The 61886-nt window shown below is 33.6% G+C and overlaps 2 protein-coding genes across 2 annotated transcripts; one reads left to right on the top strand and one right to left on the bottom strand.

The window, feature by feature from the left end:
- The first annotated feature begins 3930 nt into the window (after nt 1-3930).
- LOC124371423 lies at nt 3931-7234 on the top strand. Its single transcript, XM_046829755.1, has 2 exons — nt 3931-4503; nt 7146-7234. The coding sequence occupies exons 1-2, from the start codon at nt 4257-4259 to the stop codon at nt 7205-7207; spliced, it is 309 nt and encodes a 102-aa protein (XP_046685711.1). The 5' UTR covers nt 3931-4256; the 3' UTR covers nt 7208-7234.
- A 21703-nt stretch (nt 7235-28937) lies between these two features.
- On the bottom strand, nt 28938-29960 carry LOC124371424 (zinc finger BED domain-containing protein 4-like). The gene is made up of 2 exons (XM_046829756.1): nt 29619-29960; nt 28938-29398 (listed from the first exon to the last, which is right to left on the bottom strand). Exons 1-2 carry the CDS (start codon nt 29946-29948, stop codon nt 29153-29155), a joined length of 576 nt encoding a protein of 191 aa, XP_046685712.1. The 5' UTR covers nt 29949-29960; the 3' UTR covers nt 28938-29152.
- Between the last annotated feature and the right edge of the window lie 31926 nt (nt 29961-61886).

Here is a 61886-nt window from a genome sequence, read left to right as displayed (position 1 = left end):
AGATTTTCGTAATTTTTTTCTAAAAATTTGTAACAAAACAATTTGTACTAGGCTTAATTATTTTTTTAAATGCTTCAAATTGCTAGTATAGAAAGCAGTATAGGTACATAATATAGGCTTAAAATTTCAAGTAAATTGATTTTAAGGTTTCCTGAGATGTACTTGAAAATTGGGTTTTCGGAAATTCGCGAATAAACACAAAACCTATTAATATATGTATATAATTTAATAAATTTCACAATATTACTCCCTTAGAACATTCCTGCTCCATACTCTGGGTTGTCAGGATCCTCTAGCCTATCCTCTTCTCTTAACTTGGCACCTCTTCGAGCCTGTCGAGCTTTTTTGGTAACTTCGGTCACCGCTTTTTCTGCCCTCTTAATTCTCAAAGCATCAAGTTTTTTCATTGTTGATATCATATTGGAGCCTGGACTTATACCTAATTTAGCCAACACTTTACATTTTCCAATGTTTCCCTCATTGAACGAGATCACAGGCATCCTGAACACCTAAAGTGAGAGTATCTAATCCTACAAAAAACTGTCTTAGGAATCCTATTCCAAACGACACTATTAAAAGACTCGTTAGGATTCTGAGTAAGTCCATGTAAACATTTCTTCAATAAATCTGGAGATGACAGATCCCTAAAGATTGGTTTTACAGCATCAAGAACTGGCTTTGGAAGTGAGTGTTTATGCAAATACTTTTCCTTGGTGACCTGAGAACGGTTGTATTTGCACCAGGACTTGATACCTTTGGGGCAAAGACCGTGATGTGGATCCTCATCTGTTGAGAGCTTGTGAAAGAAAATGGCCCATATGTCCTGCCTCATGTTTTCAAGATTTCCTTTGTTTCTTCTTATAGCCTCCCCATAGTAATTTTGAAGGGTATCTATTTCTATTTTGGAAAGTCTACCCTTACCATATAACAATTTATTGTCCTCAAGTCGATACGCCTTTCATAGTTTTTGTCAGACCTCGCAATCGTGTACCTAAGCGCTTCTGAACATGAGCAACACATTCCCACTTAGATATGATCACATCTTCACCATATGGTTTAGATTCAAGAAACACTCATGAAGCCTTTTACTATCGCCATCACCCAAGTAAGTGAGGTAACGCACTCCTCGATCTTCCACCGATCGTTCAAATATTTTTTTTACTCCTGCAACTTCCATTGCTGCCACTGGAACCTACAAAGTTTTTTTTACAGTCATGGGCCTTGTTCTTATTTTTCTTGCAGGCAAAGCAGAACTTTGTTAGTATTTCCTACATCAATAATTTTTTCCAGTATCTATGCTACTAGCACTTATGACTCCATTCAATGAGTATGTCCTCTTCTTTGCCAACTCCCATCACAAGCTATGGCCAAAATCTGTGCATCCATTGTTTTCTTGAACGGCTTCTGAAGCTGCTAACTTCATACTGTCTTGACTAACCTGAATTATTGCTGGTAATATATATTTATATATTGGAATAAATTCTGTAACAGGTTCAGGTAAATTCAAAACACACCGCATAACATTCGACCTGCGGTTACCCCTTTTCCTACTACACACACGCAATCCATAAGCCATTTCTGGTGTTGATCTCATATGGTTTTAATGGGCTAGGCCCTATTAGAAGTCATAAAAGAAGTAGTGAACAAACATGTTTTTACATTTCACAAGTAGTTTGCAAGCTAGACCATTTCTCTTTGTAACATCTTCTTCGATAACAATGCTTTCGGTGGAATCACAGTTTTTACATTTTACAAAAGAACTAATTGCTACAGATAAAATATTTACACTTACAATTATATTTCCATCATTGCCAGTATTTATATAGTTGTCATAGTTTCCTAACCCAGGTGACAGTTTCTTTGTTGAAGCACTAGTACTTGTAGTAGGGATAGACTTGCTGGAATTAGGAGTATTAGACCTAAGCGTTGATGTAGTTGGTTGTAGGCGTACACTAGTCAAATCAATATTTTGAACAGTTTTCTTAGTATATTGATTACCCCTAAACTTAACCTTTTTAAATACACCTTTGGATTTAGTCATTATTTTATCACAAAACCAGCACAGTATATTCTAATGAACTAAAAGAAAAAGAAAAATAATATGTCACTAACTTTCAATATGTGCACAATATTGTAGCAGAACTGACTAATATAATAAAAGCACAACATAAACAAACTACAGCTGTCTGCTGAACATATGGCTGCACATGTTTGCCTTATAGCCTACATAGAGTAAGGTAAAAACACAACACTAAACAATGATGTACTGTAACTGATATTTTGGTGCACAAATCGGAACAAAATGTTGTGTAGCAACTTGTTTAAAAAATCATAGAAAAAAAAAGTATATTAGGTATATACATGAGTGTGTTTTTTTTATTTATTAAGGAAGAAACAAATAATTTTTTACACTAATAATCCAAAAAAATCAAAATTTTAAATTTTTCAACCCGTGAACCCCCTTAAGCTATTGCCACTTATGCAAATGTAATGAAAGTATATATATATATATATATAAACATTTTAGAAGGTATGATTTTGGGCTATGAAAGGCAAGCCTGATGAAGTTATTTTATAAATGTTCTTAGGTGCTATCATGGAAAACGAATTACAATATGCTGATTTTGTATACAAAATCTACCTAAAATCAAATAATTTTCTACCACACACTCTCTCCAAAATGGTTACTGTTCAAACAAATGTAAAATTTTAACTATTATTGGACACTATGTCAAATAGAGTTAATTTTACTATTACTACCCTTTTAGCAAATCCTTTAAAATGAGGTGTCACACAATTGGGTAACTGTTGAAAATTTCACCTCTCCCAAACAATAATGCTTTGCAAAGTAAGTAACAGACACTTAAAAAATAACTCCACATGTTAATATCTCGTTTTAAAGGTTTTTGAAAAAGAAGAATATTAGCACAAATATATAGGCCTTTTCTGTCTAAGTTGAATTCATCTAACGCAGTGTTCTATTGAAGTTAAAGTTTATTACCTTTGTTTAAATTGTGTGTACTGTGCATAGAGTTGTAAGAAATGGGTTCTCTTGGTGCCATTAGTTTTGTCTCCTGAAGTCCATTAATTAAAGGTATAATTGATGGATGATCCTTTTTTAAAAGTTTTTTTTTTCCACCTCCTCTTATTTTGAAATGGTCAAAAAAAAACGTCCTGAAGTGTTGTTATATTAGCTCATTATTATTCATCGCCAAAGGACATTTGAACATTCTGGACCTTTCAAAAATTATGGAGAGGGATTGAGACATTTGGAACACTTTTTAAGCTAAATAGGCTACTGAGCAGTTTTTGTTGTTAAGTAGAGATAAATCTGTTCCAGTTTTGTTCGGGAATTCTCTAGGAAAGTCTGAGGAGGTTGAGATGATGTCAGCTGTGGAAGATGCTGACAAAATGGCTTCTGACAGCTGCTCAATGGCAGCTAGAAGACACCGTGTTACACGTGGGTGCTCCGAAAACGTCAGAGTACTGGTTCTCTGGAAATCTTGACTGGCTGAATCATCACGAGGCCACACCCGTTGGCGTTTTTTCACCTGACCCTGAGACTACCTCAATGTCAAGTGAAGAACCATCCTCGACAACCGTAGAGACTTCAACTGTCACCGAGCCAACCACACATCGTCGACTGAAACCTTGACAGCTCACCAAACTACTCATACAGTTTGTTTCGACGAGTTCATCTTCGACTTCAAAGAGTACGAGAGCCAGTGAGAAAACAACTACTTCCACCCTACATCACAGAAGGGAATACCACCGACAAAGGCACGCCTCATGAAAATAGTCACAGCAGCGTAGTCGACACACCTGTTGTAAATAATGTTACAATACCCACAACTGTGGAATATCAGAGTACACCAGTGAAAACTCAATGTCACTGATGGAAGTCCAACAAATTCTACTTCGAAGAGAATGGAGAATATTTTGACAAACAAGACAAAAATTCAACCTTAAAACCTGAAGGAGGCGTTGAAATAAATAACGAAGAACATCTAAACATTAATTCTTCATCAGAAGCTGCGGTGAAACCACACGAAAATGATTTGGAAGGACACAATAAAACCACCAATACTTCAAGTTATGAATCCACCACAGTAAAGACCAATAATACTCAGGTAGATGTAGTCAAGCCTCAGGACACCAATTCTACTGAATTCTCTCCACATGGAAAGAATGGTCATACCAATTAATGGATCAAATTATCCCACCGACATTGCCCATGCCTCAACAAAGCAGTGACAATGATAAAAGTGACCATGAAAACACTATTCCAATATGATGATCAGTCAGTAACCACAGTAAAGTCCCACACCATCTTACACGATCCATCAAAGAAATTAACAGATGTGGAAGAGAATACAGTGGTTTATGAAAGCTCAAATAAAAATAAAAACACTATTATTGAAGGTATTGAAAAAGTGACTGAAGAAGAAACATCAGCAGATTCCAATCTTCGGCAAAAAAAGAAACAGTGCCATTTCCACCAAGGTTAGTAAGCATATTTCTATAACATTACTAAACATATATTTATGAATATTTCCAAATTTTTCAGAGTTTAGAAGTAGATGGTTAAAGAAACCTCTATTGTAGTGTATTAAAGTAAAATTGTTTTGTTATATATTTTTTTAAAGTTTTAATTTTTAATATCAGAAGCCATATAAATTTAATTAAGAAGAAACTTGATGAGTTGTTGAAAGTAAATGTTTTTTATGAAGGTAACCTTTGTTGCAGAAATATATTATAATATTACAACTGTTATCCGTAGGCCTTAAAAAAAAAAAACGCTGTTTCGGAGAAGAGGATGAATTTAAAAATTCACTATAAAAACTACTTAAAGGCTGTAAATAAAACTATTCCAAATTTGGCATATTTTATTCATTTATTAATGTATTGAAATTGGATACATTCCAGAAAAGCACAGAAAGTCACAAAATCATTATTTGGGATATTCAGAAATGCAAATGGTTCGGTAATTATAGCTCCAATTATTGAAAATATTTCAAAGGCTGCAAGGAAATCAACAAAAATAGAAGTTGACATGTATTTTGGATCTGTAATGTATATTTGAAAAAGAAAAGAAATAAATAAAGCCATAAACAGGTATAATATAACAATATCATACAGTTATTTATTTATAAATTGTTATCATTATTAGTCAATGAGAATGTGCTGTTCAGTTTTTGAGGTTAACAGCTGAAAAATGTAGTTAAACGAATCAGTTTTGGTACATCAGGAAAATGTTCTTAGTGTGAAGATACTTTGTCTTACTTAGTTACAGGGGCGCACCGACAGAGGGGGGGGGGGTGAATAGGACCAGTCCCCCCAAGAGCATTTTTATTTAAAAATAATCCGATTACCTAATAATATTTTTTTTGCTAAAAAGAACAATTAGCCTATGTCAGCACTTTGAAATCATTCATAATAAAATGTATAAATGCAAACTTTACACGTACTATTTAATATGCAAAATACATTGGCACTACATATATAATAATTCAATTTTGTTCAAAATTTTGTGGTTTCTTGTGGTTTTTAACTGTACCTGGGTACTTTCAGTAACTGAGCACAAAATTTACTCACAGGATAGATAAGTACCGGTACAAAGTATCTGTTACAGTAGTCCCGACGTGATCAGTTTGTCGCAGTAGTGACTGAGTTTCCTGAGCTCTGAGCAATTCTGTACTAGTTTGTTGTTCATTCGTTGTCACGACCAAGGCAATACCGCCCTGGGCGCAGTTGGTTATTTGCGCGCGTTAAAGCAAGCAGTTAACAAAACCTGCTCAATTTAATCTATGGTTGATAATTAAACGTTTTAAATAGTGGTTTTACAAAACCATTACTCAAGATAATGACTCTTAGCTCCATAACATGATCAGTACCGAATTTTGTGAACCGGGTCATGAATAAAAGATAAGATTGGTAATTTAATAACAACTTTATTTTCATACTATTATAAGGTCTAAAACTACATATTCAATTACAGTATACTTGTATAAACATTTGGTCTTAATCAGACCAGAAGCTTCCGAATTATGAATTTTCAAAGTTGTAGTTTGGCTTGAAAAGTGCCGAAAAACCGATATATTTTTTGTTGTTATTCAATATAAAAACTGGAAGATATTTTTAGATATTTTTTTTATATTTTTATATGTAGAAACGCAGAAGTAAACTAACTAAATCTTAATATAACCTCCCGCTATTGTAGCCTATCAGGTTGTTTGTGGTCAAACTTTCAAACTCGTATATCTGTACTTTTTGATTCGAGAGTAGACATCATGAATTTAGCTTTGGTCTTGATTTGTGATTTAAACTTAACTATTTTGTAACAATATTTTGTTAATGTTGATAATTAAACTTAGTTTGAGTTAAATATACTTCATATAAACTGTATTTGTTTTCAGAATATTTGAGTTTTTTTTGTTGTATAAACTCTCTGGTGATGGGTGGTTAGACTATGGTCGGTGGTTTTACTGGTAAACTATAACAATCTGACCTGATGTTTGCCTTCCTTTTATTAGTTCAGAAGTATTATAAAATAACAATTCTAGAAACCCAATATTTTAAAATTTTTATGGGGGAGAGCCCCTGAATCTCACTATATATATCACGGGTTTCTCACATGCTCCCGACTCCCCAGAGTAGATTTTTGGGTGCACCACTGCCTTAGTTATACATAAGATCATTGTAATTTAAATTGCTGTAAAGTATAGCTTGGTTTAATTTTCGATTTGTTTATTGTAAATGGTATAATAACAAGTACTTGAATTATTTATCCACCTCTGAAATACACATTATTGTTTAAAGACACTGTCAGTTATAACCACCATAGTCTGTATTCGTAAATCAGTGATGTATGATCACATGAAGGACTTCAAAAATTATTGTTTGATTACAAAGAGGAATAAAAATGCAAACGTCAAATAAATGTTCTTTCACACTTTCTTCACAACACGATGAGATGCCCACTGAAGTCTGAACATTTGTTAAGAGTTTAAATGAAAGCATTAATCATTTTCCGAACAGTTCTTGTGTCTCTAACCAAAACTGATTGAAAATCGTATACTTGTATTCCTCTATCTTATGTAAATAATCTCCAACCTGAAGCTATTAACTTTTAAAACTTGTTTAAGGTGACATGCAATGCTGTGAAGATGGTTGGGAAACAGGCGGGTCTTGTCATAACAGAAGGTGACCTAGAAGAAATGTCCGACCGACTCTGAAAATAGATGGACTGTGCAAGGTGGAATATTTGGGGCCATGGATTTAAGTTTTGAGCTTCGCAAGAGTATTTGGAAGAGAATCAACTTCAGCTATTTGGTATGTCAAGCGTTTTAAGATCTGTAGTCTAAAGCAAAGAGTTTACAAACAAATTTGTCCTCTGCTTGTCATTGGTTAAACCCCAAACCCAAATTCTACATCTGGTTATCCTGAAATTTGGAATGATCCCATTTGCTCACAACACCACTTGGGTAGTGAGAACAGTTAGTGGAAAGGTTTTCTTGTTATTGATATTTGGCGGAGGGTAAAGGGAGACAAAATCTTCTTTTAGTAAACACAAATTTTGGGATGCCAAAAGGTAAACACTCATTACTACTGTGAGGCATATCCCAAAAGTAAGTGTAAGGCTCTCACGGCTGGAAGGATTTTGTCAAAATGTTAGCTAGCCTGATTCCTCCCCTCTGCAACGTGACCAATTCGAGGTCAGTATGCTAGAACTGTAGATGTGACAATACGTTTAGTGAAAAATTTCAATCTAATCTCCTGCTAAGTGTGAATTACGTGGCACCACCTGTTATCTCGTTTGGAAGGGAAAATTCCAGCTGAGGTTTATAATGAGGTAAAAACTGCATATGGAGACAAAGCTATGAGTTGTAAATGTGTTTTCAAGTGGTGTTTAATAACGGTCATACGTCTGTGCATGATGATCAGAGAGGTGAAAGACCTTCAGTTGTGTCTAAAAAATAATAGAAAATGCAGTTTATAATGATCGCAGATTGACTGTGGATGAACTTTCTGTGTTTAATCTGCAAATTTCCAGATCTCTGCTATACAAAACCATCACAGAAACCCTCGGATATAGGGAAGTTTCCGCAAGGTGGGTCACAAAAACAGTTGACAGATCAACAAGTTAAATAGTGTGGAGGCCGGGCAAGAGTTTTTGAGATGCTACCAACTCCATGTAGATAAATTTCTCTGCCTTCATCGTTTCGTTTAGAATTATGCAGTTTTTACTTCACTATAAATCTCAACCAGAGTTTTTTTCCGTTCCAAATGAGATAACAGATGACACAGCGTAATTTTGCACTTACCGGGAAATTAGATTGACATTTTTTCACATATTGACATGTAGATTGACGGTTCTCAACGTATTTTCCCAGTTTTGTACATAGTTTTATTTTTAATGATTATTAGTTAAATTATCACATCAAAAATAATTCAAAACTCATTGGTAGCAGAAGCTTTCTAATATAACTTTTATTTATTCCACATATAAAATATGGATGCTTAAAACATAGTATATAAATGAGGTTATAAAAAATAATATAAAATTGTCTATGATTTAATTTTGGCTGGTATGGTCAAAAATGATGAACATTTTCTTTCACCAATTTTGGTGTCAGTAATTCTGTTACTTTGAGAAGATTGGGGGTTTTATTTTTAATACAGAGACAGAATTGATGAAAGTTTAATACAGAATATAGTTTAACTGCTCAATATTAAAATAGAAGTTTCATTATCCTTTCCTTCAGGTTATAACAATGCAGGCAGAAGTGTAACTTCTTTCTTAGTTTACTTCTTATTGAGAGCATATTAAATTAGATATGACGTAATAAAGGGACGCTTTGTTTACTTATATTTTAGATTTAAGTTTAAATGATGGTAATAAAGGGCCAATTATGTGCAAGTTTAAAAATAGTAATAAATGTAAAATATACATTATTTATTCATGTCGTTAATAGTAATAATATTGTTATTTTTTAATGTTATATATGCTTAATTTTGTACTTTACTATCTTTCTGCTGGACTAATTGATATTCTATTTTTTCAAATTTGAAGGAACCTCTAAGTGTGACTTTATCCCTGAATAAAAAAACACTGTTCATATTGAACAATTCAGGTTTCAGAATAAAAGTAAAATTTTAATAATGTTTATGATATTAGTTCCTTCTTATATGGGTTATTCTGTCAACAGCATGGAATTCACCTTCTGGGGAATCTGCTGCAGGCGTCGGCTGTAGCTGACTTCTGGGATGTGGATTATAACGTCAACAGTCCTTGGGCGCTAGAGATCATTCATGCCATCACCTCACACTTCAATTACACCATGAATCCTGTTGTTGTAAGTTTGTCGATCATCTCCGTATACAAGGGGTTGACTAGCAATAACAATATTTACTTATGAAGTATAAAAGCAAAATAAAATATAAACAAGATACAAAACCTTTTGTACAATCGACAATAAAATACCAGTATACTGAATTAATGTTAAATAATCCACTCATACCAAGTTTTGAGTTTTGATTAAAATTTGTACGACGACATGTACCCTATCGGGTACATGCGATCATTCACAACTGCTGTTGTGCACCCGATCAGGTACACACCGGGCTTTCTTAAGTGCGTCATACGCCCTATGGAGTACACATTGATATGAATTCCTTACTGCATTTTTATTCTTTGTCTGTCTTGGTGTTATGTTATCAAATCAATCAATCAAGCTTTATTTGTTGGTCACATTATTTTAACAATATATGGCAAAGGTCAAAAGATTTTACATGCGATTATATCTTTCTTGATCTTTGAGCTGCTATCATAGCAAAGAATTTGTAGTCTTCCTTGTTGAATGCAATCTGTAATAAACGCATTGAAAATATTTTTTAGGGGTTAGTTGCATTGTATTTTAAAACTAGCCTATACAAATTTTAGTATGGTCGTTTTCAAAAATTTATTTTAAAAAGTGTACCTTTTAACTTTGTTACAGTATTTTATAAAATAGGATTTAAATGTAATCATATTGTAAATAAATTTTATAAACCTTGAGATTTATTGATAGAGAGGCTCATAAGCTCAGGATAATTAACATACTAACATTTTATAGACTTCAAAAAAATTTTACGTAGTTTTATGGAAGTGATGCACGTCAAAGCATCACTTACCTCATTATCTGAAAAATCTGTAGGTGTTGTTACTCGTATTAGCAGTTTCCGTGTCCGGTTCTGGTGGTATGATTGTTTCTAATGGTGCTTTTAGAACATCTTTACCAAACCCTGAAAAATTTTTAAAGCTTAAAATTAAAAATAATTACAACAATTAAGTAAAAAACAGTGTTTGATGATATTACACTTGTTTTAATACGTACAGAATTAATAATATAAACACTTTTGGGATAGAACTTTGTTTTGCCATGCTAAAAGCTAAAACCATATTATGCCTTGTCTACATGATATACATATATTCTACTTACCCCGGACAGAATTACCATCATCACTTGAAGTAACTCTGCACACAGAAGCAGAACTTGTAGAACTATTTCTCTACCGATTAGACCAATTTCGCAGGAGGGTTCACTTCTGGTTTACACCTTCCAGTCAACCCGCTAACCCAAGGAGCGGCACACCACTAACCGCAAATGTTGAGATTCCAGGGTGCAAGGATAATTCAATAGCTCTAGTCTAATGTGGGAGATGACTGTTGGAGTTGGTGGGGTTTGTTCCCTAAGAGTCAAAGGTTCTTTCCAGCCTAGACATAAGGGTGTGCCACCCCATGCCTGCTTTGACTGGAGAGGCTGGTTCAGAGCTGGCTTCTCTTTCTTCCAAGGAGACATGATTTGAGATTTGTGCTCTAAACTTTTCCTCATGAATCTCGACAGGAGGCGGCCCCTACTCCCAACTTTACTCATCCAAAATATCCTGTCGTTCCGGAAGCAGCACAAGGTCCTTATAGGATTAGGTGCAATTTTCCAAGCTTCTTGTCAAAAGAGAACAAAAAGAAACCAATTAGACTACGAAACCTATTAAACCAGCCTACGCCCCTGGTAGTAGTTCTAACTTCACTTATAATAGTCATCTTTTAATTTCATTTACTAGCACAAGAGAAAGTATTCAACTGTAAAGATGATGAAATGAGGGCACAAGATTGTTATACCACAGATAACCTATACTTAAAGTATGTATGATATGATTTGGATGTATTCCAGCTCAGTTTTTAATCACAATACTTGGTTTCCATCTTGGATACTCTTAATATCAATCCTCTGTTTTCTGAACTTGAAAGCCAGTTTAAAACTAGACCAAATCCAACTAAGAAGGAATGCTGCGATGTAATTTTCCTCTTTAGACTTGCCAATGGACTACTGGATTGCCATGACCTCCCCAAACCACCTTGATATAGCTGTTCCAGGAGTACTCTATTTTTTGTAAGAGAATTTTGAACCCTGAGGGTGAAAATTTCATGTTTCTGTGGGCTTCTTCAGGGGTTCTTCAGTTGACCTTTTTAAAATCTAGTTTATCTGGATTCTTAAAATGAATTACTAATCTTATTTCTAATTTTTGTTGGTTGTTGGTTTATATTGTTATTGTTTACTTATCATATTGTATTTAATATCAAGTTGTTAATTGTAAGCGTCTCATCTTGTAAGATTATGTTATTGATTTTTTCTTTGTTAGTATTAGTAATTATAAAATGGTGTAACCGTTGGAATGGTAATACATAAATAAATACGCACAAGTATGTTATCTGGAGCCCCGTGCAGCTGAGCTCTGTTGGGTTAGGGACTCTGGATAGAGCCCCAACCAATTGCCCAAACCTGCTTGTCTCAACTCGCACATCTTGCCATTCATCATCTCGGCCCTGCAGCAGAGTGGACTCAACAACTACGTTCACTTAATAGATTTTCATTGTTTATACCACAGGTAAACAAAATGGTGAGAGACGTGTTTTTTGCAATCCAAAAAACGAGGAAATACCACGGAGCTGGTGGCAGCCCTGGGTGTACAAGTCTGTCGTCTCGACCCCCTGCAGCTGACCACGGTTGGAGGAGGACCCTGGCCCGAGTTCCAACAGTGCCCCCACCTGTCTGTCTCAACTTGTACGTGCCGCCATTCATCAACACGGGCCCTGTCGCAGGGTGGACCCAACACTACGTTCACTCACTGCACGGCATTGTTGCAGGTCGGTTACCTCCCACTTGATTTTCCAAATGCGACTAGTGCTATGCAATCTTAAAATAAGTTAGCAGTATTTTAAATCATTATTTTATGAATATAACTGATGTAAATGTAAGGGAAAAGCATCCATCTCAAAACAATTCCTAAGGTCTGATCATTGATCATTGATTGTGGTCGGTTAAACTGCAGTCAATCACGATAAAACTCTACACCTTCCAACTCACCTATGTTCAGCAGTTTCGGTTGACTGAATGTGTCTCTCTAAGCAAGATATTTAATTAAGTAAGCAATGTTTTTAATGCGGTGTGATTTTAGCGTTTGTATAATTTAGATTTTTTGTTATGAACACCAGCCATGTAATCCTAAAACGTTAATTGTGTAATGTAATTTTAGTTAAAAAAAGAACATTCTTAGGCCGCCATGAATGATGAAAGAGGAGAAACAAAAGTTAATGATATATTTTAAAATTAGTAAATGGAGTAAAATCTCATACAAAATTTAATGGAAATGATGTAAGTTTAAAGAATTAGGGTAATATAATTTTTTGTTTTAATATAATATAACTATTAAGAACAAAAATCAGACCTTAATTAATTCCACTTTTGTTTTTGATATTTTTATATAAAACTAAAAAGATTCAAAGTTGTTTCATTACTAAAAAATGGAGAATTTATTGTATAAACATTAATTTGTACAACATGGAGGAAATTTTACCAGTGTTGTCATTCACTGAAAATAATCTTTGAGAAAGCAATAGACTTTTAGACATTTTTAGGAGAAAAGAATTTTAGGAGAAAATAAATCAACATGAATTTAAAAAAAGAAAAATCCATACCCATACTCAGACCCGGTTTTTTCGGAACAATTTTACTAGAGCCCGGGCCTTCAGGAGGCCCAACACGTCTGTTTGAAGGGACCTGTGGTCAACGAAAGCGGGTGGGCGTGCATGGCACGCCCTGGCCGAATATCTTTTCCGGGGCCTGCCAAAGCTGAGTACAGTCCTTGGTAAATCTGAAGCAAGCATTAATTTTTGTAGAGCCAGTTATAGAGAATAAATAGAATCTGACATGTTTATGGTAATTTATATAAGGTATTTGATAGTATACTACACAAATTTTCATCGACTCCGACGACCAAAATTAAATTTATTGATTATTAAAATATTCACATATTTTAATTTAATCTTATTTTACTAAAGGTAACAATGTGTTGTAACTTTTACAGTACAATATGGCTTCGTAAAATATGCTTCTTCTTTTCCTTTAACGTTGAACGTGGAGTACCTCACAGATTACTTCTTAGACCACTGCTATTTATTTGCTATTTGCAATGTTAATAGGGTTCTCTTAAAATTTTAAAAGCCAACTCTGTCTTATGTGCTGATGTCTCCTAACTTATGGGGTTTTCTTAAAGAACTAACAATAAATAGCATCTTTTTTTGAACTTACATAAATAAAGAAATATACAATATAATATTTTCCTCAATCATCAAAAGACTGATCCGATCTGATCAAACAAATCTAAATGTATAGCAACAATTTGTAAATCTAGATAAAATAATCTGATCAAAAGGGCTAAAATGTGTCTAATGAAGACAACTCAACATGATTCTAAGTTTTCTTTTCTTGATAGCCCTCAAACATGTTGTTAATCCTGACAAGATAAGCATAAAACTCTAAAAACTTAACTTCTCTTTTAACTTATAGGCGTTTCTCACATATCAACCTAAAACTTTTTTCTTTAACTTGAGTTGACTATTTAACCCTCCATCGGGCGCTTAAAATTAGAAATCACCATCAGGCGCTCACGGAGGTTTCCTCCAGGTTGGCGAATAATGGATATCATAATCGTTTAAACTGTTTTTATTTGTTTAAATATTCATTACTGATTTAATTACAATGTAATATATTCATTTTTAGAAATTTAATAAAAATTACACTCTTATGTAATGAATTTTCCAAATAAGAAATTCCAAAATCTTAAAAAATGTTATTGTATAATAAACAACATGATTAATTTTAAGGAATAATGCAATTAATTGTAAAAATGTTGGTACCAGTAAGATTAAACGCCGGGGCGGCAAATCACGAATTTGACGTTACCAACGTATTTCTGCTCACCCCTCCTGAACAAAAAATATATATAGTACTAGGGGGTGCAAATGGACAAATAACATGATTTTAGGGGGTTTATTGATAAGTGGTAAAGTTTCTAATGTTTTAATGTTCAGTTTGTGTGCTGTGTCTCGATAATCTGTTTACTTGGAATATTATCTGCGGCCCGGGACTGATAGCAGCCTGATAGCATACCTGTTATCTGAGTTGTCCGGTGCATAGGTCAGTTCTACACAAGATATCGTGTTCAGTAGGTCGGGATTGAAGTGAGTGAGTTTACAATGATGAATCAACCATCCACTAGTTCAACCAACCCTAGTGAATTGTGTGTGTCGGAGTGTTTCGTAAAGAGCTTACGTTTTAACCGAAACGAAAATTATCTCTTTTTTAATAGAACAGGGCATTTTTAAAAATGAGTGTATTTGTTCGTCGTGCGGTCGAGTGGTGTTTTTAAACCGGGAGACTGTGTCGTTTCGTTGTGATAGACCACTTTTTTGTTGCTGCTGTTTAGCTATATCCGCCAACACACTAATGGTAAGTGTTCTCTGTTAATATCCATCTATATATTTGAGTTTTTCATGATTTATTTAGTTTTTAAACTTTACATAATTGCCATTTGCATTACATTTCAATTTATATTTTTGATCAGCCCCTCTAGAGAATTTTATATTTTACTGATAGGTACTATCTCGAGGGATGTTTTTCTTTTATTGACATCAGCGCGGGCTTCGGCAGCACCGAAGGCCGGAGGCACTCGTAATTAATTTTTTTCTCGAAAATTAAGAAAAACATTATTTAATTTTTGATCAAAATTCTGCTCATTTCTGTAATTTCTCTCATTTACGTTTGCAAAGATGGCGGCGCAAACCGATGACGTCATCATCACGAGGTTCAATCATTGGCCACAAAAGGTCACGTGACGCTAGACGTGGATGTAGAACATGGAGATATTACTGGAAAGTTATTTAATTTTTTATTTTCTACAACTTCGTTATTTCTCATTTTCCACCCCATCAAACCTTATACTTTTTTTTATATAGGACGATTCCAATAAGTTAAGAACGCAAAACAAACTCTCGTATTTTTCCGCCCCGGCGGTTAATATGATAATTACCAAAATGTTTAACCTTCTGTAAATATATGTATGGAAATTAACTTAGTTTTTAACTTCTTACAAAAACAACTTACTTCAATTCTTGAGATATTATACAATTGTAATGTCAATTATTGCGTCTGAAATAAAAAATTTATTTCTTTACTAAAAATTTTTTTACACACTGCACAAAATTTCAAAATATTTTTCCTTCTGGTTTGTTATAGCGACAATGTTCAACAAACTTTACTCCATAATCATTTACTGAAAAATGTTCCCTAGCACAGAATGGTACTGTACTAAACAAGTCTCCTCGTCTTCATTCTCCATTTCACAAAATTCAAAATAAAATATATAGTAAAATTTAAAAAGAAACCCATCACAGGTCACACATTTAGGCGCACACGGATTTATTACAACATAAAAACTAAACACAATAAGGAGCTCACGGTGATTTCGTCCAAGCACTACAAACACACCATCGGGCGCTCACGGAGGAATCGTCCAGTCACGCACGGAAAGTAGACCATATACTGACACATTTTGATAAATAAAAGCGGGAGGCTATTGTTTCGTTCCCCCGAAAGATGCCTCGTGAAGTACACTGCGGGAAACGACTGCCGACATCAGAAAAGTAGTACTATTTTTAATAATAAAACATACACGGAGGAAAACTCCGTTTTAGCGCACCGATGGAGGGTTAACCAATAATTTGTGTGTAATGAGTTTGTTATATAGATATACATGTTGTGTCACCCCACAACATCTAGCAAAAATAGAAAAACATCCCTCGAGATAGTACCTAAATTCAAGTTCAAATCAAATGAGCGCCTTAACTTTTTATAGTACGTCAAATATAATACGTACATACAAGAGTGTCACCAAAGGCAAGCAGGGAGGGGCAGCTGCCCCAACCCCCAGAGATTCTAAAAAAAGTTAACCAAATGTAAAGCTACCCAAAGTCTTGACTTGACTGGTCGAGAAGTTTACAAAAATTATGTTTTAATTAAACCACATCAAAAAAGAATCTGATGACCACTATCATATTTTTCTCAATTTCCATATCAGCTTGCCCTCCCCTCCCCCCCCCGAGTCATCGGCTGGCGACGCCCCTGGGTACATATGTATTTACCTTCTTGTATATTCTAATAACAAATAGTACTTAGGGACAGAGTGACATACTTCTCGCCGACATCGCTTCCTTTTGGAAGGCAGAAAAGAAAAAAGAATTATCATAATGCCATATCATTTTCACAGTAGTTCAAATAATGTATATTCTTTGTGATAATGCAGTTTTTTTTAGATCCTCGGTAATACAAAATTTTCCAAAAATAGTGGCCTTCGGATAGAACCAAAATACAACAAAATAAATCAAAATGAATTAATAAAATGATTTTAGGTATTAAAACAATGATAATGTTATTGGAGTACAAACGGATGGTGGGAGTTAACTATAAATATTAGCAAATAATTCCTTTGTGAGAATTGGTAAAATAAAATAGATTGTAACAGACTGTATGCCTCTGTGTGCAGGACTACAACTGGAACGAGTGGAGAGAGAAGCTGATAGATTTGCCAAGCAAGCCTCTAGTAGCGCTTCAACCAGCTGCAGTCAAATGTCTCAACAGTAGTCATTTAAGGTTGGTTCAGAAAACAAGTTATATCAACATGAATGTTTGTCTGTATGTCCTTTATAGAATCGTAAAACTATTTGATAGATCAAATATGAAGATTTTGTATGTATATATATTTTTTCACGTAGAAGGTTTATATGCTATACCCATTTGATGTAACTCACCACCAGGTGGCGCTGCAAAAAGATAAAAGTTATCAAAGCGCCTGCACATTATAAACTGCAATTACACGATATTTTGCATATGTTCAATAGTCAAACACTATTTGAAGGCGCTAAGTTACGATGTATATTTGTCTTTAAAACTAAAATTTCTGGTTAAATCTTAAACCTTGAGTGTTAGAGACCGCTTCTTAATAAGGTACATGTATGTGTACAATGGCTATAAACAACATTACTTTTGACAGTTTTTCTTTATATTGGCAACAAGACAAACTCTACATCGGCATTGGAAATATAATTCACTTGAATCAGAAGTGCTCATACACGGGCAAAGCTTATGAAAAGCTTTGTGAAGCATCGGGGAAACATCTAGTCATTCATAAAATAGTACACAGGAGTGCTGAAAGGTCTTGAACGGATTTAATATTTTTATATTTGTAAATGTACAATCATAAAACTTTGTAAAGCGACATAGGGCATAAAAACTGAACTTTTTGATGCAATCAGTTCACCAGTTTCACCACCTCAGAGGGATGGCCTATAAGAGTCAGTGGAAAATCTTAAATGTAAGCATTAGTCAATGTGCATACCATTTTAAAGGTCTTAATTAGTAGAACAGCATGCCGCAAATTAGATCTCAAAAGGTTAATCATAAGCAAAATGGCAGCACTCGAAAGTTTCAATACTGATCTTATGTGTAAGTTCAAGAATGGCTGAATTTTATTGTAACCATATCAGACGAAGCTACAAAACTTCACACACATGATTACTGTACCACATCTCTTGAGCCAGTTGCATTCAATTTACTTCCTTGTTTTCTAGTAATTTGGTTTTGTCTTCACTTTTTTTATAACTTAGGATTACATCAGTTTGCTATTTTTAATACTTAATTCAAATAGTTTGTGTAACATTAAAAGTACTTTATTTTGTCGGACAAGACTGCAACTGCTACACCGCCATGTTCAACAATTTATTATCAGAATTGAATAATGTGTTTTAAGCATAAATTGAGGTTAAATGAGATATTGGTTGCTAAGCCTAATACTTAACCTTCTTTACAAAGTGTGATTACTTTTTAGGGCCGAAAATGTTTAATTTAATTGCAAAAACTATTAGAGAATGTAAAAATCTTAAACTGTTTTTAAGGAAATGAAAATCTTGGCTCTTGAAACATGAATATATTGATTTTGTTACAAATATACAAATGCTTTAAAGAATCAAAATTCAAAACATTAACTTTACTTGTATTGGTGAGAATTTAAGGCATGTAAAATTATTAATTGTCTTGTGTTTTAAAATTACTTACATTTTTAAAGAAACCTCAACATGTGCTCTCCCTTTTGAAACTATATTTTTTTAAACATTGCTTTATATCAGTTTAAAAAATTGTTCTGTACAACAATATTTTGTTGCAGCTAGGAATTAAAAAAGGAAAAGTAATAAAATAAATGGATAAAAAAGAAAATATGTATTAAATATACTAAGTACTTTATAAAACTATTTTTTAAATTTTCTTTATGTACTGTATCCTTGTTCTTTTTATACTATATAATATGAGTAGTCCTATACAAATCTTATAAATAGGTTTAGATTTATACACTTGATGTATCTTTCAGAAAAATAAAACATTCTATTATTAGTTGTCTTAGGGTCTTGTGGAAACTAAAATCTGAGTCACGGTTAAAAAAAATAACTTCATAGGGAGCGTTTATTAAATGATTGTTTTATCGTACTAATTTCTACACTATTCTTTATTATACATGGTATACAGGAATATAGGTTAGATTATACTTTATATTTCCAGGAATATTATCTTTCACATATCATATCAGATTTATGGCATTCTTCAGTGCCAGACCAATAATATTTCAAGGGATATTCCAATAATATTCCTTTCTCTTACAATTTCTGCAATAGATGAAAATTCTTGGATGATTTCCACTTTTTTTTGTTACAGGTTCTTAAACCAAATCACATCTCGATGATTCCAACATTGACGTTGCTCTCGTTCTCCCAGGAGCAGGTCGAAGCTCTGGACACCGAACAGTTACTGGCTTTCAAAAATGTTACTGAATTGTCAGTGCCAAAAAATCTTTTACCTACTGTCTCCTAAGAATATTTACTACACTGCAGGAATTCCTTCTAGTGCTTCCAGCCACATCTTGGCTTCTGCTTGTAGCTTAATGCTTGTTTTCCTGGCTCTTACCATTTTCAGGATTGTTTAGAGATATTATGCTTTAAAAGTAAGTAACCCTTATCTAATATTATTTATATGAAGTTGGGATTGTAAATTTAATATATTTTTAAAAAGGTTAGTTTTTAGGTGTAGCACTAATAATTTAGCATTGTTACCAGGATTAGTGTAGTTTAACAAGCTGTAAGCTTTGATGTGTGTAAAATAAAACAAAATATGTTGTATCTTTTATTAATAATAATTTATTTTTACTTCATTTTTCATTCATATGGTACGTTTGAACGTTAGTACGTTCTGTAAACATTCCTAAGTTATTGTTTCAGTGTAAATAATCAATACTGGAATGAAATCAGGTGTATTATAGATAAGGAATTTTATCAGTTTGTAGAAAGTTTAATTTTAATCAAATAATATGATAGAATATTTGTATCTACCTTGAAACTAAGAGGAGAGAGATACTTTTAAATAGTTTTCTTCAAACAAAATTTGCTTTTTCTTAAATTAACGTTTCTAAATAACTTTACAATTGACATTGTATTGAACATATTTAAAATGGGTTTGATTACATTACAATGTAGCAATGTTTTAATTGAATTTCAGAGATAAACAATTGAAAGAACATTGGGGGTTTCTGCATTGATAAACATTGGATTCTGCTATAAAAATCTTTACCAATTTTCAATTTCCACAACAGAGAAAACTGAATTTACCCCAATACAAATATTTCTACTGGATTTGAAACAAGTTAGTGTAGAATTTTTATAATAATACTGATACTTAGCCCAGTGAAATATCACTATGGGGGTTGCATAGGTCCCGAAAATACAGTATATTTATTTTAATATTTTCTATTTTAAGATGATTGGCAATAGATTAATTAACTATTCAATGTCTTACTTTAGGGGTTTTTCCCAAAAACCATTACTAAGTTATTTATTGTATTTGGTTAAAGATGAGAAACATGATTTTATACAAGAGAACACATTATAAAAGAATAATATTGCTTAAAACTACAGTATATGCAAGTTTATAGTTTCAAAAAACAATCTGGCCTGCAAGTCCTTATATTTATAAAAACACTTAAGTGGTTGATGTTACCAAAACAAAACTCTGAATTAGAAAAACAACAAATCTATTTAATTCTTCAAATTATAACACTGGACTTTATTTACAAATAACTATTTTCAACATTCTACTACCATAATTTGTAACTTTAGTTTTGGGAGGAAAAATATTTATACTAATTCTATTAATAAATATATTTTTTATAAGAAAAATGCCTACCTAATTTCCAAACTCTCGAATGAAAACGGATAGTTTATTTAGTGATAATAAAAAGTCCACTTTTACCTGGAATCATTGTGAAATTTAATAAACAAACTTATATATTAAATAAATGTTATATTTTAATGTTGCACAATACTTATAAACAAATAATTCAAAGTATAGCACTTCTTGGGTATACTAAAAGTACACTGCATAAATCTGTCCATCAAATTAAATTTAACGGAACTTTTCTTGATTTTGTTTTAAAAACTCTAACAATTGGAACTTTGAAATTAATATTCATATGGTTGATATAATTTTTACCTGAGATGTATTTTATCTAGAAAGTTCTTTTTTTTAGTGTTAAATATCCTTATTTCTTGACAAGCCTTACAACAATGAAATGTTATTTTAAGTTAATAAAATAACTCATTTCTTTTATAACTTTCTAGTAATCAATAATATACATTGTATTCTTTTACAAACCATAATATACAAATGCAATAGAACAAATACACTGAAAATCAAATTATGTTTAAAGTTTATAGATATACTTGCAGTATTCAAGAACACAACATAAATATAAAAATAACATGTTTTTGAAAATAACTTTTTCTTACATTATTCTTGTTCATAAATAAATAGAGAAGCATAATATGGAAAAATTCCATGAACAATATTTTTGGCCATATTGTGCCAAATTCTTTTGAATAAAAAAATTTAAAATATTCATAGTCGTTTACAAATTTAACCAGTGCATTTTAAAATATGGAGGGATGTTGAATTTTTGTATTAAAATAGTAATTAATTCTTAGTAACATTAATAAATAGTAACATATGCTTAGTGTAATAAAAATGTGTAAATAGTGCGTTTTTTAGTTATATTTTCTAAGAATTAAGGTGGACTAAAATAAATGCTTTAACAACCCTATAGCTTAGCTAAATATTTATATACTAAAACATTATAAAAATATTTAAATATCAAAATTGTATACATTTTCAACACGTAAAATATTGCATAAATGACAGTATGAAGGCAATATAAGTTTATAAAAAATTATTTACATTTCAAACATTAGGTTTTCACATGTTATAAATTATTTAGTCTTATATTTTCATTTTGTTATTGTATTATTTTTAATATTTATTCAATGTTCAATTACCAATGCATATTTATTGTTAATGGTAAATAAATGATGTTATTATTACAAACTACATACTTATTTATTAAAATAATTGTGGGTAGTTTTTAATGCTCTGGTTTCCAAACCATTGCTTATCCCAAAAATATCGAAAAATTGTAATGAAATAAATAACCATTAAAAGAACAAAACTATTTAGTTTCATTTTTAATCACCCAGGGTAGTGTTCTAAAAGAATATTCATTCCAGCAGTAGATGTTCCTAAACCAACCTTATCAAATATTTAAAACATTTTTTTTCTTACATAAGTAAATATACCTTTATTGCTCTTTCAAAAATAATTAAATGATTGTTATTTGTCACTGTAGAAAGAAATATAGTGCCAATCCCTGTCTAAAGTTATTTAGAGTTTTTCGTGATTTGACCTAAAATGAGTTTTGTAAATTAGAAACGATTTGGAATTCTATACCTCAATTATTCATTTTTTTTAATGCTCTTAACACAACGATGTTGTTAAATGTGAATAAACATATGGCTATTGTTACAACTTATCAAGATAACGGAGAAAAGGGTTTCCTAAGTTGCTGATATACTCGTATGAAAGATGTACTGCATGTTCCAAAGATCAGTCATAATGTTGAAATTTTTTCATATATGAATGTTCTGGTGTACGATGGATAATTTTAACAGAATTGTATACTTAAGCTTTCTCCAAAACATAGATCATCCCCTTTTTTTTATTGCTTAATGTTGCTAATCTGATTGTAAAATCATTTTTGAAGTAAATTTTTGGTTTATGAGGCCCTTATCTCACACATATTGAAAATCTATATATAAATAAAAAAAAATGTTTTTATTCACGTTGCACAGTAGTATTTTGTTCTAAATATTAAACTTTAAAATAATTATGACCTAATTAATTAGAAAACTAATATTATCAAAATGTTTGGATATTGCAGCTACATTTATTTCTACACATATTTAAATGGAATATTTAAAACCAGTGGAATATATCAATTTGAAAACTTTATATAAGTATCACTCTAGAGCAGTGGTTCTCAACCTTTTCAACGCTGCGACCCCCTTTTTAGGTTCAGAATTTAGGCGACCCCCTTCTTGTAACATCGTAAAGTAAGCCTTTGTATGCAAAAAGACAGCCAGACCATGCCACAAGTGAAAGTCTTTTTAAAGTGTTCATTGAGGCAACTGAACCATTTGAAATTGATTGGAACAAATGTGTTTCAATTTGTAGTGATGGTGCAAGAGCCCTTTCGGGTAAAAACAGCGGATTGATTGCCAGGTTAAAAACGTTAATGCCAAATGCAAACTGGGTGCATTGTTTTTTACGTAGACAAGCTTTGGCAGCTAAAGGAATGCCGGATGACTTGCGTCAAGTTTTGGCTGAGACTATCAAAGTTGTTAACTAAGTCAAGAGTCGACCATTGCAGAGTAAATTACTTGAAAACTTGTGTGAAGAGGTAGGAGCCCTGCACAAAACATTTGCTACTCCACACCGAAGTGAGATGGCTGTCCCGGGGTAACGTGTTGAGTAGGCTGTTTAAATTGAGATCAGAAATGTTGCTTTTTTTAATGGACAGTAAACATGAACTTTCCCATTTTTTCAGCGATGAAAAATGGTTAATAAAGCTTGCTTACTTAGCTGATATTTTTTCTCATCTCAACATTTTGAACTCATCCCTACAAGGACCAGAAAACAACTATTTTGTATGCTCAAGACCGAGTAAATGAATTTGTAAGAAAACTTACTCTTTGGAATATAAGAATAAAAGATGAAGACTTTGAAAATTTCCAACTTACACAAGAATTCAAGGAGTATGTCTCAAGTATTGGTGACACATCCATTGACACATCATCTCTCTCATTACTCATATCATCACACCTTGAAGCCTTGATGAAGCAGTTGAATGATTATATTCCTGTTAAAGATGCAAGTGGATCTGTGTGGATAACAAAACCAATTTCCGAAAAAGCTGTTCAAAAAGCTGAATTGAATGCTGGCCTCCACGATGAACTGATAGATATATCAAGTGATCAGTCATTGAAACTACCTCTTGACGATGTTGTCCCGACAAGTTTTGGCTAAGTATAAAGAAGCAACACACAGAATTGACCAAAGTAGCATTGAAGATTTTGATTACCTTTTTCTACTTCTTACAATATTGTGAAAAAGGATTTTCCACAATGGTGAATTTAAAAACCAAACCAAGAAATCGTTTGGCACTAGAAAATGATATTATTTTGTGTTTGACAAAAATCAACCCAGGCATTCTACAGTTAGTTAATTCAAAGCAAGCTCAAGTTTCTCATTAAGTTATTCTGCTGGACTTAAAAAAAATATTTTTTGCAATGTATTTTGTGTAGTGTGCCTTTTTTAGAATAAACAAATTTTGTCTCACAACAATAAGGCCTACGTTACGATACAAGCGGCTCGTCAGGCACCATCATTTTTAGCAGCGATGTAGAGTCATTTAAAGCTCTCACCATTTTTTTTTCCTTTTTGTTAATTATAGTTGTATTTTAAAATAGTATTGATTAATTGTAAATTGATTAAATATACTTATTTTATTTAACAAGCGGACTCAACTCAGTTTCTAAATAAGTACATGGTCGCTTCATTTGATATTCGCCGCTCATATGGTATATATGGCCTGAGTTTTTTTTTTTCATTTATCACCTATCTCGCGACCCCCCCCCAGACCCGTCCCGCGACCCCCCTGGGGGTCGCGACCCACCGGTTGAGAGCCCTTGCTCTAGAGTAAGTAACAAATTCTAACTTGACTAGTTTAGTTGTTTCTGAGCGATTAAAGGATAGAAGTCAATAAATAAAAACTTTCACATTCACAATAGGCTATTAGCAAACTAGGATGACCATCGACAGATCCTGACTGCAAGCCTTCTCAGCTGTTTGTGTTGGTTTGGAAATCACATAAACCATTGGTTCTCAGTTTGCGTTTTGAGGGTTTTTTAACCAACACTTTGGTCTGTAAAATATTTCTCTTTTTAAAAAGTATTGAGTGATAAGTACATCTTGCCGATATTTGTATACTATAAGTAAAGCTGTTCATTAAAATCAGAAATATAAAATGTACGAGAACTTAAAAACGTGATTGTAATATTTGTTTTGATATCCAGATATTGCATGAGCTTTACATAAAAATGTATTGAATTATTGCATTATAATTAACATGTGGTATGCTTATCTTTCATGCATTAAATACATCAGTGTACGTGTTTCTTTATCAAAATAAGTTTTTTTTTTACTTATTGTAATCTACGTTTTCCTTCTACTGGGATAGAGTCTGCCGTTCCAGTTCCTTTTTGTTAGTTCTTGACAAATATATTCCAGAAGCTAACCTTAGCGTTCTGTGTAAAGGCGCATTTTCCACTGAGGCAACAATATATGCGTCATGTAGCATGCTATAAGTATCGTTCTGTTGCTATATGTGTACCGTGCGTCTTCATACTTTGTTGCAAGTAGTTTGTTGCCCAATAAATATGTCGCCAGTTGTCACTTGCTACTTGTAGCAAGACCCAGAACATTTCAAGTCGTGCAACATTTTTCTGTCAGTAGTGTGCGTCACGCCTTCAGAAGCAGTGATAGCTGCTGCTTATTTGATCCTCGCAAATGGCAGAAGAAGAAGTAGGAAGAAGCCTAGGTGGTGGATCAGAGATTTATTTGTTAAAAGCGGTGACAATCGCAAGGAATTTTTTGAAAAAACTCCTTTCAAATGATGGTAGTTTGTTTAAAAATTTCACACGTATGAATAGGCAGGATTTTGACTACTTAATCGAAAAGGTCACTCCTTTGGTGAAAAAAGCAGACACCAGTTTCAGAGCCCAGTGAAGAGTGGTAGCTTGTTTTTCAATTATATGGGGTCATTCAGCATTGTTTTGATGGGGATTGCAGATGCTAACTATTGTTTTTTGTACGCAAATATTGGTTGTCAAGGGAGGATTTCAGACGGAGGAGGAGTATTTCGTCAAACTTCATTTTTCCAAAAACTGCAAAAAATGAACTCTCATTCCAAGAAGTGATGTGTTATCTCCTTATGTTTTAGTGGCAGACGATACGTTTCCCTTACAGTTACACATTATGAAACCTTATTCAGGACATCAGGAAAAAGGTTCTATAAAAAAGAATATACAATTACAGACAAGCACGTGCAAGAAGAGTGATTGAAAACACTTTTGGATTGTTAGCATCAGTGTTTCGTGTTTTTCGAAAACCTTTAATGCTAAATGTTAAAAATGCAGTGACTTTAACATCTGCGTGTATATATCTACACAACTTTTTAAGGAAAAGCACTAGATCAAGACCTCTTTATGCACCTTATGGAACCTTAGACATTGATACACAGGATGGGAGTGTTATTTCAGGATCATGGAGGGCAGTAGTTCAAGATGACACGGGCATGGTGAATTTACAACGCAAACCACGGAAGTCAAATGAGGAAGCTAAAGCCGTTAGAGATGAATTCGCAAGATACTTCATGTCACAAGAAGGAAAGATGTCTTGGCAAGATAATTACTGAGACGTGTATATAAAGACACTCTGTTCCTAATCCTAAATTTAATTAACTTACCTCAGAGTTCTCTGCTGTTTAAAATGTTTCTCTTGGGATGTCAACATCTAAAAAAATGTCAGGAGATTGTACGCAAACCATTTCTCTTTTTTCGGAGATGAGCCACTCTTCGGTTTAGTGATTCTGTTATGTTCCCAATGAAAAGCAGATCTCAAATTTTTTTACTTTCTTTTTTCAATCAGTAACTGAACAGTCGTACTTGATAGCTAGTTGTTTTAATGTGTTACATTTTATATTTCTATCTTTATAAAACGCACTTCTGTTGTCCCATAGCTCTGTTGTATTATGGTAGTCTTCAATAAATAATGTAGTTTTTTTTTATTACTCCACTCCATGTCGGCCCGTCTACTGCCGCACTCATCCACCTCTGTCTGGATAATGGCAACAGCGTGCGACACACTGTATTTTTGTAGCACAGTGTGGCATTCGTCTAGCGACACTTCGCAACAAGTAGTATGCGTCAGTGCTGCATGCTACATGTCGCAGCGTGTTGCCTGACTTGAAATACACCGTGCTACATGCGACAGTGCCGCATGCCACATGTCGCCTCAGTGGAAACGCGCCTTTAAACATACACGATTGCAATCTGAGCTGGAGACCTGCAGTTCTTGCCAGAGTTGGGCAGATTCAAAAATGCGATATCTTCAAGAAATCAAGAATCTTTATTGTTGTCCCACTTAAAAGTATTAACAATGTCAGAGCTGGTATGAGTTAGGCCACATCAATTGTCACATTTCTTATAACTAATTAAAATTCCTTAAAACCAGTTTAAAATTCAACATTTACAACTAATTAAAATTCCTTAAAACTAGTTTAAAATTCAACATTCAATGTTATTAAAATCACTTAAATAAACTTCCTCAATTGAATAAAAGGCTTTCACTTTTAGCCACTTAATTAACATATTCTTAAAGTTCTTAGTGCTCATTGTTTTGGCGTTGAGAGGTAACTTATTAAATAGTTTTGTACCAATGTAGATATAGCTATGTTGGGATTTGCTCAGCCTAGTATATTTCACATCAATTAAGTTTACAGATCTGGTATTATAAGAATGTACAGAGTTTCTTAGGCCAAACGAAGTCAGATTTTCTTTGATAAAAAACCAGGCTTTGCAAAATGTAAATACTTGGCAGCGTTAGTATGCCTAGCTCTATAAAAAAAGGTTTACAAGAATCTGTTTCACTTATGTTCACAAGGCATCGAATAGCTTTTTTTTGACATTTAAATACTTCCTTTGCACCAGCAGAGTTGCCCCAAAGAATAGTGCCATACAAAAGGTGAGAGTGAAAAAGTGAAAAGTAGGCATTGATAAGTATACTAGGACTTGTACATAACTTGAGTTTCTTTAAACAAAAGATAACTCTAGAAAGGCGAGAGCAGAGTGAGTTGGTATGAACACCCCAAGTAAGGCTAGAATCTAGATTAATTCCTAGAAGTTTCACAGATTTATTTTCAGAGCCTTTAGGTCCACTACTTAAACTAAATACAACGTTTTCTGTTTTTTCTTGGTTAACCTTTAATTTGTTTGCATGAAACCATATGTGGGATCTTTCTTTCATGTAATTCAAAATTATATTATTCAGGTTACGATCTTTACCTGATGTTAACTAGAGGTGGGTCCAAGTAAACTGTAATCGCTCCTTTGTAACTGGTACTCGCCTCTCAAAAAGTAATCGATTACTCTAGGCGTCGAGTACCAGGTACAAAGTAATCACTTCCTCACCGAACGCGGCTACGCGGCTACTGTCTAGCAGTAACAGTTACGTGTAACAGTTTTCGTGATGAGCCCCTCCCTACTACTGCAAATCTAAGCGATTACTTGGCATAGTACTTGTATTAGTAATCGAGCTGAACTAAAATTCAATGGTACTACTGAGTAAATTGCATAGCAAGCATTGAGTACAACATATTTGATAGCCTCTACTTTTTTGTACTCAATTATACGAGAATCAGTATTTAAAATAATTCATTTGAGTTACCGTATCTTATTATCTAAATATTAAAACAAAAATATAATCAAGACAGAATTAAATGTTTAAAGTCAGGCATTAAAAATAGTACTGGTTTATCATATTACTGAACTTACTGAATGGCAAACAAAAAATGTGTGAGTTTTCCATTTGCTACTTACAGTAGTTAAAACGTTATGGTTAAAAAAATTGTGACTCAGAAATATTCAGATTAAAGTCAGGTTCATAAAAAAAACTCAGAAATTCCAATTAGGGTTTTCAGCTGTTGTTTATTTCGTATTTACGAGAGTAACAAGTATATTTTAAATAATATACCAACAATCTTAAACAAACCATCTATTTAATCTTTTTATGATTGCTAACATCACAAAAGTCTTTGGGATTCCTTTATGTGCAAATAACCTAAATGAAAAAAACATATTGCAGATAACTGTAACTAACTATATACAAACCATATATAAAGAAAAATCATTTCCGAGAATCAATATTTCTTGTATCGAATAACATTATAAAAAACACATCTAAATTAAGAAAAAATAACATGTATCAGTCTGTTTTGTTTGAGGTAAACTTATACTTAGGCATTAAATACGAAATAGGAACAAATTAACAGAAATGACATAATTATAATAAGATAGTACTTCATAACATCATAATAGAAAAAATATCAAAAGATCAACTAGAGTCATTAATATTAATTATGTAGGTGTAATTACATACAAAACAATGAGTTTCGAAGAACTGTAGGCCTACCCTCGATTCACCAGAGTTGCAGTTTTAAAAGTCTTGGTCTACTTTAGGTTTGTGTTTAAAAACATCAGTTCATTTACTTTTTTTGTTGTTAAACGGGTTCTTCTGTCACTTATAAAATAACCAGCTTTAGAGAACATCCTCTCACAAGGGACGGATGTTGCGACAATGCCACAGCTCCGAATAAATACTGTGGCTAGATGGGGATAAATGTTTTTGTGGCATTTCCACCACTCCAGTGGATCCTTTTTCCTAGATATTGGACTGTCATCCATGTATTTTTGTATCTGTAACAATTTAGAATAAAATTTGTAGGTTTAAAAAAAGTTAAAAACTGTAGGGTTTATTTTAAAAACATTTTTTTCAATGAATTTAATGGTTAGGTTAGCTTGGAATGCAAAAAGTAAACAAAATGTACGTTGTGTCGTTCAACCTAAAATGAACAAAGGGGGTTACAAATGTAACTTTTGTAATTTTTGAAAATATAAAAAAGTAATAATTAATTACCTCTTGGATTGCCATTGAAGTGGGATTGGATTTCGGTTTCACTTTAGCAATTATTTCCTCAACATCATCCCAAACTGAAATCTTTTTCTCGGTAGATTCTGTTTCTTGGTCTGGTTCAACTTCATTATCACTGAGGTCCTCAGGATTTTGTTCATTTCTTTTTTGATTTATGACTCCAACTAATAAATCACACAGGTCTTTCTTGATTTCAATGGTTGTAGATTCTTCTAGAAACATGTGATGTTTATAGCGGGGATCGAGGAATGTGCAAAGTCTTAAGGTTTTACTTTTTTCCAAGTTCGGAAATCTGTCATCACAGCTTTTGAGCATGGAATTAAGCACGTCTTTTCACACACTTTCTTTAGTAACATTAACAGAAATTTTCTTAAGAGCAGACTTCAAACCCCTTGTTATTGGGATTACTTTACTGGCGTTCAAATATTTTTCGCTACTCATCTCTTTGGTAACTTCTTCACATGGGCGTAGGACGTCACACAACTGCTTACAAATTTCCCACTCATCCGAACTTAATGGGGTCAAATCGGTATCCAGGATTGCTAGGGAATATTTTATAGCCTCTTCCAAATCTACGAACCTTTGTAACATGTAGAACGTAGAGTTCCATCTTGTAGCAATATCCTGCAAGATCCTTTTAGGCTGTTTGGCTCCCTGCAACTCCTGATACTTAATCAGTTTTTTGTGATGCTTTGTTACTACGTTTAAAGTGGGAGACTATAGTTTTGACTTTTTTTATCAGGTCTTCAACAGGATGTAATGATTGTTGGACAAGTAAATTTAACTTATGAGCGTAACAGCCATAGTGTTTCATCTTCAACACTTTTGTTACTGCACTAGTAATGTTTGAACAATTATCTGAAACTATCATGGATACTTTATTTTTTATATCCCACTCATTTATAGCTGAAAAAAATTTCGTCTGCTAAGTTTTTAGCAGTATGGGTTTCTTCGAAAACTGAGCATTGAAAAAAGTACTGTTTTCATTGAAAAATCTTCAGTTATGTAGTGGCCTGTGATGCCCATATAACTGTCGTTTTTTACTTTGATGTCCATATGTCTGTTGTAAGACAAACACTTGTTGCTTCCTTCTCTAAAGTATGTTTAAGTGTAGTGCGGGTTTCTTCAAAAATAGCTGGCATCATTGAGTTAGAAAAATATTTTCTACCAGGTATTTTATAGGAAGGACAGCAAGTTTCCATGAGATTTTTAAAGCCTCTGTCCTCTACCATTGAAAATGGCTGAAAATCCCAAGCAAATAATTTTTAATATGGCCAAGTCAATTTTATTTTTATCCGATGGTGTGATTTTTTTAGGCACAAATGACGTAATTGGTGTTTGTTTTTTCTTTGATGGTAACGTGTACAAAGGGGACTGTTACATCTGTGGTAGTCTTACTTGTTTATTGTACTCGTACTCGGAAACATCACTGAAGGCAACAGTCTAGCTGTGTCGGGAAGCTCTACTGGCTGAGATTGTGAAAAAACTCGATAAACTATAGGTGTCTCTTCAGTAATAACGTTAGTTCTGTCTTCATTACTGGTAGCTGGTAACTCTACTGTTGCGGCAGGCAATGAAACTGTTGGATGCTTCCTTCCCATATGTTTTTTTAAATTAGAAATAGAACCAGTAAAAGAAAATTTCCTTTTACAAAGCTTACAAATTGCTTGATTTGTACCTACTGGATCAAAAAAGTTCCAAATCTCACTCGTCTTCTTACGTTTTGCTGCTGGAGGCTCCATTTAATTTCAAACAACACTTTATTACACAATGAAATAACCATGCAACTAACTAACACTTTATAAACATTGCACAACACACAATATGTTTTACAATCTAAGCTTACTACACGTTTACCACAAGAGAGCCAAGAAGTATACTTATATTGACGACGAAATGAAAATATAATGGAACTTTATGGAACGGGAATTCGTTTAGTTCCCCCTCCTAAGGGGCGCGGGATAAACCGAGTAACCGACCAATCTGGTTGCTGCGCTGATGACTAAGACATATTCCTGGAAACCCCAACCAACCTCCTCCCCCCATCCTTTGTAACCTGCTGCTGAAACTGAAATAGGGGTCAATGCACCAAATGACGAATGCAGACTGAGTCATGGGTGGAAACGTGAGTACAGGATGTAATCGTATTCGTTGGAACAGGCGGACAAAAAACGGATTCCTGGTTCCCCAGTCTACGATAGCAGTTGTGTCCGCAAGAGTAATCGCGATTACAAAGTAATCACTAAAAGTAACTGGTACCAAGCTGTACCAGTAAATCGTTGTAATCGGTACGGCAAAGTAATCGTTTAGCGCATCTCTAATGTTAACAGAGTTGTGTCGTCTGCATAGAGTATGGTTTTGTTAGGCACAAAGGCAGGCAAGTCATTTACAAAAACAGTAAACAAGAAGGGGCCCAGGACGGAGCCCTGAGGCACTCCACAAGTAACATGCTTAAGACTAGACAGGTCTGCGCCCACCCTCACATACTGCAAACGATCAGTCAGGTAAGAAATGAACAGAGACAGTTCCTTGTGCTCAACACCATAGTAACTTAGCTTTTCTATGAGTTCATTATGAGGTACCATATCGAATGCTTTACTTAAGTCTAAAAGTAGTGCACAGGCTTCTTCCTTGTTTTCAAAACTTTCTAATACATGAGATACAACATTTTCCACTGCCTTAACAGTTGTCAAGTTATTCCTGAATCCGTACTGAGCAGGTGTAAACAAGTGGTTATGCTCAAAAAAATTCACAATTTGCTTTTTCATAATACTTTCAATTATTTTAGATATAACAGCCACAAGGGCGATTGGACGATAATTGCTTATATTTGACCTATCTCCTTTCTTGTGGATAGGAACAGTGACAGTAACTTTTAGACATTGAGGGTAAATGCCCATGCTAAGAATAAAATTAATTAAATACGCTAATGGACAGGATATGTTTTCAATAATTTTTTTTAGCACAAAATTCGAGAGGCCAAAGACGTCCTCAGATTTAGAATTGCTTAGCTTATTTACAGTATTACACACGTCAGCAATGCTCACTTCAGACCAAGTGAAAGAGGGTGAATTGGGTGATTTAATACCCGATGATTTCAATACATCTATAGGTCAAGCAGTGCTTACACTATCACTATTTCTATTTACAATATCATTAATATTTACAAAGAAGTCATTAAACTCACCAGCTGTAATAGGTGTATCATGGTTTAGACCTTTTTTGTTTAAGCGGCCAGTAACAGAGTTAATAACCGCCCATGCAGCTTTACAGTGATTATTGGATTCCATTATATACTTATCATTTGCCATTCTTTTTGCATTGTCTATTTGCTCTCTGTAATATTTCTTCAAATTTCTGTGGATACACACTAGGCTAGGATTAGACTTACTTCTTTCGTAGCATATATCTAGGAGTAGCCTAACTTTAGCAAGGTAAGGAGTATACCAATTTTTGTTTACCGTGTTACGGCTTTCATTGCTATTCTGTTTGATAGTTTTTGTTTTTAAAGGACAACATTCATTGAAATTGTCAGTTAAAATTTGCATAAAAGACTGGAAAGCTTCGTCAACTTTACTTGCCAGTAAAAATACATTTAACCAGTTAATCTGACTTAAACCTACATTTAAGCCTATTAATACAATTTTCATTCAATAGTCTGTAAGTTATAGTTCTCGGTGTGCAGTCTGCAACTGATGGGAACACTTTACTTTTCTTAGTTAGGCCAAGGAAGCTCATTTTCAGAAGAAGTCCACTGTGGTCGGAGAGATGAGGGGGTGTTGTTTCACAGATAAAAGTTGTAGGCTGCAGGTTGGAAATAAAGTTATCCAAACAGGAAGAGTTACGGGTTGGTAGAGTTCAGACAAAAACAGTCATAGGACTTTAGCATGTTTAAAAAATTTTTAACTTGACTGTCATTGTTTCTTGGATCTAGGTTCATGTCAGTAGCGATTAAAATTTTAAAGTTTCTATATTTTACCATGTTGTCAAGAGTGTCAAAGAGTTTGGACATCTTTGCGGTGAAAATTTCTACAGAGGAATCCGGAGTACGGTATACAGACACAACTAATAAGTTAATTGAAGTGAAAGCGATCACAGCTGCCTCAAACTGCTTCAGTTCGCACAAAGAGACAATGTTCACAACCTCACAACAACTTTGAAGATAGTCTCTCACAAATATAGCCACACCCCCATAGGACACATTTCTACAGTAGCTTGCAGCCAATATGTAGCATACTGGTGAGTATGTGTGCAACTCATCATGAGTACACCAATGTTCATTAATGCACAGTACATCGCACTTGACATCATTCAGAAAAACTTCCAGAGCATTTACTTTATTTTTTATTGATTGAATATTAAGATGTGCAACTATCAATTCAGAGTTTTCTTCGACAGAGTTGCACATGCCAGGCCCAAGCCTACACTGAGTCCCACTTTTATCTATACTCAAGTCTAACAATTTAGAGTGTTCTTTGACGGAGTTACACAAACTAGACATAGGCCTACTCTGAGTCCCACTTGTTTTTTTCAACCACCCCATCTTTATCAGGGGTGGTTGAAAATTGATGTAATCTTTTGGCCAATAAAGGAACCAAATATTTTTTTTGTATTTTTTACTATTTGCAGCACTTATTATAGTGAACATTGTTTAGAGTTGTTCCTTATCCGAGAGTCAGTTTCACTGTAACTGCTATGTTGTATATCTCAATATAATTTTCTTGAATCATTACTGAATTTTGTGGGGTCTAAAATCAAAACACAGAAAAAGTCTATATTCTGATAATACCACAGGAAACTACTTGAGGGTGAAATCTTGTGTTTGAGAACGGAATATAGTAGTAAAATCTGAACATGTTTACAATAAAAATATTTAACTTTATCAAAGTGATCACCGAAATTTAAGGGTTTAAGGTAATTTTCAGGCATTGGTAGTTTTTAAATAATTTGTATAGTTTTCATCTAGGCTAAGAAAATCAGTTTGGCTACTATTGGATGAATCCAAAATGCATACACTTCTACGATAAAGTGAACACTCATATGAATACTTTCTATGTTTTCCTTTCTTTTCTATTGCTTTCTATCTATTCAATATATAACTACTGTACGCCTGAAGAAGACCGAGTAACCAATCCCCTAGATTAAGATGAAACCACTAACTGTTTTGAGAGTGCAACCTCCTACTCTGAGAAAATTACTTAGTGGCATTTAACTTAACACAGACGGAGCATTGCCGTACATTGGACCGAAAATAGGACCCTGTCAATATCTAAGTGGATTAAGTTGTTATCTAGTTAAAACAAAAGTAACAAATGTTATGAGGTCGCACAATTTAGTCTCGTGCAGATTTTGTTATAGTTGAGTTATACTTTACTACAATCTAAACTTTACAGTTCACTCTTCATCGAAGCATTGCTATCACAGTTGAATATTTGAAATATTTTGATCTAGCTGTGTAGATCCATTTTCAGTGAACAGATGTTAATCTTGAACTGCCGATAATACGCATCAGTCTGTAGAGGTAAGTTGAAAGGAGCAGAGCTATATGGTGATTGGCTGAAGCTTAACCAAAGACTAATCGTGATTAATATGATGTTTTTATCACAGGCTATATTTTCAAGTACTTTTAAAGATTTTGGTTGATTTTATATAATTGCATGTTTTTTTAATTGGCTATTCATACTGAGGCTTATTTAATTAGGCTATTATAATAGCTTAGACATCGTAGTGTAGTACTCCTTAAAAAAGGAAGAGGAGAGAGCTCAAGATAACCATTGGCAGACTCTTACCAGATTTAATGTCGGAAATATGATTTGTGATCAATAGGTTTGGATTGTTGTCTCTGCATACACAAATATAATGCTGAAAACTATATTTTTTTGTTTATATAGCATCGATATTGCTCAGCCCAGAGCAATAATCATATTTAGATTAGTATGTGCGCGAGCGCGTGCGTGCGTGTATGTGTGTGATCTAATGTATAAAATAGTGTATAAAACTACACTGAGAAAACTTTTATAAGCGGCCCAATTATCTAATATCCATCAATAATGGTAGGTCCATCAATAATGATATGTTCTTATAGTTCACAAATTTATATTTTCCTATACCATTTACATGCCACTCTGGTTTAAAACCTGTTTCGTTTTTCCAAATAGCCGGGTTCTATACACGAAGCCATAAGGTACACTGTTTATTAGCACTTCGGTACTAATTTATTAGACGGTGTTCAACATAGTATAATGTTGAAAAAATTCTGCCAGTAATTTGTCATGTGTATTAAAATATTAAGGTAGGTTATTTTATGATATTCTGGGCATTCTTAGCCATATGCTCATTGTATGTTATTCTTTCCGCAACAGTATCGTGCCTCATATTTAGTGCTAAATGTGTGCTTAATGTTTTCTGTTTATAAAGCTAAGAAAGTGGTATTTTTAAGGGCGTTCAGAGATATTCATTCATAAGAAAATTAATTTTTGTATAAATAGAAACTCCCTTCAGTCTTCTTTCATATACATACTATAAAAACTTCATATCCTTATCTTCAGCTGGTGTTCTGTTGCATTACAGAATGGAAAGACTAAACGTTTTAAAAATTGTCTTGTCTCCAATAAGATACAGTAGATTTAATACCCGTGACTAAAAAGGCTCTTGAAAATTAAAAGAATTTTAACTCAACCCAACAACAATTGCACCACATAAATCAACATCACGTAATGGTGTATGTGCCGTAAAATATTACACATTACCATTGAAAAGCTAAATAACTATTCTTATAATTTGTACTGGTTAAGAACGGTATTAATTACAGTTAATTTAATTATTTCTGTCTTTCATAAGTAAAATGCGGAAATAATGAGCATATATTTAGATATATATTTCAATGGATATTAATTAAATTACTATATTAAACCCTGGACCGATAATTAATTTAACTTCTGATATATATACACACATGCCGAAAACGAATTAGGTAGTAAGGATTTATTTTTCCTGAGTTGGCTACTCTTGGCCAATGGTTTTGTATTGTTTGTTTACTACTGATATTCTATGTCAGCTGGTGACAGATACAAGAGTTTGAAAATTTAAGTTGAGTTGTTTAGGTTAGATTTTTGTTTTGTTTTTAATATTTGGTGGTGTCTAATTGATATGTATTTTTCTATCGTCGTGAATTGTATTGTGGTTGAATATAAATATGTGAAATAAAATTACTTTGTGACATGCTCTTTTATTCAATAAACTGTCGCAATAACAATGATTGGAACAGGTAAGCTTTTATTAAATTTTCTTTCAACAGTTTTTTTTTCAAGTCGTTTAACTCACATTTTTATTGTTAACAGCTGTATTATATTCGCTTTCCCTAGTCCCAGATAATAGCTAGAGATTGTTTGACTTAACATGATCAGTGCATTTTCATTGACAATTTTGGTAAATAGATCTATTGGGTGTATTGGTCACTCACTTAAACAATCTAAAACTACTTTTAAAATACTCCTGGTTATGATAATTGTCATTATTACTACGAATTTTAGTGAGGAAAAGGGGAAGACTACTGAGAGGTCTACACTTGCTATTCAATTGTTATTATTAAGTGATTTGATTATTTATCTTGGATATTAGGCTATGTAATAATAATACTCTGCTGTACAATATATCTCAAAGATGGTCTGCTATATAGTCTGCCGGTAGGTATTCTACTCAACATTTATGATTGCTCGCCGAGGACTTTCAGTCATTTTTGAATTCCCAAAAATGATTTACTTCTTGTTGTTTATTTTTACATTATACATTATTATAATTTATTAATAAGCTCAAGTCATATTTTAAGTTAGATAAATTGTAATATCGAATTAGTCATTTGATAAAAAACAACTGAAACATTCTATAACAACTGAATAATGAGTGTAGGCTGCAACTAGGCCGAGGGTAGGGATAACTAATGAATTCATGTACTACCAGAGTGCCAAATGTCGTACCTGAGGTTTTACTGCCCTATTTGAGGACCAACTAGACTACCCAAGAATATTATTTATTTATTTATCAACGGTACAACCATTTTACAACAATATAGGCTATATAATAAACAATAAACATACAAAATACAACATGGATAGTACAATTCTCCTATTAGACCCTCCGTTTCCGGAACATCCTGTAAATTGTAACTTCAAAATTAATTTTATCAGTTAGCCAGTAGCTTATTTAGTGGGTTTACAAATTGCTTTGACGGTTCTAGTTCATGCTGCTCTCCTTATATAAGTAGTGGATGGATGGTCTGGAACACCCACTATATTACCCAGTGCGAATACAGGCTATTTCACTCTTATGGTCTCTCTTAATTCCCTTTATAACAGGAAAGCAAGATAAATATCCTGATATTTACACAATGGTCAGAAATGCTGAGATAAGCTGGAAACATTGGCATTGGAGTATTGGAGGTGCTTAAATGTATGCGGGTTCGCATACTGGATTGTATACAATAGAATTAATATGTACCAAATACACCATTTTATCTATATAGTTGAAGCAGGTACATGTATAAATACTGTTAAGGGAAAATTTCTAGGGAACATATAAACTCTAAGATCACTTTTGAAACAAAACTTTGTAACATTTAAAGTTATTGGGTGTGCTCAGATGTAACAGAATGTTCGTTCACATTCTCAGTGTATGTGTAAAATCTTTTTATTGAAACTCTATGGAACAAATGTTCGAGATCTGTTTGGTGAAATTTAATGTTAAGATTTTCTGAAGGTAGCACATTGGAATCAATAGGGTTGAGATGATGCAATTGCCTTTTTGTGGGGATATTAAAAAAAAACATTTAAATCATAGCTTCTGGCATTTCTTTCCTGAAGACAAAAAAGATAGAATTTGTTTATCAATCCATGAGGAATTACAGGTGCTTAAAGTAAGAAATTTGAGAAATTGTAACCAAACACAAATAAAAACAATTGGGTATGTAATTTTTACAGTTGGTGAATTATAGCTACAGGCAGTGACACGTTGTTTAATGATTTATGAATTTTAAAAAATATCAAAATTAAATATTTTCAAATAAAATATGAATACAAAAAATGTTATACCCATTGATAAAACACACACTACATACATGTCACTTCATCTAGTCATCTTTTATGTATATGGGGTATAGTCAAAAGTAACAGAAATTTTCAATCTTTGAAAAAAATATTTATTTATTAGTCTACATTTATGTTGTGATCTTCAAAATAACACTCATTAGATATTATGCACTTGTGCAGGACTTCTTCCAATCACTGAAACACTTCTGAAACTCAATCTTTAGCCTTTAGCTCTTTCAGCAGTGCACTTTTAATGTGAGCTATGCTTGTTTTTACCTCCTCGCCTCCTAAATTCTTGGCCCTTTAATGTGTTTTTTATGTCAGGAAATATAAAAAGTACACTGCCATGTCTGGAGAATATGGAGGCTGAGGTAACGTTTCAGTACTGTTTTTGGCCAAAATTGCACAAACAAGCAATGAAGTATGAACAGGTGCATTGTCATGGTGTAAAGACCATGAATCGTTTTTCCACAAATTCGGGTGTTTTATCCAGATTGCTTCACACAAACAGTATGGAACTTGCAGGTAGTACCCCTTATTTTCTGTTTGACCTTGTGGCAAGAATTCATGATGCACTGTGCCATTAAAATCAAAGAACACATTAGGCATGGAATGAACACACCGAAGAACCTTCACGTTCAACTGCACTTGCGAGCCTTTTTGGGTCTTGGTGATCCAGAATGCCTCCACTGGTGTGACTGAGTCTTAGTTTCGACATCATATCTGTAAACCCATCATTTTTCACCTATTACGTGTTTAGTCATTCTGCATCGTCATTCAATAAAATATGATTAAATATTGCAGAAAAATTCATACAATTTCAGAGGTACTTATAAAAAACAGTTTCACTCTCCAACTTCAGAACCTATTCTTTGAAAGATTTTTTCAAAATTAAATTACGTGCAAAGCCGCATGTATTTGCAAGTTATTTGTATCACTGTCAGACAATTTGATGGAAACCCTGGAGCTACTCTCAGGGTTTGTAAATGGTTAGCAGACATTGATTCAAGAACTAACCTGATGAACAAGTTCTTTCTCATAAAAAATTTCTCTATAGATTTGTGTGGATCTTGGACTATAATAATTGATTATACAGCCAACTTTTACTTCAAGGTTGAAGAATTTTTTACCTTCAGAAATGATGAATATTAATTAATTGGTTTTATTAATATAGATTACAGTATGAACATTAGCCCTTGTACTTGGTATGGATTGTTTGTATAATACTTACTGCCGTGGCTCTTGGTACCCAAGGTGGTACTTTGCCTCGCCAACACACTGCCTCCAGATCTCTCTATCCATTGCCTCTTCTTCCCTTCTTCCCAGTTTTTCTTATGTCTCTTCTGATCTGGTCTCGCCATCTCAACTTGGGCTTTCCTGGTGGTCTTCTGCCCTCCGGATTGTTTACAAGGACGTTCTTGACTAAGGAGTTGTCCTCCTTCCTTAGTAAATGGCCAGCCCATCTCATTCTCCTACTTCTCACCTCGGCCACTATGTCTGGGTCCATATATAGTTGCCTCAACTCCACATTATGCTTTATCCCCCACTCTCCATCTTCAAGGGTTGGCCCATAGATTTTTCTCAATAATTTGTTCTCAAATACTATTAAACGTTTTTCTGTTTTTTTACTTAACACCCAGTTTTCTGAGCCATATAACAGAACTGGTCTTATAATGGTTTTATATATACGTACGGAGTTTGGTCTTGTGTGATAGTAGTCGAGAGCTTAATAGCTTGTGGCATGCTGATAAACTTCTGTGTGCTGCATTTATCCTTTGTTGTATTTCCATGTCTTCTTCATTATTATTCGTCAGCATTACTCCCAAATAAGTGAAGTTGTTTACTTTTTCAAATTTGTGCCCTTCTATTTCTATATTATTTTCATTGTTTATTTGGGTTGTTCTCCCACACTCCATTATTTTGGTTTTCTCTTCATTTATGCTTAAACCAACTTTTTGTGTATGGTTTAGGAGTTTTGCGACCAGCACTTCCAGCTCTTCTTTACTCTTCGCTATTATTGCAACATCATCCGCAAATGCAAGAACATTTATTTTGGTCCCTATTGTAATTCCAGCTTCTGTTTGTCTTACTTCTTGTAATGCTTCCTCTAAAGCTAAATTAAATAGCAATGGGGACAATCCATCCCCCTGTCTTACGCCTGTGCTTACATCAGACTTTTCCGAGATTTCCCCATTTATCTTAACCTTGCATCTAGATCCTGATATGCATGATTTTGACAAGTTTATTAATTTGTTGGGTATTCCATACTTTTCCATAATCTTCCAGAGTCTTCTTCTACTAATCGAGTCATATGCTTTGGAGAAATCAATAAAAAGACATAGAAAGGATTTATTGAATTCATGGTATTTGGCAATTGCCTCCTTCAGTATGAATATCTGATCGGTAGTTGATCTACCTCTAGTAAAGCCTGCTTGGTGGTCACCTATTATATTGGATGTATACTCCTCTAATCTTTTTTGTAAAATCTTTGATAGCACTTTGTAGGTACAGTTTAGGAGAGAAATTCCTCTGTAGTTGGTGCACTCTTTTTTGTCACCTTTCTTATGGACAGGGATGACTATCGCTTCCTTCCATTCATTTGGAATCACTTCTTTTTCCCAAATATTCAGAATCAATTTGTGAATCTCCTTCGCTAGTCTTGCCCCTGCTGCTTTAATCAATTCTGATGATACTGAATCCTCTCCTGGAGCTTTATTGTTTTTTAATTCCTTGATTGCATTTTCTACTTCTTGTAGTGTTGGATCTGGGACCATTGGTTCCATTGTTTGTATAATGTCTCATTTAATGAAAGGTAATACATAAATCATGGCAGAGAGAAATGTAGATATGGGGGTGAAACCATCACCAAAGACACCTAGTTTTTACATAATATAAAACAAAACTCATCAACAATGACAGGCATTATAAGATATTCATAGGCAGTGACCACTATGCCCTGACCAGAAGGGACTGTAAAGTTCTATATTCAATTATCCCTTTGCTGACCAGGGATTTCTTGCCACAGTTTGAATCTTATGGTCTTCCTTTTCAATATGATTTTATTTATATTTAATTTAGTATATATTTTATTTTTAATATTTAATATTATATCATTACTATTATAATCAATATTAATATAATAAAATAAATAAATAAATATAAAAATTAATAATAAATCAAATACGTATTAAAAAACAAAGAAATAAATTATTATTATTTTATATTCATATTTTGAATTGTATTTTTTAAGAAAAATAATTTTAAAAGTTTACAATCATTAAAATTAGTAGCTTATAAACAGAATGTGCAAAAGTTGACTAAAATTGACCCATCTGAAATGTCAGTATAGGCACAAATTTATTATTGAACCTCTTGTTTCAGAAAGATGGCATTTCAAATCAAATCAGTCTATTTATAAATAAATAAAGAGTTACACAGGTATTATACTCGAAATTGGGGAGACGTATTAATTGTGTTCAGTATGGAAATAAAATTTAAAAACATCTTTTTTGTAAGTTATAATAATAAACTTGATGAATAGATAGGTAACAATATGAATTAAAAATTGGGAATTATAAACAATGAGCGGGTTATAGAATTTTTTGAATTGAATAAGTAGAATAGTAGTTTTAATTGAAATCTATGTCCATGACTGTTTATAGGTTAACTAGGTTTTTTCTAGAGGCAATTATACCCGCTATCAAAATACATGTCAAAGGAACATTCTTGTTACACACATGTGTGTTGTTTACATACAGATTAAAAAAGTCTCCAATTGATCGAAAATTTACAGTTGAATAAAATTTATTTATAAATTGTGATCTCAAAATTGCAAAGAGAATTTTTAATTGTTTACAAACAAAAGTTAAATGTAGAATTAATATTCGAATTAAATTAATTAATTTAAATTGCAGCATAATATTATATAGAGGAAAGTGCCCAAATTCGGACCCCCATTTTGTTTTTAGATTATAAAATATATAAATTATTGAAAAAACCTGTTTTAAAACTATGTAATATTTACTTTACTATGTCGTGTACTATTTGTAATTTATTTATGCCAAAAATATATATAAGTTACAGGAGTAAATACAAAAATTTGTAAACCTTACACTTCAGTGAATTTCAAAAAGGTTGCCTAAACTGGACCCCTGGGTAAAATGACAAAAAAACTTAATTTACTGAACTAGGAAAGGGAATAAAACTGAAAATCAATTGCAAAACGGTTTGACAGAAAAGTTTTTTTATTTGAACATTTTTTTAACGTAGAAAATTGAAAATGTGAAAATTCAAGGTTGGGAAAATGTACATTGGGTTCAGTGAATAGGTTGTAGATTATTAAAGGCAAAAATCACAGATATAAATGTCCTTATCAGCTCCTGCGCAATCTACATGGGCCCACATAGAACACATGATACACATTACCCAGAGTTCTCCTTTATTGTCCTCTGAAAACTTTCTGTCGCAAAACATACAAGCCGCGTCGTCTTCTTTGGCTGGAATTACACCAGGAGGTACCTCGAGTTCTGAATTTCCGGATGAGACACTCTCATCTGCTTCACTGCCGGATACTTTTTCATCCCGTTCATCAAAAGAAAGACGTTTCTTAACCAGTTGTTTTCCTTTCTTCCGGTTCCCCCGACATCCTCCAGTAATACGGTTCTTTGCCTTTTGCTGTGCTTCCTTCTCTTCTTTAGCTTTTTTGGCCTCCTCTAATTGAGTTTTATAAGGAGTAGAAGTAATGACTGTAGACTTGCAGGCTTTTCGTCCTCTATTTGACGTTCTTTTCTTGACTTGTGGAAGTGGGGTTATGTCAAATGGGCTGATCTGACAAGATGTGGCAGGGCTCATCTCGAGTTCTTCATCCGGCAAAGGAAGATAACCAACTACTGAACTTGTTGATGCTGATGGCCTATTTAAATCGATCTCTTGAAAACCACCTTGTTCATTCGAAGTACTTTGGTTCTGATTTATTGGTGGGCTTAGGTTTGTGCCTTTAGGTTTATTTTTCTTCAATACAGCTTCATAAAAAGAGGAATCTCTTTGTTTGTTAGCTTCTTCTATGTATTCAGCGTCCGAGAATATTGTTTTGTTCAATGGCCATATCCCAGTTACTTTAAAACCATTGATCGCTACTTCAGCTCTCTGACATTTGATGTAAGCTTTACCAAATAACTCCATCACATCAAACGCGGTGACAGGACGTTGGTTAATTCTGAGCCACTGTCTTATTTCATCACTGTAATGGATTTTCAGAGGACCCATGAAGGTCTTGTCCAACGGCTGGAGTTTATGAGAGCAGTGGGGAGGCAGAGAAAGAATGGTCACATGATTTTCTTTTGCCAGGTCAATTAAATCTATGTTTTGGGTGTGGCTAAAGTGCCCATCCAGCAACAAGAGCACAGGTTTTTTCTTTGGTGGGATTGGAGAACTTAATGAAATGTCGAAACCACTCTGTGAAAGAATTTGTCTGAATCCATCCTGAAGGATGTGTGGAAAAGATAGTTCCAGCTGGAGCTCCTTTTGTAAGTTGTTCACTCATGTTTTTTCTAGGGAAAACTACCAACGGGGGCACAAAAGAACCACTAGCACTCATGCAAGCTACAACAGTGATTAGGGCTCCACGCTCTCCTGAAGTCAAGGAAGCAACCTGTTTTTTTCCCCCTTAGACCTACAACCTTTGCTACTTTTGATTGAACAACGGTTATTCCGCTCTCGTCAACATTATAAATTCTATCAGGAGTAAATTTTTCCTTCTCATAAACTTCATCCAAAAGGCCAAAAAACATCTCAACATTTTCCTTGCTAAACCCAAGAGCCCTGCTATAAGAAGTCCCAGTTGGCTTTCTTTCTGATAACTTAGACTTGTGCCTTTGTAAGAAAAGACGTACCCATTTTTTCCCTGCAATTTCATTTTTGAAAGGGTGTGCGATTTGATTTCTTTCTGCCAATTGGACAGCGATTCTTCGGAGATCAGCACGAGTAAGACCAAAAAATGATGCCTCCATCGCAAGACAGTAAGTAACTAGCTCCTCTTCAATATCTTTACTCAAAACAGTTGGCCTACCCCTCTTTACTTTTACTGCCTCTTCAGATGTGCCGTACTTAACATTAGATAATCTTATAAGAGTAGTTTTGGGCACATTGAAGTGTTTACTAGCCTTTTTCCATCCCATATTTTTTTTACGAACTGCGTCTATTGCTTTTATCATGTCAGATTCATTCCATTTTCGCTGGGCTATTTTCCCCATTCTTCTTTTTAATCTGAAAACAATACAATAAGGAATATAATCTGGAAAAAATAACTAGGCCTATTTTTAAATAAAATATCACACGTTATGCAGGGGGTCCAGTTTAGGCAACTGTTGGGGGTCCGTTTTAGGCACCTCATTTCTGAATTTTTAAAACGCCATATTTAATTAAAAAAATATCCCATGGAAATAATTACATGGTTACGTGATTCCTTCAACATTACCATTTAAGAATATATAAGGGTTGTAAGGCTTACCTGTCACTTATCGCGTCCAACTAAAAAAAACTGAGCACTCACAAAAACTTTTAGTATTGCAAAAACACGTAATGGCCGACTGTCAAGAAAGCAACTGGAGCAGGTGACGCTAGCGCTCTTCTACTTTGTGGTGGAACCTTGCACTAGTATTTAAACTGTTTGTTGCTAGGTTTCAGCACTCATCAGAGACAATAACCATGGGGGTCCACATTAAGGCAGGGGTCCGTATTTGGGTACTTTCCTCTATATATAAAATGTTATTAAAATACATCTCACAATTCAGTTTAATTGTTAGATATGATTCAAGTTTTAGTCCAAAACAAAAAATAGTTGTAAGTTACAAATTGATTTCATGGGAAAAGTTTGGATTTTTATGAAAATAAAATTTATCATTTCTTCCTGAAAATTATAAATTCTTTACCACTTTGTATTGTTTTAAATTCTAAGGCTAAAACAGATAATAATTGATTTTATGGCCTCAAAGCATACAAAATGTTGATAAAACACTCATTTAAAGTTTGGGAATGTATTCAGAATTTTAACTTTGAACACAGGCTTCTGCAAGTTAAGAAGCATACTCGTGGATGGAGAAGTCCTCTCAATAGTCCAACAGTGCTAAATCCACTGCTATTAGCACTTTCTAGACATGAAACGCACACCACTACATAAAACTACTACCTTGTTAAATTTAATAATGAATGTGAAAAATAAAATAAAAATATTGGTAATTTAGTATTGAGATAATAAGTTAAATTTAATAGAACAAGCATTTTTGAGAGATGGTGTATACAATATTTTGAGACACGCATTAAATAGTTCAACATTGATTAGCTGTTGTTAGCTATTAAGAAAAATAAAAACATATTGAACAATTTAGCAAATAAGTATGCAATGCTTTATCAGTAGTGTAATACAATGTTTGCTACAGATTTAAGACGATTATAAAAGTAACCATATGTAATATCTTATTGATCGGGCCACCAAAAAAAAGCCGACTAATGCGTCGGAAATGTAATTAATTTGAACCAGAATTGCTAATACACGTGCAAAGCTTAAAATAATAGAAACTCTCAATTTCGCTTAACGTCTAAAGCTCTTAACCACAAACACTAACAAATATTGTCCTAAATTATGTCTACTTATTTTTCAAAATTACATAGAGCCCTATCATTATTACTCGTACATCATTTGTGCGTTAACTGAAAAGATAAGGACTTTAGAATTCCTCCACACTGGCCTAAAATAATTCAATTGTTACTGAAATCGTTGGAGCTATTCAATCAAATAACATTAAATATTGGAAAGAAATTCGAGATATTTCAAATGTACTTAATTAAAAAAACTCTTCCACTCCGCCTTCAGGGCCCCAAAACCTGCGGTTTAACCAAAGTCTAAAATGGATCAGGAGATTGGAATATCTTTTAGTGACTCACTTATTTCAGGAGTTTTTAGATGTCATTTAAAAACAATATGCCCATGTTGTCACGGTTTCAAAAGCAAAAGACGTGTGAATCTGCTGCTAGTTGTTAATAAAGGTGGTTAACTTGTTAATTGTGTATAAGTATTCATAACACGAAGTAAATTCTTTGTTTGAAGGTTATTTTTGACGATGGAAGGATTGTGAAGGAAACAGGATTTTCCGGACATTTGCCATCGTTCAATGAAACAAAAGATCAGTAACACTACGTTGCGAGCGGTGGCGTAACTAACGCCAATGCAACCAATGCGGTGCATTGGGGCGCAGGCCTTCAGGGGGCGCAGGCCCTAGAAGGGCGCAAAAGTGTTTTTTTTTAATTGAAGCTAAATTTGTGGGTAACAAAACATTTGACCACCGAGTTGTATTCGTTATTCTAACAGTACAATAGTATGAACTATTAATACACTATTTAAAAATATTCTCATGATGAGTATATTTGAAATGAAATATGATAACTAGTCCACTCAAGTCTAGGTTATCTGCGATGTTACTATGCCGGACTGATACGTTCAGTTTGAATGTTGGGACACTACTGAGCCGCGCGCTGTCGGTGCGGCTTCATAGCACCTAATCTTTTAGCACCTAATCTCATACCACCTACAGAAAAAAAGTCGTCATTTAGGTGCTGTGATATTAGGCGCTATAAGTTTAGGTACTGTGCAACGATCCACGGTTCGTTTAGGTGCCGTGAGACTGTTTCAAGTTTCAGTGTCACAGCACCTCTCGCTTTGTTCCAAAGGGGCCTTGGTGGGGACAGAGGGGATGGAGGAGAATCCAACCTTGCCCCTCACCCCGCTCCCGACGACCCGCCATTACTGTCCTCTACAGCAGGGCGAGCAGTCGACAGCACAAGGCGAGGCGACACGAGATAGACAATTGTATCCTCGCACAAGAGAAGGGTCCGTGCGCATGGCGTGCGGCGGTTGTTGATTACAACTAATAATGGCAAAAAAAATTATTTACCTTGAATTTGAATGAATGTTTAGGCCAAACCGCAAATCTTGCACATAATCCAATAATGTAAATTATTTGTTCATCTAATTTCATTGTGTTTTACATTTTTATATAAGTTTTTATCGTCATTGGAATTAAATGTGTTCAAATCGTATATTCCGTGCACTGAAAACCGGTAATAATTTGCATTCAAATCTATATAAAAATAGGCAAAGCCTTAAATCATTCATCACTTATTCTGCAATTTCCCTACGTCAGACAAAGTAAATATTTTATACACGTAAGTATCATGACTTACATAAAAAGCAAATTTATTTGGATTAAAATGTAACATCCATAGGGAATTTCAACCATTAGAAGAACTATAGTTTAGCTTTTTAACCTCCCAATGTTCTATAACAGTGAAATTTGACTCACGAGTTTTATACTTTCAGCCGAAAAATCTAGCTATTTCATGTCAAACTGCTAGATAAGTGTTATAATGAATACAAGTACTATACATATATGATGTTTTTGTGAACCAAATACGAGATTACTTAAAATAACCCGAACGATGTTAGAAGCATTGAAAGACTCGACAGAGTGTAACATAAGTGGTAGCGCACAGACGATTCTTCTTTATCTTAAAATCAATAGAGTTCTTATTTAGACCAATAAGAGCATATGTACCAAGTTTGAAGTCACTAGGGCCTTTATAATAAGGGTTATCGTACAGACGGACGCACAACAAACCATTTCAATAAAGCCTTTCGATTCTTCATAAAGCGTTAATAAATAGGCGGTTCTTTACATTGCATTAAAAAATATATTTATTTTACAATTACTATATAAACTTATAAGTCAAACTGCAATTTGTATAATACATTCCATAACATAACGAAACTAACCTGAGCTTTTTATAGTAAAAAAGTCAAACTGTACAAAAATGGATTATATTAGTTTTTAATATTTAACTCAATGGTGTTCTCCGTGTTATCAAGATGTTTGTTCTCAATGTAAAACAAATCTACACTTCGTTTGTGCTGATATTTTAGAAAGCACATGGAATCGCATGGGACAAGCACGTCGTGAATCATGGAAGTGTAAGAACTGCTGCTCAGGTAAGAGTAAATAGCAAAAATAAACAATTACTAAGGACATTTTGGCCAAATTGCAAGAAGAAGTTTTGTCAAAATGGAGGATACCGTTAAGGCTCAATTTGAAAAATATTATATTACTTTTAAGAAACAAATGGGTGAATTTAAGGAGCCCATACAATTTTTTTCTATTTATTTTTGCTTATAAATTTGTAATGCTTATAATTACATTTTTTGTACATATTGTTAATGCTGCTTTATTCTAAGTAATATTATAATAATCTCGTGGTATACCATTTATTAGATTTACACTGCTTTTGGCTAGTTTATGAATTTAGTTTAAGTGAAGACAATGTTATGGAAATATGAATTGGACAATGAACACTAAGATAACTTTATTGTAATTATGATTCAACTGAACTCCCGCACGCGCGGCTTGAGGTGCACTGGGAGGTAAATTGTATTTTTAGATAATAAAGAAGATTGAACTTTAACTTGAACTTGAAAAATTGATTTAAGAATATTATTTTAATATTTTATTAAAAAGTGCATATTGTTGTCTATCAATGGCATGAGTATACATTTTAAAAAGGTGAAGATGTCTAAATTCTTTCAATCTGGCTTATGGGCTTATATGAAATAATATCCATAGTATGATTACAAATAAGACCTACATATTACACATAACAATGAATCACAACATATTCTTATTTCGACAAATTTTTAGTAATCCGTTGAAATGTTAAGAAATGTTATAATAAGAGGTGGATCAAAATAGTTGCCTGGAATATTTTACAATTTGAAAACTATTCTAACATTGTTTCATAATCGAATTTTAACTGAGTATTTAAAAGTTGTTGACACTCAGTTCATGTTCGTAAAACAGGCAGAAACATTTTTAAAATAAATTAAATTTCAGAACGGGGCTTGATCAGTAGATACGTAGACAGCAAAATTTTTTTATATATATACTTAAATATATATATATATACTTATATATATACATACTTATATATATATATATATATATATATATATATATATATATATATATATATATATATATATATATATATACTAGCAGTTACCCGCGGCTTCGCACGCAATCTTCTGTTGAAAAACTGTACAATAGATCTATGTATTCTTTTTCTATAACATAATAAACAGTCTAGAGATAATCGATAGTCACTCAAAGCTATTCCAATCTCCTGATCCAATTTAGATTTAAGTTTAAAGAACAGAGATTTGGGATCCTGAAGTCATAAAGTGAAACAGTTTTTATAAGATTAGTATTTCCCTCCCACATTCCATGTTAATTTATTGACGTTCTTCGATGGCTTCAGTAACAATAAGAGTTAGCCTTTTTATCCCAATGACGAAAGTGTATCGTACAAGTCAAAAATTGCTGCGGTCAATATGGGTCTGTTCTGGTCGTTTAAATTCACCCCCGGTCTAATCTATTTATAGTTCCACAATTGATTTATGCTGTTGCGCTAACCAAAACAATGGTCTCATATGTTGGTTTCGGAATCTAACTTAGATTAAATTTTGATGATTAAGTGATTTTGATATTTTTACCGATCGCTAAATATGTATTAGGGGTATATGCTTCAAGTATTAGGGCAATATTATCTCCATTTGCTTTTCAATAACAATAGTAAAAAGGCCATACACAATGTTAAAGGAACTAACCAGATTAGATTACGTTATGTGCAAACATTCACAGCTTTATACAATAAGGCAGTTGTTATAACAGCGTATAAATAGCATTTCTATTGTATTAGATGGATTATTGATCATTGGCGCAATCTAAATTTAAAATTAAATAACTTCGTATTTGCAATCTACATTACACTACTGATTAAGCACTTTACAATAATTCAATATTTACTCAAATCTAAATGTAAACACATGTTTCTGCCTCTTTGATAAACTTCAGCTGAAAGTGTTAACAGCTACTCTAAGTGTTAATTCAGACCAAAAGCTATACTGGTTCCAAATTTCAGCACAATCCGTATAGCAGTTTCAGCGTGATTCGAGGACAAACATCTTAACGTCTAAACATACAAACATCCAAACATCCAAATATCCAAACATTCAAACTTTCGCATTTATAATATTAGTGGGATATATATCTTATTACAGATTGCGCCAGTAACGCACTTATAAGAGCGTGTCTTGTTTTGGCTGTTCAAAGAAAATAACAACTTGTTATGAGTCTTTATACAAATTATTAATCAGCCTGCTATCTCTGAATTTTGGTGTATTGGCGCGAATATCTCTCTTAGTAATGATTGCATAACAAATTTAAATTAATTTTTAAATTACATTGTCAAAGCTGAACATTCATAGATTAAAAAGACCATGTTAAACAAGTCGTGAATCTTAAAAAGAGGATGAGGACTATTAGAACATTACTTGAAAAAACTGAGAACAAGTATACAGTAAGGCTTCAGAAGACTCATATAACATGACATACAGTGCAAGACGACAACATCAAAACGTATATTAACACTTTTGTTGCTGGTATATACTGAGTGAGATCGACTACTCTCAGTCCTCCCACTGCGTCGTAAGAAGTTTGCCGAAGTCTACTTGTAGACTGATTGTTGTTAAAATTAATCTTCCTGATTTTTGAGGATCAAAGTTATTAATTGTTTAGGACGCAATCTCAATACCTCTTAAAATGTTCCATATGATACTATTAATAACATATCCATTTCATTGTAATCTATTTATACAGGATGTATTACATAGGAAAGAAATAAAATTTTATAATATAGAACAAAAATAGGCTTTCAATCTCGGTTTTTTATTGTATATAAAAAATTATAATTATCAGAAATAAACTCTAATTATTATCTGGCTCACTTGCCTACATAACGGGCATTGGAGATTAACCTGGCAACCATGCAGTGTGTCTCAGCACTCAGTGCACTGGCACAAGGAAATACCACATGTGTAGACCTTTGAATCAGGCACACTGCACAGTTACGAGGCACGCAGCAGGAGTGCCTCGTGAAAAATACACCAAATATTGCAATTTGTCTTCTGAGTAATTATAAAATGCCTATTTTGTTTTTTGTTCAATCTGCAATGCTCAATAACAATATTATATTCATTTCTGCTATTATAATTATGCAAGTTGCTATTCAAAATTAATGATGACATGTTTTTTGTAATATACAATACTGAGTCAAAAATATATAAATTTATAAAAGTTTCCACCAAAGCTTAATAAAAAGTGATTCACAGTGTTCTAGTGGTTGTGATTTTGTTATTATTCTGATAGCTTTGTTTTTCAGGATAATGATTTCATTAATTTTAGCGCTATTACCCAATAATATTAGGCCATACCTTGTTATTGATTAAAAATATGCATAGTATGCAGATTTAAAATATTTTTCAGTAACACAATTTATAATACGTCTAAGTAAAAAAATTACTCTACCAAAATATACCTAGAAATTTAGCACAAGAAAAGAAATAATTTGGTGTGTCAATTGTAGGGGTTTGTCGTAAAGTAAACAAAATGTTTTGAGTTTTGACTTCATTTAGTAAAGATCCATTTGATTTAAACCACACTGAGGCTTTCTCAACTGATTCACTGACAAGAACTTGTAGTTTGTCAAAGTTTGTATGGATATTCTAAAGAGTTGTGTCGTTAGCAAAAGAGATTTTAACCTAATAACGGTAGGAAATTAATTTATATATAATAAAAACATAATAGGGCCCAGGACTGACCCTTAGGTACAACAATCCCGATCACCAAATTGTTGGATCGATTTCCATTAATAGAAACAAACTTTTCGCCTGCGGTTAGATAAATAGTCTTTAAAGAACTCTTTAAAGCCGGATTCCCATTAATACCGTAATAGTTAAGTTTTAAGGCCCTGCTCAAGTCAAAATATGTTACCTGAGCAAAGGCTTTAATCTTAAAAGTGTTTAGGACCTCCTTAATTAGTGAATAAATTGCATCAATGGTGTATTTACCTCTTCTATTGTAATAAATTTAGATTGATATTATTTTCCAGATACGCAAAAGGTTCATTATGTAAAACAGTTTCTATTATTACAGGACAGGTAAAATTTATACTGGGCAATAGCTCTCAGGGAAACTCCTAGACCCTTTCTTAAGAATCGGGCAGATATACATATAGTTAATGGGTTCAAAAACGTATGGTAAATTCTTTAAAATATATTGTTAGATTTGTTATAAATGTCTTTGCTTTCTGAGTTTTTAACTCTTTTGGCAGCTTTAATGACCTCATCAATTGAGACTTCTACAAAGATAAATGTTTTTCTTTCAAAATATGGTAATTTCTTATTAAGTTCATTCTATTAACATGAGGCTTTTTGATACTACCCTTTATTTGGTGTTAACCGAATTGATAAAACAAATGGTTTAAGTTACCTAGAGTGATATTTATTGATAATGTCGATTGAGATGCTAAATGTTTGTATTTTCGTTTATCTGCACCGAAAACGCCTTATATTGGCGTTAAAAAAACCTCTCCCCAGGCCTTATATTGGTTACTGCTATTTTATATTTTTGCGACATTGTGAGTTCGCATCTTCTACGGACTTTTTATAACATTTCTAGAGATTTAAATAGTTAACACGAAGCCTGTCACTAGTAGAAAGTTTTGTCGATTTCTCCAAAAACAAAAATTTCTTTCATTTGGTCCAGTTCCCCACTATACCAATAATTTTGATTTCGATCTTTAGTCTCACTAACTGTGGAAACGTTGTTTTTTAACTGTAGAGTAAAATGTTTATTTATGAACTGAAATGGAGAAATATGCATGAACGAGTTTTTGGGCAGAGAATACTCTTCCATTACTAAGTACGACATTCCAATCATGTGAAAACAAATGGCTTGTCAGATCATCAATAGAGGATTCTGGAAAAATTAAAATAAAATGTTTCACTTGTACTTTTGGATTTAGCAAGGTTTTAGATGTTTCAGACAAAGTATTCTTTTGAATATTTAAAATAAGCCCATTACGATCCGAGAAAGAAAAATAAAGATGTTGCATGAAATAACCTGATCTAGGCAGACTAAAAAACATTATCAAGACAATGGGCTCCCCCAGTTTACAAAGGAAGTTTACAAGGAAGTAAGGAAGGGAAGTTTACAAAGCAAAACGTAGTTTTTTATAGCGGGTACTACTTCCATGAAAACGAGTAATCTAGGTTTATCTTCTTTAACATACGTTGTATAACCAATTTATATGACGAGAAGTGTGTGTGTGTGTGTGTGTGTGTGTGTGTGTGTGCGTGCGTGCGTGAAATTTAAACTTTTTTCGGATAACGGGAAGATGAAAAATAATAATATACTTTTTCTAGGGTTTGCAATTTTATATTTCATTCGATATGGTAGTTAATCTTCATATAGACGCTATTGATTTTCTGTGAAAGTTATGAGGCATGTGTGTGCCACATTTTATGTACATAGGACATAAGGAAGGTCTTCTAAGAATTCCAAGTCCATTTCTACCCCTATGGGTGGATTATATTAATGAAAGATGTAGTTATTGCTATGTATAATACACTGTATAATTCAAAATAAATATTTAAAGCACCTATGAGCAAAAGATATAAGGCAGAAATTACAGGATGGTTTACTAGAAAGGAGTCACTTTAGTTCAGACATGAAAAAATTGAACTTCTAGTGACAGTCAAGCTCCACGCGATTGAACTAATATGGGCTTAAATTAATTTACATATCGCAAAAATAATAAGTCGCTCACTATTAATTATATCACAAAATTTGTAAAGAAGCTTTGGAAAAGACTACGCCTGATTGTTGGATGAAAGTTGTAGAGAATAAAAAAATAGTTATTGATAACGCTTGAACCAATGAATGATTGCTGGGGGAGGCTGTAGAGAGACTACTAATATTTTGACTGAGGGACAGAAATTCGTCGGAAGACTGTGTCAGTGAACATGAGGTAAACAGTGAAAATATAACACCGATAACAAAGACGATGGTGATAGGATTATGGAAGGTATTCGGCCGCTTCGCTTTGAGGAATATTAATTTCCCTCAAATTATCTGTTAGTGAATTTACAAATATAAGTTTAATTAAATATTTGTTTTGGGTAAATGGATAATTTAATCGCCTTTCCTTAGATTAATATATTTACCAGAATCATACAAGCCTAATTGAAACATTTTCCTGTTGTGGTTTGTGTGAAAATAAAACTGTCGATATTTTATCTTGTGATTTTGGCATACGGGGCAAGTTGGTATGTGTGTTTCATTAAGCCATAATGTAGTAAGGTTCCGGCACAGTTACTGTGTACCTCGCTTGTTCTGCACCCTCACTCATAAGTAAAGACTATTAGTAATAAGCATTGCGTGATTTATAAATAAATGCAAGTCTAATGAGTTTCCCAAAAAACTTGTTACGCCTTTAATTATTAACTTAGAACTCTGAATTATCAGTATGTCGTTCTTTAAGAGACATACAACAAATTATATATTATATTTTTAACTGTAATTATTTTTGAATTAGGAGGAGTTAAATTGGAGAAAGCTTAAATTTAAAAGAAAACTGTGTTTTTCTTCATATTTTTGATTATCACAATCAATAAACATATCTAAAATATCTCAATTTCGCTATATATAGATTAATACTACCTAAGCCGTCAAACGTTTTCAGATGTAATAAAGGGGTATATTTTAATGTGGTAGACGTTTTAAGTGAGATGTTTAGTGTGTGTGAGAGAGGTCGCCGGGATCCGGTAAAAATAACATAATATGTCATAATATAAATTCCTAAACGAAACGTCCACCGGCTTCAATTCTTCCGGCGAGCGCGTTTATGCAACCCGCACAGCACGTGTCAATAACCAACTCAGAGCTCTCCCCTAACCACGCGACTCAACGGACGGTCGCCCACTGGCCACGGATAGTGGTGGCGGCCTACCCCTCCGGCGATCCCCACCACTCCCTTTTAGGTGGTGTGATATTAGGTGCTATAAAACTCCAGCACGATCTTTAGGTGCCGTGCGACTCTCGGGCATTTCCTTAGGTGCTGTGAGATTAGGTACTATAATATTAGGTGCTATGAGAATCGGTGCTATTAGACGGTTAAATTTTAGGTGCTGTGAGATTAGGTGCTATTAGATTAGGTGCTGTGAACCCCCACGGCGCTGTCCCCACAACTCAGTTTTACTCCGTAAACTGCTACGCATCTCAAGGTCATGCGGCATGTAGTAGGCCGCCGCCCCTCCCCTCTCGTGTGCCGGGTGCCTGGGCGAGTCCAAGTCTCGGCGGGGGAGGGGTGGCCGCTGCGCACTCACAGACTAGTCACCCTGTCCTGTCAGTCGGTCCTTGTTAGTACGATTGTGCGGTTCAGTAGTGTGAGTTTTATTACAAAACAATTTTGTCTGTGTATTTGTTATACAATTTAAATCAGTGGACCGTTTTTAACCGTATAAATTTGTGCGTTTTTAATGGATTTCGTTATGATTGTTTGTGATTGAACGAAATGGACGGAAACAAAAGACCTAGTGGTGCCGAGTTCCGAAAAAGGAAAAAACAAGAAGAAGAAAAAGTGAAGAAACTACCAAAGATTGACACGTTTTTTTAAAAAACGGGATTTTGCTGATACCTCTCAAAGTCAATCAGGTGACGATGGTGTTGGTGAGAATGAATGTGGGCTTGGGGGTAAAATATCCACGTCAGAAGATATCGTCGAATTGAATGTTCTTGCCGATAACCAAACTTCAGAAGTCCACCAAAATGTGAGTAAGTCTGCTGATTTAAATATTACATATACTGCTCCTTCTACATCAGCAACTGGCGGAAGTATTTCAGTACAAGAAAATACTGATGTCTTTGGTATAATCTGCAATGATGGTGGAGTAGAGAGTACACACATAGCTCTTTTCTCAGAAGATATTAACAATGATGAATTGAAATCTCGGATTTTGAACTCCGAACCGTGTAGACCTCAAGGGCCATTCCCTAAAGACATTAAAACAAATAGATCCTTTTCGAAAGATTATTATTTTTCCGAAACGAAAACTGGTCAAAAAATTGAGCGCTTTTGGCTTTGTTACTCTCCGTCTTTAAATGGCGTGTATTGTGAACCATGTTGGCTGTTTGCTAACAGACTTGATAAAAACTTTAACAATGCATGGTCTACTGGGAAAATTAATGATTGGAGAAATCTGTCAACAAAAATTAAAGACCACGAATTGAGTAAGTGCCATATTAATGCATGTATCGCATATGGAATAAGAAAAAATAATAGAGATATCAAAACTCTTTTCTATGACAAAGAAGATAAACTGGTTGAAGTAATAAAGAGAATTTTGGATGTTATCATAACAATGTCAACCTGTAATCTAGCTCTTAGAGGTCATCGATCTGAGAGCATAAAAAATGTTAAGAGTGAGTCAGGAAATTTTCTGAATATTATTGATCTCCTTTCTAGATACGACCCTATTTTAAAGAATCACCTGGAAAAACGAAGATAGTAGGGTAAAATACTTAAGCCCTTCAATTCAAAACGAGCTTATTCATTTGACATCTCATCAGATTTTGAGTGAAATATTGACTGATGTTCAACAGTCTCCATTTTTTTCTCTCATTTTAGATACTACACAAGACATTTCGAAAATTGATCAGTTATCAATAATCTTAAGATATGTTTATACAAACCAGACCTAAATCAGCTTGAGATAATGGAATCCTTTTTAGGCTTTGTGCAAGTACTAGACCAGTCAGCCCGAAGGACTAGAGGATCTTGTAGTTAAATTTATAGAAGAAAAGAAAATATCTTTTGATAAGTGCCGAGGTCAAGGATATGATGGCGCTTCTGTCATGAATGGAATTTACACAGGACTGCAGACCAGAATAAAATCAAAGTCTCCTAACGCTGAGTATGTCCATTGTGCTAGTCACAATTTAAATTTAGTTTTAAACGACAGTGTGAAATCGATTTCAGAGATTTCATCATTCTATGATACAATAAACAGTATTTATGTATTTTTCGGCCAAAGCCTACCAAGATGGCAATGTTTAAAAGAGTTGACCGACTCCTGTGTTATCAAGTTAACCTTGAAAAAACTCTGTCCTACTAGGTGGTCGTCAAGGTACGACACTTTACTATCAATCAATGTAAATTTTGTCGCTGTGCTGAAGTGTCTATCGAAAAATAATTTTGACTTCAAGCAAGAACAATGAAGTCGCAGAAGCAACTGGTCTTATAAAGGAAATGTCTTCTTTTGAGTTTGTTTTGATGTTAGTGTTTCAAAGTCGAATTTTAGAAAGAATCCAGATCACGTCGAAAACCCTACAGAGGTCCGACGTTAATCTAGACGATGCAAAGAATCTCCTTCAGAAGTGTTTAAATACTGTGAGCCAACTGCGAGGAGAATTCGACGATGTCCTAGATCAAGCCAGGAGGTTAGCTGCTAAGTGGAATATTGATTCGTCAATGACCTCCAAACGTAAAAGAAAAGTAAAGACTTTTTTTGACGAACTTTCTAGTGACTATGAGTTTAGTGATCCTGTGCATTGCTTTAAAGTTAGGGTATTTGTGAGAGCTGTTGATATTTTAATTTCACAGTTAAACGAAAGGTTTAAATCTATGTTATGTATAACTGACACGTTCAGTTTTTTAAACCCAGATAATTTGTTTACGGTTTTCTGACGAACAACTCGTACAGTCAGCCTCTGACTTTTGTAAAAAATATGAATCTGATGTGACTCATGCTTTAGTTAACGAAGTCATTTGCTTTAGAAATATAGTCAAAGACGACATCAGAAGTAATAAAATAAGCAAAATCAGCCAGCTGGCTGATTATCTATTGATTGAAAATAAGTTTATTTCATCAAGTGTGCCAAACGTATGTACTGCATTCATAATGTTTCTTACATTACCCGTGACTGTGGCAAGTAGTGAAAGGTCTTTTTCCAAACTAAAAATAATTAAGAACTACTTAAGAAATTCTATGTCCAATACTAGACTGTGTGACCTTAGTGTAATTAGTATTGAACATGAGAGAGCTCGGTCTTTAGATGTAAAAAGGTTAGCTAGACGGTTCCTAGAAACAAAGAGCCGTAGGGGCTTTGTCAGGGAGTGGGAGTAGGAATTAAAACCCTCAATTAAAATGTCTATGTTTCATGTTTAGCATAAAATTAACATTAAGATAATGTTGGAGCTTCTTACATCATTTATATGTCACTGAATAAATGTAAAATAAATGTAAAAAGTAAAAAGAAGTAGTCTTATTTTATCGTCCTAAAAAAGTACAATAATTAATTGAAAGTATGTAATGTGATCCTAGTCTTGTAGTTAGCCCTAATTGAAACGTTTGTACATAATCTTTGACAATCAAAACATGTAAATGTAAACAAAAGATTCATCATTGGTGTTTAACATTTACCAGGTGTTTTGCCAAATTTAACATTAGTGTTTACGTTTACCAATTACCAGGTGATTGAATGATTGATTTAAATTTTACTAAGTTTGAAACTAATATGACCAAGAAATACAAACAGTAAAAAGTCATAACATCATAAGTTTTAATAATCCATTGATTATAAAACATTAAAATATTAGAAATACCGTCATTTTTGACAGGATGATAACCTAAATAACCTAGTATATCATATATCTTTCTCTAATTGGATAGAGATTGTACAATGCCGTATGTAGCGAAGCAGTATCCAGGAAGACTTGCATTGGGACGCAATCAAACTAGTTACGCCACTGGTTGCGAGATCTGCATTCTGATCTCTTCTTCAGGTAAATAACTAACCTAACTCATGATTACAAACTAGGCTTAAATAAACAAGTCATACCAGAGCGTTTTTTATGAAGTGCGTCTTTTAGAGTTATTGAAGTTGTCACACAACTTAGTGGTTGTGATTCCTGACTTAGGCGTGTCACAACGCTCAGGTTTTTTTTTGTTTATTTTAGCCTGGTTTGTAATTATTTGTTAGTTTAGTTATTTACCTGAAGAAGGCATCAGATTGCAGATCTCGAAACGTAGTGTTACTGATTTCTTGTTTCACTGAACGATGGCAAATGTCCGGAGAAAATCATGTTTCCTTTACGAAGTAATTTGTTCACAAATCGTTTTAAGACCATAATGATTGACTCCGAGTTTTAGGAAACAATCATGTCTTTTTATTATAACTGCTTCTTGAAATATATATTGAATTACGAAATCAGTATCAAAATGTTGTCTTCTTAGGCGATGTCTAGACAAGGAAAGACATACAACGTGTCTCGAAATGGAATTTAATGACGTTGCATGACAAATATCATGTCTAGATCAATTCGTTAACGAGAAGTCCTGTAGACAGACAAAAGATATTTTTATTTTCTCCCGGCAGACAAAAGATATATTGCGCAAGCCAACTGAGTGACAGGCTTCAAGGACACAGCCATATCCCATGGATGGGCATGCAACATTATCGAACTCAATCTTGTCTATGTAGAAATGAAGTTTTCATGCAACATATAAAGTGTGCAGATGAAGACTTTATTGATATATATAGCGGACAGCTGGACTACGTGCTTACATTGTCACGTGTTGGTTGAATGCACTCAGTTTCTTTACGGATCAACCCAAACCAATAATAACTGGGTCCAGTATAGTTTAAGTTGATTTTTTGACTATTTTTTAATACATTTTAACTTTCCACGACATTAATTGAGTCTATCAACTACACAAAAGTGCACATATTTTACTGTATTAATTATTTTGCCGAGGCGGCTATCTTTTTAGCCGATCGGCCATTTTCACTGATTGAAGAGCTTCTACGCTTCAGCCAATATCTTTTACTTAGGTATGTCCTTCAGCATTAAAATAAGAACAAAACATCTCAATAAAGTGTACTCTAAAAGAAAGCTCCAGTGTGTTATTTAATTATTAAAAACTAAGCTTAAAGATCATAAATTATCCAAAAGTGTGAAAATACAAATTGATAAAAATCCATTTTCAGAATTTTTTAACACAAGGCATGCATATTTGATATGTAATTTTTTGTAAAATAGGTAGTGAAAGTAGCAAAACGTGCTCTTAAACGGTGTTACTGTATTGCATATTGTTATTGACGGACATTTATAGAATAACTACTTAATTCTACTTTTAGGGTACAATTTTACACGAACGTTACTTGTTTACTAGATGTGGATACAAAGAAAGTTTACAATTTCGCCAGATTAGACTTGTTCTTAGAAAACTGAGGGACATCCAGAAACTAGAGTAATTTTATTAGTTCTTGATTAAGCCCTCAAATCCTAATACATGTATTGGTTTGCTTTTGGAGTTCCTTAATTGATTAATTTAATATTAAAAACCTTCAATCTGCTCAGTTCCATTTAAAGACTTTCGTGTGCTTTGATCATCCGCGAACTATTTTTGCAAAGAAACACCGACCCAATAAGTAAGAAGAATAGGGAACGTAAACTCAACAGGGTGACAAGACAACGCGAGGTCCGCTCGCGTGTGGTTCGGTGCTGATGTGAACCTCTTCATCACGTGATCAATACCACAAACATCAACCTCACGATCACATGCAAGGCTCCAACAACGGGGCTCCCTCTTACTTGCAACGCCACCCAGCAATAGTCAGCTAGGGTCTGTAATTTCCTTGTAGCATGGTGGTAACTGTTTGGACTGTAGTCTCGTAGCACGCTAGTCTTTTTCCGTCCCAAATGCTTCTTTTTTGTATAGCTTTTCTACTTTCTACATGGAATATCGCTAATTGACAATTCCTAGACTGGCTAAATGGTCCCTTGATTTAAAATTAGTGCTAGTCCAAATCACGTGATCGTTCAGGAGTATGAATCTCCAATCAACGTCAGAGGTCTATGGGTTTGATTGTTGCAGGTTCGAGGTATTCTTAATATTGTTTAAAAATAGACTGAAGTATATTAAAAACATACAGAGTGTCCACAAAGTCCCGCAATTAGGGTGACCAGAAGCAAATTATTAAAAGGAGAACTTTTTGTGGTGGAAAAGGAGGACAGTAATAAATCATCTTTTCAAAAGACATTTATTTATAAATTATAAAAACACACATTATAAATTAATACTGTATTTGAGCATATTACAATGTAAATAAAAACTCAAATTGGATTTGTTTTGGCTTATACATTGAAAAGTGAAATTTTGTTAAAG

Source organism: Homalodisca vitripennis, unplaced genomic scaffold (assembly GCF_021130785.1).
Source record: "Homalodisca vitripennis isolate AUS2020 unplaced genomic scaffold, UT_GWSS_2.1 ScUCBcl_1408;HRSCAF=4990, whole genome shotgun sequence".
In the NCBI taxonomy this organism is placed as follows: Eukaryota; Metazoa; Arthropoda; class Insecta; order Hemiptera; family Cicadellidae; genus Homalodisca; species Homalodisca vitripennis.
Note: the sequence above shows the minus strand (reverse complement) of the source record. Positions and strands in the feature narration are given on the sequence as shown.

Excerpts from the sequence above, each read along its gene's own strand:
- LOC124371423 (XM_046829755.1), top strand. The coding sequence starts at position 4,257 with ATGATAAAAGTGACCATGAAAACACTATTCCAATATGATGATCAGTCA. Across the intron at positions 4,504-7,145 it reads ACAGTGCCATTTCCACCAAG|GTGACATGCAATGCTGTGAA; the intron begins GTTAGTAAGCAT and ends AACTTGTTTAAG.
- LOC124371424 (XM_046829756.1), bottom strand. The coding sequence starts at position 29,948 with ATGCTCAAAAGCTGTGATGACAGATTTCCGAACTTGGAAAAAAGTAAA. Across the intron at positions 29,399-29,618 it reads CTTCAATGGCAATCCAAGAG|ATACAAAAATACATGGATGA; the intron begins GTAATTAATTAT and ends AAATTGTTACAG.